General features: G+C 39.6%; 1 protein-coding gene and 1 pseudogene across 1 annotated transcript; one reads left to right on the top strand and one right to left on the bottom strand.

Moving 5' to 3' along the window:
- The first annotated feature begins 41,962 nt into the window (after positions 1-41,962).
- On the top strand, positions 41,963-44,965 carry HSPB3 (heat shock protein family B (small) member 3). Its single transcript, XM_043976486.1, has one exon. It carries the CDS (start codon positions 42,158-42,160, stop codon positions 42,602-42,604), a length of 447 nt encoding a protein of 148 aa, XP_043832421.1. The 5' UTR covers positions 41,963-42,157; the 3' UTR covers positions 42,605-44,965.
- A 22,133-nt stretch (positions 44,966-67,098) lies between these two features.
- LOC122749761 lies at positions 67,099-71,549 on the bottom strand (annotated as a pseudogene).
- Positions 71,550-72,089: the final 540 nt, after the last annotated feature.

The raw sequence follows: 72,089 nt of genomic DNA, 5'->3' as shown, positions 1-72,089 counted from the left end.
AAGAAAATTTGGAACTCAAATTTTAAAAACTTAATGTTAAAAATTATCTTTACATGCAGTGCCTACTTCTCAGGGTGGTTGCCAGGATCAAACGAGGTAATGTTTATAAAGTGCTTAGCATAATACCTGGCACATAGTAGGTTCTTGATAAATACTTGTTTTATTCCTTCCATAAGAAAGTGCTTCCGTGCAGCTAGGTGACACAGTGGATAGAGCACTGACCCTGGAGTCAGGAGGACCTGAGTTCAAATCCAGTCTCAGACACTTAACACTTACTAGCTGTATGACCCTAGGCAAGTCACTTAACCCCAGTTGCCTCACAAAAAAGAAAGAAAGTGCTTCCTCCTAAGAATTTCTGCTTCACCCTCCATGGGAAGAGCCTCAGACTTATTACTTAGTCTCAAATATTTAGTGGTCTTTCTTCTCTGTATTATATTTTTATGTTCTCCAACTTGTTGATATAAGTCATGAATCCTTGCTGGCTTATCAGATGGTTCATTTCCTCTTATGTATCACTCCTCTATTTGAGGTAGGTTGACAATAGGTTAGCCCTCTGATTTTTACATAGCCGAGATTCAATTCATGAACATAGTTAACTCAGACAAAGGGACTATAGCACACTTTTCAGTGTAATTATTCTTTTTATATGAAGATAGAAAAAACCATCTGATGCATAAATTTTGTCTTTAAAATTTGCATGTATATTTAAACATGTAGAAGTATTGCCAAGTTATATTTCAATTTGTATTTGGGATTCCATTCTATATTTCAAGCACAAATTTTCATCAACCAGTTGAAATATTAGGTAGGGTTTATCATTCAATAGAAGTTCCTTTGCTATGATATGCATATATGTATACATGAATATATGTATATATACATGTAGACATGGATATACATAGATATACATACATATATGTGTATATATATATGGAGAGAAAGAGAAAGAAGGAGGAAGGGAAAGAGGGAAGATGATGATGATGGTGGGTGTTGGTGGTATTGACAATGGTGATGATGACAATGATAATAATGATGATTCTGGCTTGTTTTTTTACAACAACAACAACAACAATTTTAACAGTTATTCAAATGAGTGTCCACTGTATTATAAACTGGGGATTCTTCTTATTGTTGTTACCTAGGCATGATCTGAGGTGAATAAAAACTCTAAAGCATTGTGCTATTAATAAAAAAAAATCAATTAATAGGCATTTGTTAAGCACCTACTATGTGCCCAAAAAGACAGTGCCTGGTGTTGGAAATACACACGCAGTGGATGAAATCATTCCTCCTCTATCACTGATATCACTTTGCCACAAGTAGAGTCTTGTCCTTAACTTATTGAACAATAGCAGATATTGAATGCTACTCTCATGCTTTCCTGAGCATACCTTGGTGTAGTAGAAAGAGCCCTGGATTGGAGGTGAGAGGGCCTGGGTTACATTCTTAATTCTTTAAATCTGATCTGGGACTTTGGGCTAATAAATTAGCTTTTCTTGGCTTTTGTTTCCTAAGATATAAAATAAAGGGGTTAGAAAAGACAATCTCGGGGCAGCTAGGTGGCGCAGTGGATAAAGCACCAGCTCTGGATTCAGGAGGACCTGAGTTCAAATCCAGCCTCAGACACTTGACACTTACTAGTTGTGTGACCCTGGGCAAGTCACTTAACTCCAATTGCCCCGCAAAGAAAAAAAAAAAGACAATCTCTCAAGTTCCTTTCACTTGGAAAATACGGTCCCTTGACTTTTTTCAGCTTTGGTACCTAAGTAGATATTTTAAGAGATGGACAATCTGATTAATGCAGGTATGCCTGCTATCAGTATAGATCCATCCATGTGTTCTCATCCCAGGTGATTCTTGTTCATGCCTCTCCATGTGTTAGAGCTTTTCTTCTTATATTTCATGGCTATGAATGCAGCTCTCAACTCATCCAACTCTATTTTTTATTGTTGCTCTGTGACCAGCTCATCTCTATTTCTAATCTTCATTGGATTTTTTCCCCCACTGATCAAAAGCAATTCTTCACTGGAAATACACTGCTACCTAATTAAAGCTGCTATGCATATTTTCATTGTCCTTTGAGTAATCTTTAATTCTGATTCTTATAAAATAATGAGTCAGGGGCAGCTAGGTGGCACAGTGGATAAAGCACCAGCCCTGGATTCAGGAGGACCTGAGTCCAAATCTGGCCTAAGACACTTGACACTTACTAGCTGTGTGATCCTGGGCAAGTCACTTAACCCTCATTGCCCCTCAAAAAAATGAGTCACATGATTCAAAGCCATATAACATCACAAGGAGTATATAGGGGTATTTAAAAAGATGTTCTTGATCCTTTGACCTCTCCAAGGAAGCAGAGTCAAAGATGGTAGAGGACCTGTAGCAACCCAGCTGAAGTCTCCCCACATTCTCCTCCAAACAACTTTAAAATAATGCTTCAAATAAAATTTTGGAGTGGCAGAGCCAACAAAATGTCAGACTGAAACAGTTTTCCAACTTGAGATAATTTAGGAGGTCAGCAGGAATGTTCTGTGACACAGTGGTGGGAGCTGGCCCAGAGCACAAGTAGCAGCAGCAGTGGCAGCTCTTGGAGGAGGATGAAACAGTGGAAGCAACAGCTCTGGGAGCTCTCAGCCCAGAGATAGCAAAGGGGTCAGAAAGAGATTGCAGGGAGCCCTTTGCTAGCACTGGCCATAGGACCCAGCATTGTTTGGCAATTCTATTGCCAATAAACAGTTCTTGGGATGCAGTTCCAGGGTAAAGAGGAGTGTTTGTAGCCTCATTTCTCAAATATAAAGAGAACTGTTTCAAATTTATAAAAACAAGAACCATTCCCCAGTTGATAAATGGTCAAAGAATATAAACAGGCATTTTTTCAGAAGAAATAAAAGCTAGCTATAGTCATATGAAAAATGTTTTAAATCACTATTGATTAGAGAAATGCAAATTAAAACAATTCTGAGGCAATACTTCACACCAATTAGAAATGACAAATGTTGGATGAGATGAGGGGAAATAGGTACACTAATAAACTGTTGGTGGAATTGTGAACTGGTCCAACCATTCTAGAAAACAATTCAGAACTATGTTCAAAGGGCTATAAAACAGTGTATACTCTGACCCAGCAATACCACTACTAGGTCTGTACTCCAAAGAGATAAAAGGAAAAGGAAAAGGACGTATTTGTATAAAAATATCTATAACAGCTCTTTTTGTGATGGCTAATTGGAAATTGAAGGGTAGTCCATCAATTGGGGAATGGATGAACAAGTTGTGGCATATGATTTTGGTGATTTCTTATAGCATTGTGCTATAAGAAATGATGAGAGAGATGGTTTCTGAAAAACATGGCAAGACCTATATGAACTGATACAAAGTGAAGTGAAAATTGGGAGATCATTGTGCACAGTAAGAGCAATGTTATAAGGATCCGAAAGACTTGGCCACTCTGACCAATACACTGATACAAGACAATTCCAAAGGATTCATGATGAAAAAATGCTATCCATCTCCAGAAAGAGAACCAATGAATTCTCTTCTTCTTCTTCTTCTTTTGCAGGGCAATGGAGGTTAAGTGACTTGCTCAGGGTCACACAACTAATAAGTGTCAAGTGTCTGAAGCCGGATTTGAACTCAGGTACTCCTGAATCCAGGGCCAGTACTTTATCCACTGTGCCACCTAGCTGCCCTGAACCAATGAATTCTGAATGCAAATCAAAGTATAATTTTCTTTTTTTCTTTCTTTTTGTGCGATATGGATAACATGGAAATATGTTTGCATGATTTCACATGTATAATTGATATCATATTGTTTACCTTCTCAGCAGGTGGGGGGAGTTTGAGGAAGGACAGAATTTGGAGCTAAAAAATTAAAAAGAAAAGAATGGTAAAAAAATAAATGTTTAATAGATGGTCTTTTGTGGCAATAATTAGCTTAGGATGATTGCAATTACTTTGTACTTTCCCAAATTTAATACAACAGGAGCTCTTCTTCCTTTTCAATTCTGTGCTCATCTCATAGTTTTTCTGTAGCACGGTATGTAGATATAGCTATAGATAGACTAAGCAGTGGACTTCCTGTCCTACCACATGTCATGGTCTGTCTAATAGGCATTTTTTCATGCACTTTGTTTTTGCATCGTGAATGGCTAAGTCAATTTCTTTTTCATGAAGGTGTAAAACAGAAGTCTAAAATCTCTAACCCCTTCATTTCAAAACCATAGAGCTAATATTTAGGAAGATCCAATTCTTGTGAAAGAAATTTCAGAAATAAATTTTAGACTTTAAAATTAATACATTGTATTATTAGGATTGACAAGATTGGTTGTGCAAGTTTCTTTCCCATAGTCTTCTGTGGTATGGGGCAGCAGGGAAGGGAGTCTTATTAAGACACATGTGAGTTGAGCCAGTACACATTTGTTGAGACAACATGGTGTACTAGATGAGTGCTAGACTTGGAAAAAGGAAGACTTGAATTTGAATTCTACCATACATACTTACTATGGCCATAGAAAAGTCAAACTCTCTGATCATCATTTTCCTCATCTCTCAATGAGGATAAAAATAGCATCTAACTCATAAGATTATTGTAAGGATTAAATGAGATAACATATGTAAAGCCATTTATATATGTTACCTCTTATTTTAATCCAACAAGCATTTATTATATGTCTAATGCACTTATTCTGCTAGGTGCTGGGGATACAAGTTCTAAAACAAAACAGTCTCTGCCTTCAAGGAGCTTACACTCAGACCTTCAACCTCAATATCCAAATATTTTAAAATAAAATAATCACTGAGTCAACAAGAAAGGCCTGTTGCTTCCACTAAAGGTAATTAAAAGGAGATTCTAGACAAAATTTATAAGATCACTCCCTAAAATAGGAACCATTCCAATCCTGTGGCAGAGAATCATCTTAGAAGCATACATACGACCTTGTTAGAATCAGAAAACCATAAGCTGGGAAACTACTATGGAGGTCACCCTCTCACTCACTGTAGGAATACCTTCTCCAAAGTACAAAACACTAAGATGATCATCAACAGAGTCATTCTTATTACTGATGTAGCATAAAAATTACATTTTCCTCTTCAATTTCTTTCTGTACCATCTGTGCTATGATATCTCTATGTCAGGCAGGAATCCTTAATTTGAGAATTCCATGATCAAGCTAAAAATTGTGAAAAATAATTTTTACCCAGAAATATATATACATATGTGTTCACACACACTTTTATACCCATACATATACACACAATGCATGCATGTATGTATATATGTGTACCTATATGTAGTGTGAGATTTAAAATTGGATATTAGATCATAAATCTCCCCTCTTTAACCTTTCCCTTAATTTATCTCCCAGACTAGTAAATGGAAGAAGCTTCTGGTTTTCTAGTTAGAGTTTTTATTGTATGATAGTTACCAGGTGATATTGATTAGAGGGATAGGAAAGTAGAAATACAATACAAATCGTCTTAAGTCTAAGCTTAGTCTATATTCCGTATAAAGCTCACCAAAAGCCCAAGGCCACCTTTGGGGAGAGAGAGAGACCGAGTCAAGCGCGTGCTGCTGCTAACCGCGAGCCGGGCCGAGTCGAACTCCCGTCAGCATCTGTCTGTGCAGCCCAGTCAGGAGACCAGCAGAGCAGGAAAAAGCCCCCACTTTCGTTCTCTCCTTGCCTTTTAAGCTCGCACCCCGGAAGTGGAGTGCTAGCAGGCTGACTGGCGTGCGTAGCTCATGCCATGGTCTCCTCCCCGAAAGGGTGGTCCTTAAAGAAAAACTGGCGTCTCTCCATTATCGCTAACCGACTGTTAAAATTTTTTACCACAGTAGCATTGTGAGATTTAAAATTGGATATACGAGCATTAAACTCCCCCTTTAACTTTTCCCTTATATATCTCCCAGACCACTAAGAAAAAGAAACCTCTGAGGTTTAATCAGTGAGGGATTAGTTTTTATTGCTTGGTAATTAATTAGACAACAAAAGGTGATACCAATTAGGGAAATAGGAAAGTAGAAATACAAATGAATAATCTTAGATCTAAGCTTAGTCTATATTCCTTTATAAAACTCACTGAATCCCAAACTGCCCACTAGGCCAAGAACCAGAGCCGAACACCAAACGCGTGCTCCGCCACAGCTAAGCTGAAAAGCCAGAGAGAGAGAGTGAACTTCCGTTCCTCCCTCGGTTTTAAGCTGGTGTGTGGGAAGTTCGTCGAAGATTCCACCCCAAAAGGGAGGTCCTTCAAAAGCCGCTTCAGTAGCATGCGCTCAACTCTCGAATGATTCAGCTAAAACTTCCGTTTTTTTACCACAGCATACATTTATGTATGTTGCTGGGTCTGTGATTTCATCTGTATAAAGAGCTCCCAGCGAGAAACTTCTACTAATGCTAGTGGGCAAGCTGAGGCACTGAGCCATTATGTACTCAGAGTAGGGTGAGGGGAGGGATTTGAAACCAGGTCTTCTTGACCTCAAAGACCTCTATCCACTCTGCCACAATGCTGTTAGAACTTTTTCTTCATGTTGAGGATGTGGACTGCCAGACTTCTTTCCTTTCAATTCCTTTCGTTTGATTTCCATCCCCAGTCACCATCCTGCACTAGACTGCCCGGAATCTATAAGAATATAACCTAGCATGTTGTGGTTAAGAATGGTGCAGATCGGGGCAGCTAGGTGGCGCAGTGGATAAAGCACTGGCCCTGGATTCAGGAGTTCTTGAGTTCAAATCCAGCCTCAGACACTTGACACTTACTAGCTGTGTGACCCTGGGCAAGTCACTTAACCCCCATTGCCCCGAAAAAGCAAAAAAAACCCAAAAACAAGAATGGTGCAGATCCTCTTCTCTTCAGCTCCAAGTGCTTTTGTCCAAGGCTTTCCTTCTGCTAGCCATAGGAAGTCAGTGTGCTACACCAAGTAATAATAACCATATCTGATCTTTAAATGGTACATTCATGTTTATAAAGCACTACACATTTATTATCTCCATGGGCCCTTACAAAAACCCTGGGCTAGGTAGAATAAGTATCACTATCTCCATTTTACAGATTAGGGATATTAAAAGACTTCCAGAGGTCACACAACCAGTAAGAGCCAGACTCCATTTCCACCCTGATTTCCTCTTTCCTTTGAGTTCCTCCCTGGGTAAAGGGGAGGATTCCCAAATAAGTTCCTCCTCCTTTCTTTCCCTCCCTCAAGGCCAGACTTCTCAGTGAATAAGAAAATAAAGCTGATTATCTTTTTACTTCTATACTGGAGTTGGCTTCCAAGTGACAAATCTAGTCAGTCAGCCGTCTAACAAAATACAGTGCTGCCAGGAATGGCACCCCCCCCCCCAGGATTGCTCTGACTGTCCTGAACAAGAGCAGAATGAATCCAATGCATCCATCCCCTGGGGCGCTGCAAATAGTCAGAGCTCCCCTCCAATGCCCTTGGGACAAAGCCATTCACTGACATGTCAGTGGGAACAATACGCTCCTTCTCTCACTTGTACACTGGTCATCTAATTAGCAGACCCTACCAGCTTGGCCTGAAAAAAAAAATTTCTCCAATTACTTGAATAATATGAAATGACCTTGACAAATTAGGATGGCTAGGGTGAGGTTAGACATGGGAAAGATCACTTAAGGAAAAAAAAACAACAGTGCTCAAACATTGGTGTGATTGGGATATTTCTGGTTCATTCAGCTTGCGGTTGAACATGATGATGAGATCCTTTCTGGTTGTTCTTATATATAGGCCCTCATTTGGCTCTCTGGCTACAGCCTGTGGTCCAGCAGTTAGGTTTCTCAAAGATGCTTTGTGTTCAGGATTCTGGGCCACCCCGAAAACATGAGAGCTACCAAGAAGTGTGGAGAAACTGCCTTTGAGTCTGGGCTTCAGTGATGGCTTTACGGGTGTGCATTTGGAAATGCTAGTTATTTTTCTGTATAGGCATGAAGCATGAAAGGAACGCTAGCTTCAAACTGCTTTCTGACCTCATTATATGTGTGTTTTCGAAAAGAAAAAGTTTTACTGACTTTAAAAAAAGTTTTAAACAATAACTTTTCCTTCTCCCCTCACAAAGGAATCCTCTTTTTTTTTCATAGAGAAGATAACCACAACAAATAGTCATGCTAATTTATGCAACATTTGGCACCTGCATCTTCCAAGAGCAAAGATGCATATACCTCACCAGTTCTCTGGAATCAAGGTTAGTCATTGCAATTAACCTGTTTGAACTTTTTGTTTTTGTTTTGTTTTGTTTTGGTTTGGTTTTTTTTTTGTTGGGTTTTTTTTTTTTGCGGGGCAATGGGGGTTAAGTGACTTGCCCAGGGTCACACAGCTAGTAAGTGTCAAGTGTCTGAGGCCGGATTTGAACTCAGGTACTCCTGAATCCAGGGCCAGTGCTTTATCCACTGCGCCACCTAGCCGCCCCCCTGTTAGAACTTTTAATGTTTTCATTTGCATTATTAGAGTCATTATATATACTGTTCTCTTGGTTCTGCTTTCTTCTATCTGTATCAGTTCATACAAATTTCCCTGTTTCTGAATTCCTCTGAATTATTTATACAAATTATTTATTTCATTAAAATAATATACTACAACTTGTTCAGCCATTCTTACAATGCCTGGCACATAACAGGAACTGAATAAATGTTGGGTATTCAATTAACTGGAGAGAGGTAAATGTCTTGATTTTCAAAAAAGGAAGGAAAACAATCTGCACACTACAAGCCAGTGAGCTTGACTTTGATTCCTGAGAAAATTCTAGAACAAATCATTAAATACAACAACTAGAAAAAGATGCAGTAATTATTATTATTTTTTTTTTGGTGGGGCAATGAGGGTTAAGTGACTTGTCCAGGGTCACACAGCTAGTAAGTGTCAAGTGTCTGAGGCCAGATTTGAATTCAGGTCCTCCTGAATCCAGGGCAGGTGCTTTATCCATTGTGCCACCTAGCTGCCCCCAAAGATTCAGTAATTATAAAGAGGGAATATGATTTTTTCTGTAATGATCATGCCAGACTAACAAGATTGTCCTGCACAGAGAAGATCTTTTTTGATAAGATTATTAAATTGGTAGGTCAGTGGAATTCTATAGACAGAATTTACCTAGATTTTAGCAGCGCAATTGATAAAATGCTGTGCTTGAAGTGAAGATGGACAGATGTGAACTAAATGATAATAGAATTAGATTTGGAACTGTTTGAATGGCAAAACTCAAAGAGTAGTCATTAATGGTTCAATGTCATCTTCACAAAAAATCTCCAGGGGCAGCTAGGTGGCACAGTGGATAAAGCACCAGCCCTGCATTCAGGAAGACTTGAGTTCAAATCCGGCCTCAGACACTTGACACTTAGTAGTTGTGTGACCCTGGGCAAGTCACTTAACCCTCATTGCCCTGAAAAAAAAAGGAAAAAAGAAAAGAAAAGAAAAAAATCCACAAGAAATCTCCAGTGATGTGCCCCCCAGAGATCTGTACTTGGTCCTATGCTGTTTGATTTTTTTTAATCAATTACTTGTGTAATGATTGGAATGATGCCACCTACTGGAGACTTGCTGTGGGAAAGCTCCACCATGAGGAAAATGCCTCAGAGGCATTGTGGCTTTTCCTTGGCGTCAGGAAATGACGTTTACTCATGGGTGCTGTCTATCAAGGCTACCAGCCAATCAACTTGAGGAGCCTCCTATGGTCTGGGAGGAGACAGGAAGGAGGAAAGGGAGCCTGCGCGGAGAGCTCTGGGGCTTTTTGGGTTCCTGACTTGATGGTGGTGGCGGCAGAGGACTTCACAGGAAATTTGAGGAAAGATAGGAATGCCAGGCTGTTGGAATTCTGTTCTCAATCTTTTTCTTTCTATTTTCCAATAAACCCTTTAAAACCTAAACTCATTTTATCAGTGATTTTAGTCAGTTTCCCCCAAAACTGGGGGAACAGATTAGAATCCACATTTAGAATCTTAAATTACACACTTGCATAATGGCCTAGATGATATGCTCATCAAATTTGCAGATGACATAAAGTTGGGATGGATAGCAAGCACAATGAACGACAGATAGTCAGACTAGAGCACTGAGTGGACTCTAATTAGATGAATGATTTCTTTCTCTCTGGCTCTGTGTCTCTCTGTGTCTGTCTCTGTCTTTTCATCCCACCTCTGTTTCTGTCCCTTTCTCTTGGTCTCACAGAATTCCTAGTTTCCTTAAAAGATGAACCACTTTCTATATTAGACTTTTCCTAATTTCTTCCCATCCCCAGCTCCTAGTGCCTCCCCAACAAATTACCCTGCATTCATTGTGTATGTACTTATATGTGTACCTTTTGCCTCTGTCTGGAGAACATAAGCTTCTTGAAGTCAGAAGCTGTTTGTGTCTGTTTATACTCGCACCCCATACATCGAGTGGTGGCATGGCATAATGGATGGGACTCTGAACCTCTGGTAAGGAAGACCTTGGTCCAGTTCTCTCCTTGGGCATCTCTTTGTACCTGTAAAACATGGAGAGATTGGACTGGAAGAGAATTGAAGGTTTCTTCCAGCCATATGACCTACTAAGTGCTTATTAAATGTTTGTTGATTGACTATTAGATGATTGAAAAATTTTAGCTGGGTCTCCCACTATCCAATATCTTTTGGGGGGGGCGGGGATCTACATCTCCCTATCTTTCCCAAGCTGGAAGTGCAGTGGGCACTCACAGTCCTGATCCTCTGATCAGCCTTTGACTTGCTCTATTTCCAGGTCTGACCTGGAGTGACACCGCCTCTTTAGGTAACCTGGTGGTCCCCTGCTTCCAGGGGCTCACCATATTGGCTCCAGACTTAGCTTGGACAATCTATCAGCTTTAATTTTATAGCAGCTCAGAACTCCTGAGCTCAAATGACCTACCAGCCCTATCTACAGCTAGTAGCAAGGGTTATAGGAATATAGCAAAAATTATGGTGGTACCCAGTCTCACTATCAATCTTATGATTGATAAGATAGGAAGGAAAAATGAATGATCCTACAATCTTTGCTACAACAATTCCTCAAAATCCCATGAAGCCTTCTCTCTATAGTAAGTAGATTGGCCATAGAGTCCAATGCCCCTCCAAGTTTACATCTGTCTTGTGATGATTGAAGTTAGGGTAAACTGAGGTACAAAATTCCAAGTATATTCAATTTATTGGTGAGGCTAGCAATTACCAATAAAATGGTTCTCTTGGCTCTTCAGCCAGCCAAGAGACCATGATGTAAAACTTACTAGCTTTTATATAGTTTTGAAAAGTACAAAAGAACGGAGAACAAGAAACATAAAACAATATGGTTACTCAGTCTGAAGTATCATAGATGACAGAAAACAAGATGATTGCATGGAACTCTGGAATGCAAGGCTAGCAGCAAAACCACCTTCCATCTTGTTGTTATGAAAAGCTCATTGGTGGTATCTACCTGCATGGCTAGTTAGTATCACTACAATAACAGACCAGACTTTCTTGAAGGACAGCCAGTGTTATCCATGGGTATCCAAGGCAGAAGGAAGGAAGGAAGAAGGAAGGAAGGAAAGAAGGAAGGAAAGAAGGAAGGAAGGAAGGAAGGAAGGAAGGAAGGAAGGAAGGAAGGAAGGAAGGAAGGAAGGAAGGAAGGAAGGAAGGAAGGAAGGAAGGAAGGAAGGAAGGAAGGAAGGAAGGAAGGAAGGAAAGAAAGATTTCATGTCTATCCTCTGAAGTACAGCATTATTCAGAGCACAGAATGCTGAACTCCAAAGGATTGGCTTCCCAGTTTGTGTGATAGAGGTTGGGTTATAGCAACACATAAACAAAGGAAAGAAGTAGATTTATATGTTCCACAGCAGGCCTACTCTTATAATTTATTAAAACAAAATCAACAATTTAATTTTGTCTTGATAATTTTTATTAATAATAAAATATATCTATATAGTTATTTTGGAAATTTTGGAGAACATTTTATGCACATAATTTCACAAAATTCACAATTTTAGATTTTGGAGGAACCTCCAAGACCACCTAGTTCAACCCATAGTTGAACAGCAATCTCCCTATACAAAATATCCAAGAAGAAACCTCTGCTCTTGGCAGAAATCACTGCCTCCCAAATAAAACCTCTCTACCCTGTTACAACTCCAATTTTTAGTAAGTTTTTCTTTACATTGCAACATATTTCTAATGTAACAAGAAACAGAGGAAGGTAACAAGTTTTTGTACAAATTAAAACCAGCGTACCCAAGATTAGAAGGAAAGCGGAAAATTGTGTGTGTGTGTGTGGGGGGGTAATCTTATAGTTTCATATTTCAAATATATGGAGAGAACTTTGTCAAATTTATAAAAACACGAGTCATTCTCCAATTGAAAAATGGTCAAAGGATATGAACAGTCAATTTTTAGATGAAGAAATCAAAACTATATATAGTCATATGGAAAAATGTTCTAAGTCACTATTGATTAGAGAAATGCAAATTAAAACAACTTTGAAATATCTTCTCACACCCATGAAATGTTGGAGGAACTATGGAAAAATTGAGACATTAAAACACCGTAGAACAACTCTGAACTGATGGACCCATTTTCGAGAGCAATCTGGAATCGTGTCCAAAGAGTTATAAAACTATGAATACCCTTTGATCCAACAATACCATTATTAGGACTGTTTCCCAAAGTAATAATGAAAAAAGGAAGAGAACCTCTATGTGATAATATTTATAGCAACTTTCCTTGTGATGACAAAGAACTGGAAATGGAGGGAATGCCTATCACCTGGGGAATGGCTAAACAAATTGTGGCATATGATTGTGATGGAATGCTGTGCTGTAAGAAATTATGAGCTGGTTGATTTTTAGAAAAACATGGAAAGATTTGCATGAAATAATGAAAAGTGAAGTGAGCAGAACCAAGAGAATGTTGTATACAGTAATAGCAATATTGTTCAAAGAATAATTGTGAACAGCCAAGATATTCTGAGTACTATAAATACCCAAATCAACTTTAAGGGGCCAAGGAAGAAAGTTGCTATCCACCTCCTGAGAAAGAACTGTGTATTTTTTGGTGTGTATTTTTATAAATCTGTGTCAAATGGTGGCCTTTTCTAGTGAGGGATGAGGAGAGAGGGAGGAGACAGTTTGAAACTTAAAATGTAACCAACCCAAATAAATTTAATTTGGTTTAATTAAAAAAAGAGTAAGGGACACTTAGGAAATGGATGACTGGCTGAGGGAAAACCAATGGAGAGTCAAAGTGTTGCACAGACTCACAAAAATATAAAGACCTAGGAAAAGACCTCTCCCAAAAGTATTGTTTGTCACCAAGCACACTATTTTGTCTGCTTGCTTACTTTTTTTTTTTAATCCAGGAGACATTGGCTAGAAAATGTATATGCTATGCTATCAAGAATGGAAGAAGCGGGGGCAGCTAGGTGGTACAGTGGATAAAGCACAGGCCCTGGATTCAGGAGTACCTGAGTTCAAATCTGGCCTCAGACACTTGACATTTAATTAGCTGTGTGACCCTGGGCAAGTCACTTAACCTTCATTTCCCTGCAAAAAAAAAGAATGGAAGAAGCAAGCCTTCCAGTTTTGTTTCCCATATTTATCTTTAATTGCTACTAGCACAATTAGCCAATGTTATCCCTTTGGGGTTTTTAAAAATTCATTTTCCTTTCCTTAGCACCATTAGCAGGAAATACTCTTTCTTCCATAAGTCTAAGAGGATTATCTCAGACAGTATATTATTTTACCTAGAAAATTTATAGGGGAATTTTCCATGGCTTCTCTTCCCTCTCCAGTTCGGATTCTGACTGGGCTGTCTCCTATACTCACTGTTAGAACCAGAAGGGACCTTAGATGGCATCTAGGTCAACATTCTCATTTGACAGATGAGAAAACTGAGTCTCAGAGAAGTTAAATGTCTTGCCCAGTATCACTTAGCTAATAAGGTTCTGGAGTGAGGTTTGATCCCACTTATTCCCAACATTATGACTGCTATTCTAGTCATTATACCAACTTAGTACTTGTATGACTAGTATCAACTCTTTATTTTATAGATGAGGAAATGGAGGCTTACAGAAATTGTTACTTGACTAAGGCCGAGGAGCTAGTTAGAGGCAGAACCAAGGCTAGGACTTGGATCTCCTGACTTCCAATCCATTGTACTCTAACACCACCCTGCTTCCTGAGCATGGCCTTACTATATAAAAGGATTCCTGTAGATTTGGAAGTTTCTCAGGATAATTATTTTTCTTTTTTTCCCCTTTATTATGACTAGGTAGCCAGGAGGGTGGAACAAAGTGTGAGACGGAATTTACCCAAGAAATAGGGAAAAGAGCCCAGAATTATTTTTTTTTCCTTTGGTATGATAGGAATCAAGGTAAAATAAGGAAGTTGCAGCAGAGAGTTACAAAGTTTTACACTTTAATTTTTGGGTGGGCTTGTGGGGAAGGATAATTCTAGAAGATAAAGGGTCTTGCAAGACTCTGACATGTAGCACCAGTTAGTAAGTTGTAATGAGACTGAAAAGGAACTAGAAAAGACCAGGTATCTGAAAGTGGTTGGATCATCAGAATCAGACCCTTTGGCATTTTAGCCCCCCTCACCTACATGAATTCTCCACCTGAGAAAGGAGAGCAAATGGTGAGGGGTGTAGAGGGTTGAGGTTGTGAAGAAGTTGGAGCAGAAACAGGTACCAGAATCAGGGTGTGCACCTGCTCTACTTTGTGTTTGTCAGCAGAGGCTCTATCCTTTAGGAAAATTCACAGGCGGTTGATCAAATACATTCCCCAAATCCGAAAAGTAGCTTTCCATGAAAAATTTTTAAATCCCAATCTTGAGTTATTTTGAAGCAAAGAGAGGTTGAGAATTTCCAATGAGTGGAACAACAGGATGGGGTAATGGAAAGATCATAGGACCGGAGCATCCAGTTCCAATTCTGACACTAACTACCTGTGGGATGTTAGCAAAGTCTTACTCTTCTTGCTTTGTCTTTTGCAAACAGCCTTTCTGTTCCCTGCCCCAATTCTCTCCTTTCATGGATCCATGTTGCACATAGCTGCCAAAGTGATATTCCTAAAGCACAGGTCCAACCATGTCACTCTCCTGATCAACTAACTCCAGTGGCTCCCTATTACCCCAGAATCAAATTTGAAAGCTTCCATTTGGCATTTAAAGCACTAGGCTTCCTCTCCAGCCTTATTTGACAGTATTCCCCTTCACACACTATATGGTCTAACAATGCTGACCTTGCTGTTTTTCACACGTGAAGCTCTATCTCTCACCTCTGTGCCTTTGCATTAGTTGTCCACCATAACTGGAACACAATCCTTATTTACTTCAGCCTCAAATAATCCCTAATTGCCTTCAAAGCTTAGCTCAGGCTGACCTAACTTCTGACCATTTACCACCTTCTTGACTCCCCTGGATACTAGGTTCCCCATCACCTCCCAAATAACTCATCCTATATTTACTTTATACACATTGCACATTTACTTATATGTAAATTTGTATTTACTTATATGTTCACTTTTATTATTGTTCCCTTCTCCTCACTAGAATGTAAGCTCCTTCAGGGCAGGAACAGTTTCATTTTTATCTTTTGTATCCTTTGACTAGAACAGTACCTAGTATATAGTGTTCATCTTTTTTTTTTTTTGGTGGGGCAATAGGGGTTAAGTGACTTGCCCAGGGTCACACAGCTAGTAAGTGTCAAGTGTCTGAGGCCGGATTTGAACTCAGGTACTCCTGAATCCAGGGCCAGTGCTTTATCCACTGCGCCACCTAGCTGCCCCGCATACAGTATTTAATAAATGCTTATGAACTGAATGACTGAAAATTTCATCGGCTATAAATTAAGGATGTTGGATAAGATGAACATGAATTAACACATGGTTCTTACATTTTTTGTGCATAAGAAACATTTTGGGAGGCAGTTTATTTTTATCACCTTACAGAAGGATTTTCCTAAAAAAAACCAAAAAACAAGAGAATAACTTGTTAGGTGTGGAAGAACTGAGAATAAGGTGCTCCTGAGCTAGAAGAATGGAGTCAGAGAAACAGTCTAAGGCAGCAAGGCTAAGGATGTGGAATCAGAAAGACAAGGTCCTTCTCTGGAATGAAGTGAAGGAAAGAAGGCCGAAGCCAGAGCTTCTGCGGCATCATCAGAGCCCGCAGTCAGGAAACTGTCACAAGGTTGGGCAACAGGAAAATTCTCTGGAAGCATCAGGCTCCTTGTGGGTAATTACAGAGGTTTTGCTTATTTACTTCACCCTGACTTCCCAATTTCTTTAAGCAGCATTTTATCACATCTGGTATGAATTTTAAACTGTGAATTTCAGGGACTAGTTTCTAGAAATGAGAAATGTCACCAGAGAAATCGTGAAGCCTCCCTGGAGTCCAGTTTGAACAATCCTTTTAGGAATTAGAGCATGGTAGAGATCTCAAATGGCAGGAGAATGCTGTCTTCCCAAAGCCACCTCTTGTATCTCACCTTCCCACCTGTTTATATCACTCTAAAAAGACAAATAAGCAGAGAATTAGAGCTATACGCCAGAAAGATGTCAGTGGAGGGAGTGAGAATGATTCTATTCCAGAAGGTGCTGAAATGGTATCTCCTAGGGGACAGAACCAATATTATTCTCTGGTGCCTTGCAAATTGTGTAAGAGCTTCTTAATGGGCTTTTTATCTGAATTATTTGTCCATTAGGGAAAAGAAGAAAACCAACATGTTAAAAAAATACCACTAAAAGCACTTTTCCTTTAAAAAAATAATTTTAAGAATGTGCTTTATATTAGGGGAAATTGGATGAAGGTAACAGAAACTGATACTTTGATACCACTGTTTAGGTACTTGCTTTCCCTGCATTGTGGTGCAAATCCTCAGGAAACGACTTCTTCACATGGAAGAGGAGAAATACTTTTTTGATCGTTTGATTGCTTTGTTGAAGTCTTTCCTCTCAATAACCATGCCACTTTGACCCTTGTCCTCATTCCATCTCTTCTAGAAAGTGATGGTGAGGGCATTTTCACAGAAGCCATTCAGGCTGAGAACAATGGAGGGCAGAGAATGTTGCCAGAGCAGAATGGCCACATGCACTGTCCAATTGGCTTGCCTATACTTGCTTTCCTGGGCACCTTTTGTTGCTTTGGCCAATGAAAGTGTCCTCATCGTGAGGTCAGAGAAGAGCTTTAGAAAGGAAAAGAAAGGAGCAGCTCCACCTGCCTGCTGCCCAACGGAAGCAGGTTTCTCCATAAGAAATTACTCAGTCTGTGAATAGGTCATTCTCCTGAAAAGACATCTACCTCTATGAGTGGCCAAGAGGGCATGAGACAGTTTGCAGGAGATGTCTTGTAGCCTGGGAATTACATGGGGGTGGGAAGGATAGAAGAAGGGAAGTCTAGGGTTATAGAAGTTAAAGATTCATGGCAAAAAATAAAATAAAATGGAGTGACTTGTCTGGTGTGTCACAACCCCCACACCCACACACCCACACTCCCCAGCCATTCAACCATACAATGTTATTGCTCTTAGATATAACTGCCATCAAATCCTAGTTATTTTCCACTACTCATTCTATATCCTATACCTTAAAAAGTCTCATGATTTTTCAGGATAGTCTTGATTTAAAATATCATGCTCCTCTGTCTCCATGACCTACCAATGTCCTAGAAATGCCAATGTTTTGACAACAGTGAGTCCTAATCAGTTTGTTTTACAGTAAAATATAAATCTCCAAAGATAAAGCACCATAGGAGATGGAGAATCACAGACTGAGAAAATAACAGGATTACTCTGGAAAACTATGTATCTGCATTATATATGCCTGCAGTACTACCCCGCAAAAGCACTATGTTATAGTGGTTTGGGAACTGACCTTGGAGCCTGGGTGGTGTGGGTTCTGATAGTCAACAAGTGAGTGTTTACTAAGTGGCAGGCACTGTGCTAAGCTGGGGGGGAACAAAGAAAGGAGAAAACAGATTCCAGCCTTGTAGGAGTTTGGATTCTAATGAGCAAGACAACATGTAAATAACTATACACATACAAAATATAAGTAGGTAGACGAAAATCTACAAGGGGAAGGAGCTGATAGCCGTTGGGACTGGAAAGACCTATTATAGAAGTGGGATTCGAGATGAGTCTTGAAGGAAGCTGGAGAAGCTTCAGAGCTGGAGTAAAGTGGTCTGGGGGATAGCCAGAACACGGGGACAGAGGCAGGTTCAAATCCTGCCTTGGAAAGGGCCAATCACTGAACTTCTTAGGCAGCTCTCTCAAGGGAGCAGAGGAGCTGTTATTCTGCATGTTTGAGCCTTTCCTTGTATCCCTAATGTTTCGCCCAGGGTCTGGAACAGGGTAAGTTTTTAAATGTGTGTTGATGGATTGATTGGTGGGAATTTCCAAACTAGAAGACTTGCTAAAGGCCAATCACGAGCCCACTCTGCCTTGCAAAACATAACAGTATATTTATTTTTAGTATATGTGAGGTTTCTAGCAGTAAAGCCCAGGAAGGATGACCACACTAATAGAAAATTCCATGAGGGGGCAACTAGATGGCGCAGTGGATAGAGCACCGGCTCTGGAGTCAGAAGTACCTGAGTTCAAATCCAGCCTCAGACACTTAACACTTACTAGCTGTGTGACCCTGGGCAAGTCACTTAACCCCAATTGCCTCACTAAAAAACAAAACAAAACAAAAACTCCATGAAATTGACTTGATTTAGGTGACAAAAATGGGGGGGGGGGGGAGAGGGCTTCTGCAAGCCTGTGTGTTGGATTTTTGGTTTAAAAATGTGCTCCTTCATGATGAAACATACTATTTGCCTCCAGAGAAAGAACTGATATTGTGTGAATGCAGAATGAAGCATACTATTTCCCCCTGCTTTCTTTCTTTGCTTTCCTTGTTTCTTTTCTCTTTCTGTCTTTTTTTTGGTCTTCTTGTACAAAATGCCTAACATCAAAATGTTTTAAATGAATGCACATGTATAACCTATATTGGATTTCTTGCTGTCTCAGGGAGGGAAGAGTGTAGAGAGGAATAGAATTTGAAAATCAAAACTTTTTTTTAATGTAAAAAACTATGTAAAACGGGGGCAGCTAGGTGGCGTAGTGGCTAAAGCACTGGCCCTGGATTCAGGAGGATCTGAGTTCAAATCTAGCCTCAGACACTTGACACTAGCTAGCTGTGTGACCCTGGGCAAGTCACTTAACCCTCATTGCCCCCCCCAAAAAAAAACCCCTATGTAAAACATTACCATATTAGTCATTTTGTATATGAAAACTTGAATAAAAGAAAAAATAAATAAAAGAGTGAAAAATAGTGTGCTTCAGTCTGTGTTCCACCAATATCAGTTCTTTCTTTGGAGGTGGATAGTATGTTTCATTGATAGTACTTTGTGATTGTCTTGGATCATTGTATTGTTGAGAATAGTTAAGTCTTGGGGGCAGCTAGGTGGCACAGTGGATAAAGCACAGGCCCTGGATTCAGGAGGACCTGAGTTCAAATCCGGCCTCAGACACTTGACGCTTACTAGCTGTGTGACCCTGGACAAGTCACTTAACCCTCATTACCCTGTAAAAAAAAAAAAGAAAAAGAAAAAAAAAAGAGAATAGTTAAGTCTTTCACAGTTTTTCATCATAATCGTATATGTATAACCTATATCTTATTGCTTACTGCCTCAGGGAGGAGGGAGGGAAGGGTGGGAAGGAGGGATAAAAATTAGAACCCAAAACTATAAATAAAAATGTTTATTACTTTTAAAAATGTAAAAAAAATGATTTAACATGTAATTGGGAATAAAATAAAATATTATTTAAAAATAAAAATATGATCCCTAGATGCATATACTTTGTCATTTTTTTTTTTTGGTGAGGCAATTGGGGTTAAGTGACTTGACCAGGGTCACACAGCTATTAAGTGTCAAATGTTTGAGGCTGGATTTGAACTCAGGTCCTCCTGACTCCAGGGCTGGTGCTCTATCCACTGCGCCATCTAGCTGCCCCTATTTTGTCATTTTCAGAAGAAGAAATAGAACTATATGATGAATTTATCCAAGGCTACCAAGTGAAGTCAGCGGCAGAACTGAGGATCTGGGCTTCAAGTGCTCTTCTTTTTAATCCTGGCCCATAATGATAGGCATGTGAACCAACCAGGCAACAGCCTTTGGGGTCTGTAACATAAACTGATAGCCCACTATATTGGTGGATACTGTATTGAGTACTACAAAGAAATACCACAAAGGAACAAAAGGCTCTTGTCTAGCCCATCAGGCATCCTATGATCTATTAGAGGCCTGGGAAAGCAAAACAACCATGGAGATTCATATAAAAACTAAGGGGATTCTTTTAAAAGTTGAAGTGACTACAGTCAAATGGAATTGGTCTAGAAAGTCTTAGAGGGGAAAGATGAAGCTTCTTTACTATTATGGGCATGATAGTGCACGCTGGTAATCTCTGCTACTCGAGAGCTGACATAAGACTAAAATCCAACTGGGGATCCATACTGTCTGGCAACAATATGGTAAAATCCCAAGAAGTTGGGGGCCACTGAGCTGCTCAAAGACAAGCAAACAAGTCAAGGTTGGAAATGGAGCATGTTAAAGGGCCATCAGGTCAGTGAATTGCTTGTTGCTCTTCCAGTTTCTGTGAGATACAGAGATTTGGTCTCAAAAATAAATAAGCTGGGGGCAGCTAGGTGGCACAGTGGATAAAGTACTGGCCCTGGATTCAGGAGGACCTGAGTTAAAATCCAGCCTTAGACACTTGTCACATACTAGCTATGTGACCCTGGGCAAGTCATTTAACCCTCATTGCCTCAAAAAAAAAAAAAAGCCAGCAGGCAAGTGAACAAACAAATATAAATGAATGAATAGATAGAGTAAATGTGTAGTACTTTTTAAAAAAATGTGTAATACTTTAAAAGAGTGCTCTTTGGTTGGAGGACAGGATAGTCTTTTTTTTTTTTTTGCAGGGCAATGGGGCTTAAGTGACTTGCTCAAGGTCACACAGCTAGTAAGTGTCAAGTGTCTGAGGCCGGATTTGAACTCAGGAACTCCTGAATCCAGGACCAGTGCTTTATCCACTGCGCCACCTAGCCGCCCCCAGGATAGTCTTCCAAGCTTGACCAGTGACCTTTGACCCATAGGATAATTTGAAGGCAAAAGCAAGGGGAAAAAAGCAGCAAGCAGGAGTGTTACTAGAGAGGAGGCCAAGAAAGTGAGTTGGGAGCCAGAGAAAGATTAGATAACTGCTAGGTGTCTTTCCAGACCATAATCAGGACTGGGATTTCCCAATTCATCTGGAGCCAATTCTAAGAAGGGTTCCCACTGCTGCCACAATTGAGACTGGAGATTCTCAAGAGCTGAGAGTTGGCTAAGTATAGTATTCTATTGGTAGTTAGAAGAGAAATAATTTTTCACTCTTGACTTTATTGGAGTATTATGCTGGGATCTTTTTTAACACTTTCCTGTTTCTAGGTATGACTTATTTAACATTTATTAAGCATCTATAATTTTCCAGGAACAATGAAAATAGATTATTGAAAAATATTATGAAAACTCTGAATACTTGTACACATATTGTGACTGCCAAGCAGGGGCATCAAACTTTATAGATCTCTAGATAGATAATCAGAAAATGTCAATGACAGTATGGAACATAATTGGATTATCTTTTGGAGTTCAGGGTGAGCATCATTATTGGCCCAAGTTTCGTCCTGCAACCCACTTGAGCTATGGCTATGAACTGTGGATCCAACACCAGACATAAAAGGTGATTTAGTATCAGAAATGGAAAGAAGAATTCAAGAAATGCCTGTTGACTCTAAGTCTATAATCTGATTCGGTTCAACAGACATTGAAGCATGCTACCTACATCTATTGAGAGCTGTGATAGACTCAAGATGCAGGATAATATATATAAATTTTTTTTTCAGACAAGGCCAATATAGGAATTTGTTTTGTTTGACCATGGATATTTGTTACATGGGCTTTTTCTTTTCCTTTCCAGCAGGGGGTGAGGGTAGATGGAAGGGAGAGAAAAGATAGGGATAGTGTACCAAAAAAAGACAAGAGAGTAAAAGAAACACCTTTTCGGAAAAGAAAATGCACAAAAGAGAACAGAAGGAAGACCAGAATCACATACCAGTTGGACACCTTTGAGAGTTACATGTATGATTCATTATATGTTGAAAAGAAAAGCAAGCCTTGGTTTCATGTATAGTACTTTTCTTCTGTTATACTATGTATTTGGAAGTATCAATTTTATTTTGTCTTTGTTAAGTTCAGAATTAGGAAGGAAGGAAGAAAAAACAATTAAACACTTTTATTAAGTACCTACTAGGAGCCTGGACAGGTAGGTGGCACAGTGGATAGAGTGTCAGGCCTGGAGTCAGGAATACTCATCTTCATGAGTTCAAATCTAGCCTCAGGGGGCAGCTAGGTGGCGAAGTAGATAGAGCACCGGCCCTGGAGCCAGGAGGACCTGAGTTCAAATCTGGCCTCAGACACTTAACACTTACTAGCTGTTCGTCCCTGGGCAAGTCACTTAACCCCAATTGCCTCACAAAAAAAAAAAAAAACCCAAAAAACAAATCTAGCCTCAGACACTTATTAGCTGTGTGACCCTGGGCAAATCACTTAACCCTGTTTGCCCATTTCCTCATCTATAAAATGAGGTGAAGAAGGAAATGGCAAACCACTCTAGTATCTCTGCCAAGAAAACCCCAAATAGTATATATCCCTGGTATATTCTTTGGACTTAGATTTAGGTAGAATTAGAGATATGCATGCAAGTCCATGATAAGCAACTCTCTTAGTGATACTGTGACATCAGATGCAGTCATCTATCTACCACTAGTAGTCAAAAAGAGAAAAAAGAATCTTTCAAAGAGTTCATAGATCATAAGATCTAAATAGAACTAGAAGGGACCATAGAGGTCACTTAGTCCAGTCCCTCATGGTCCAACTCTCTCATTTTACAGATGATGAAACTGAGTTTCAGTGAGGTTAATTACATTAAGTGACTTGTCCTATGTCACAAAGCCAGGAATTCAATCTAGGTCCTCTGGCCCTAAATACAGTACTCAATCTACTCTGCCAAGATACCTCCGTTATGGTTTTCCCAGATAGGTGAATGGATCATCACGTTTAGGACTATAAACTAAGCTATATACACATACACATACACATATGTATACCTATATATGCATCTTTGTGAATAGATGTGCGGATATATCTACATATATGTTTATATAGTATTGTTAAAAAATTATTATGAACTATAATCTAGTCTGAAAAAATTATATAACTGGACTTGTATGAAAAATTATAATTATATGAAAAATTGTAACTTTAGAAAAATTATAATTGGGCCATAAATCCTGCTGTGGTTGCCATTCAATTGTAAGAATATTTTAACTAGCTTAATTTGGGGGGACTAATCTTACTGCAGGGCCTAATCTAACTGGAGGACTAATCTGGGGACTTTTTGACTGGCTGGCTATCTGACTGCTATTAATTTCCAAAGCCAATCTGTTAAAGCCTTTTAAAAATTTCTCCACACTGCTCCACTCCCAAAATTGATAAGCAAACAATTAAGAAGCCTCTTAATTAAATAATCAAAGAAGAATTTATTTATAAAAATCAATGTAAGAGATAAGGGTTAAGAAATGCAAATTGTATAACCTGTCTGCTTTTAACACAATAAGGGCCTGCTGCCTCTTGCCTTAAGGTATGCTCCAGCTTTCTCCAACTTTCACTCTTTTTCTCCTTCACTCCAGCTTTCGCTTTATGGACCCCCCTGAAAGGCCCTTTAGCATCCTCACCTCTGTTGCCAACCCCCTGGCATCTCTAGTGCACTTTCTCCAACCACCGTACTGTCTCCTTTTAATCTTCTGGCCTCCTTGTGTCCTCCTAGTCCTCCAGCACCTCCCTTCACTGTCTCACTAGCTCCCCTGTATATATGTTCCTTCTCTCCCCTCAAACCTCAGGCTCTCTGCGCCCCTGCACATGCCAAGCTAATCCGCTGGCCGCACTAGGGCTGTGCCCAGTGGGGCTCGAGGGGCCCGTGCCCGCTGCTGCGTGCCTGGGACCTCTGCACGGGCTATGCTAAGGCCTGCCAGGCAAGCCTGGGATCTCCGGGGCAGCTCCCCTCAGGGCATAGGGAGCTGAGGGCTTCTTTTTTTTTTTTTCCCCCAGTCTTCTGACCTGGCATCCTGAAAAGCCTACAGGGCTTTTTTGGCTCAGCTGAAGTGGAGGGGGAGCCCCTCACACAGAAAAAACTCGAGGGCCTAAGGCTTTTTTAATCTCAGTCCAAAGGCAGGGTCCCCAAATCAAAATAAATTTCCACAGTATATATGTGTATGTACACACACACACACACACACACACACACACACAGAGGAATAGTCCATCACTGCACAGTAGATTGAGAGCTGGCCTCAGTAAGGAAGGGCTGGGTTCAAGTCCTAGTTCTGACACATATTGGCTGGCTCACCCTGAGTGAAACGTGTAATTTCTTAGTGCACACAGGCTATTCTCTAAGACTGTAAGTAACTGTGTAGGTATGTACCTTCATTGTAGGGGGAGTTTCCTCCCTAGCAGTTAACTATGCCAATGAAATCATAAATCTGCTTAAAAAATATAAAACATATGTGTGTAGCTTGTATATATACATATATGTGTTCATATGTATATGTAGCCCAGGAAAAGCAGATATTTTCAATTCCCAGTCCTTAGCTTGATCATTTTCATTTTGAAGATAAATATTGAAGCAAAAGCCTTTTCTTACATCTCTTGCCAAAGTCAAGGTGCACCAGAAAGGCCTCCCCCTCTTCTAACACACACACACACACACACACACACACACACACACACACACACGAATCAGAGCCTGAAATTTCCCTTCCTGGAGATGCATTTCTTAAAATTTCAAGTTCCTTAGAGACCTTTTCAATCTTCTATAACAACCTATCAAAATGCAAATAGCTCTTGGCAGGTTAAAGTCTTAAATCTTATCAACTAGTCCCCTCTAAGGGGATTAGTTTATCTCCACTGTTCCAAGTCTCCTGACTCTTGCTCCAGTGCACCCAACAAGATCTCCAAATTCACCTTTTCACCACCTCATTTCCTTATTTCCTTATCTGACTATACTCAGTTAAAATGCCTTGATATGGAACAAAGCACATGCAACCCCCCCCCCCACCAGTACTGGTAGTGGGTCAGTAAAATGATAACAGGCAAGAAAGAGCTCATTGAGCTGATAGGGACCTCAGAAACCATCCAGTCCAACCCCCTGAATTTACAGATGGGGAAAATGGGCCTCAGTGAAAGAAGGCTACATTTAGTTGGTTGGGAACCAGCCTCTTCCCAGCCTCTCAACACCCCACACCTCCCCCCAAGCATCTTGGGTAAGAAAGAAAAGTAGATTTCTTCTCAGGCTCAATAACTGAGCAAAGGAAAGCAAATGCTAATTCCACCAAAGGACTTCAAAACACAGTAATGGAAAAAGAAAATTTTGATTATAGCTGATAAAGACCAATCCCTCAGTGGGTAGAAATTTAGTACATTCCTTCCCCTAGAACTGCTTGGCCTAAAACTTATCTGCCTTGAGTTATAGGATGTTACTGGATAACCATAACCTCCACTGTTTGCTCAGCCCTTGATTAATGTTTAAGAAAATGTGGTTAATGCCACAGGTTCTTTCTTTTCTTTTCTCTCTCTCTCTCTCTCTCTCTCTCTCTCTTTCTTTCTTTCTTTCTTTCTTCCTTTCCCTCCCTCTACCTCCCCCACCCCTTTCTTTCTTTCCCTATCATTGAGCTGAAGTCAAAGTCAGCTCTTTGTCCAAAGACCTTTCATGCACAGAACTCTGGATTTGGAGTTAAGAAAACTTGAGTTCAAATCATGCCTCAGACACTTACTAGGCAAGCTACTGAACCTCTCTCAACCTCAAATTTCTCATCTGCAAAATGAAAGGGTTGGATGTGATTGTTATGGGTGAAATGGGGTACAGGGTTTGGGTTAGTGGTTGGGGTTCTTAGGAATTCCTCTTTAAAGAATTACACCCTCTTTCACACAAAAGCAGTTAAAATAAGATGGTAGTTTATTTAGGGGCAAGGGAAGGGAAGGGGGGGAAGGGAAACCATGAAAGAAATCCTTGGACTTCTCATGGGGAGATAGGCACAAAGCACATGGCTCTGAGGTACCAATCTCCTCGAGCAGGAGACTTGCAGGTACTTTTATAGAGGACTGATGTGGGGAGGGGTGGCCTTTTGACGGTGGAAAGTTCCTTTAGTGAGGGAGGACCATCCCCCACTGGTGGTGACTAAAGGAATTAGGTGAGGGGTGGCTACAGATCTCTCTTCAAGACACAAAGGCCGCAGCCACACCCAAATTTATTTCCCCAGGGGTAAGGGAAATCAGAATGAAGGGTGGAGATTCCAAAGCTAGCTCAGTCCGATTTGGTTCCACTTATCTCTCTAGACATATCTGTTCTCTGGCTTAGTTTCTCAAGAAGATTCCTTGATGGGCCCCAGAGAACTTCTGGGGTGCTCTGCACCCCATGACACGATGGACACTAAAGTCCTTTCCAGCTCTAAATCTATGATCCTGTGATCACTGTTTCTGCTCTATCAAGCTCTGTCATTTAGTTACCTTGGAACTTGCACTCAACATTAATAATAAAATGTGGGCATAGGCTCAGAAAGAATCGTTATTAATCAGAAAGGCAACTGGTCTCCAGGCCAAAGACCACTGACATTTGTATTTCAAAATTAAACATTCAGTAAAGTTTATTTTCTCCTTATAGTTAGTCAACAAATATCTATTAAACACCTACTATGTGCCAGACACAGTGCTAAATGCTTGACATACAAAGAAAGACAAAATCCAGTCCCTGATCTCAAGGAGTTCATAATGTAATGGGGGAAACAACATGAAACAATTATGTTCAAATAAGCTATATGTAGAACAAAATAGAAATAATCAACATAGGGAACACACTAGAATAAGGTCCATCTCTTATACAAAACAGAAATGATGGCAAAACATTAACATGTAAAATAAAACAGTGAACTAGACATGGCCTTCACCTACAGACAAGAGAATAATAAAAAGGCCTCCTTAAAAAAACAAAAACATAAAAACATCACAGAATCACAGGCCTTCTAGCAAGATCCCACTTTTGTCCACTAGAGGGCAGTTGTGTCCTAACATGATTCTTATGTTAAAGGGGTTACCTTTTGTCAGGACCAAAGAGTCAATCTGGGTTTTTTCAATGTGTCCCCCGCCCCCCCCTCCACCATCCACAAGGAGAAAGGATGGAGAAGGGGATTAAAGGGCAACATGAAAGGCTAAAATGAATATTTTCATTCTATAGGCCTTAAAACATTTTACAAACATGACCTTCATATTTTACCTTCCCTATTTGATGAGGAAGAAGCAGCTTGGCTTAGCATAGTAGATAGATGGTCAGCCTTTTCCTCAGAAAGACTGGAGTTCAGCTCCTGCCCTGGACATACAGTGGCTGTGTGTGACCCTGGGAAAGTTGTGGGGCCTCCTCACATTCCAGGAAACTAGTTAAGACTATAAGTCACAGAAGAGTGTGGGTGGCTCCCTTCCCCTTGCTTATTCCTCATTTCAAAGTGAGAAAATAAATGAAGGCACCAAATGACTTTCTTAAGGTCACACTATGTCAGAACCAATAGAACATTTCTTCTATCTGTTATGGCCTGGGTACCTCATTTGAATGTCCCTGGGTACCCCATTTACTGGGGTACATCAAAGAACTTTTCCTTGAGAAACTAAACCAAAGGACAAACACACCTAAAGAGATTAGTGGCACTGAATCAGGACTGAGTTAGCTCCAGGACCACCACCCTTCATTCCAGTCTCCCCCACCCCTGGGGAGATAAGATTAGGTGTGGCTGCTGCCTTCGTGGCCTGAGGGGGAGAGAGATGGCTTGAGAGATCCAGAGCTGCCCCTCACCCAACTTCTCCCAGCCACCACCAGTGGGGGATGGTCTCCCCCAATGAGGAAACTTTGCACAGTCAGATGATCACCCCAGTGGACCACCACCATCTGTCTTCTATAAAAGTATCTGCCTGTCTCCTGCTCAGGGAGATAGGTATCTCAGAGCCATACCTCTGTGCCATGCCTTCTCCCCATGAGAACTCCAAGGATTACTCTCTTGGTTTCCTTTCCCTAGCACCTAAATAAACTATTATTTTATTCTAATTGGATTTGTGTGCAAGAGGGTATAATTCTTTAAAGAGGAATTCCTAAGGACCCTTATCCCCAACCCCCCCCCCCCACCTATTTCCCCATAACATATCCATGTGCTTGTTTCTGTTTCTTTGCCTTCAGTATGACACACATTACTCCCTTCACATAAACATACATACCACTTAGTTATGGTCAGTGATATGGATGTGTATGGATTTGGATTCAAGGAACAGTGTCTTCCCAGAAAATTAGTTCAGTACAGAACCAGGAGAACATTGTATGCAATAACAGCAATATTGTAAGCATGGTCATGGTGAAAGACTTAGCAACTCTAATTAAGACAATGATCCAAGATACTTCCAAAGCACTTATGATGAAAAATGCTCTTCCAAAGAGAAATCTGATGAACTCTGAGGGCAGATGGAAGAATGCTTTTTAAACATTCTTTATTTTTCTTGTGTGTGTGTGTGTGTGTGTGTTTTCTTTTGCAATATGGCTAATATGGAAACATGCTTTACATGACTTCACATGTTTAATTGATATCAAGTTGCTTGCCTTCTTAAGGAAGGGAGAAGGATGGGAGGGAGGGAGAATTTGAAACTCAAAAGGTTTTTAAATGAAAAAAAGTTTACGTAATTGAGAAATATTTAATAAAACAAAAAAAATTAAAAAAAAAAAAGGAAATTAGCTCGGTATTCTAAAGAAGCAGCAGAACTACCATCTGGGGAAAAAAAAGAATTGAAGTGGCAATTTGTTACCTGTGTTTGAGTAAAAAAAGAGAAAAATGTCTGAATAACTTGTGTCTCTTGTGTCTATCCTCTTCTCTCTACTCACATGGTCACCAGCGTTGTTCAGGTCCTCCTTATGGAAATGAGAGGCAAGGGAGAGTGAAGTGAGAGGGATTTTCATATCGCAAAACTGAAAGGTTGGGGATGTTCTTAACCAACATAGGAAAGTGAAAAGGAGGAGTGGGTTGGGTGGGGGGGGGGATAACAGATGGATGTTGGAGTTGGAGGAGGAATAAAAAAATGACTGAGGATTCAATCAGGGATACTAGGAGGATGTTGACACCATTAAGAGAAATAGGAGAAGGGGGCAGCTAGGTGGCACAGTGGATAAAGCACCAGCCCTGGATTCAGGAGTACCTGAGTTCAAATCTGGCCTCAGACACTTGACACTTACTAGCTGTGTGACCCTGGGCAAGTCACTTAACCCTCATTGCCCTGCAAAATAATAATGATAATAATAATAATAAATAGCACTTATATTAAAAAAAGATAAATAGGAGGAAAAATAGGTCATTCAAAAGGTGATAAGATGGAGTCCATCTCACATGTTGCATTGTTCTTATCTGCAATCACAAATGACAAAACTCTCCCTTACCATACCTACCTTCTGTCCTCTAAGAACTGCCTTTAGAACCTGAAGGTCCTGATTCTGCTCCAAGAACTTTACATCTTATGCACAGAGAATACCCATTAACATTCCTGTTATCAAGAGCACACTTGCCATCACCAAAAGTCTTGACTTTTGTCATGCCAATGGATATTGATGACTCCGGAGAATTGAGTGAGGCTGATGATTTTGCTGAGCTTTGACTCATTTAAATCCAATTTATGCAAGTCAAGATATCACCCTCATGACATTATTGCTTCTCTTCCAAGGAAAAATGAATAACAACAATGAAATGATATTTGTAAAGCATTTAGCACAGTGGCTGGCACATACTAGGTGCTTTAAAAATGTTTATTCCCTTCCCTACTTCCTCTTCCCTAGGAGGGAAGGGAGTCATATCACTGGGAATTTAACATGTAGATTTGAAGGTGACAGGAAGACATCAGGGTGGAAATGGCTGGCAGGAATTTTTAAAATATGAAAATCTGGCCGATGAGAGAAGTCAGGGCTTTGAAATAAAATATGGAATTTAGGAGCTACTGATATGTAGCATTGATGCCTAGGAGTGGATTGAACATCACAGAACATTAGAAATGTAGGAGAGGGCAGCTAGGTGGCACAGTGGATAGAGCACTGGCCCTGGATTCAGGAGGACATGAGTTCAAATCTGGCCTCAGACACTTGACACTAACTAGCTGTGTGACCCTGGGCAAGTCACTTAACCCCAGTTGCCTCACCAAAAAACAAAACAAAACAAAACAAACAAAAAAAGAAATGTAGGAGAACTGAGGGGCCATTTATCTACACTAACCCCTGCCTGACTAAGAATCTCTTCCATAACATGGCCTATGACTTCCTCTAGCTCTTGCTCAGGTCCCTAGTAAAGGGAAACCCAATTAGCATTCAGATGTACCAATCCCACTTTTAGATAACCTTAGTTATTATTAGTAACTTTTCCTCATATAGATCCTAAGTTTGCCTTTTTTGCACCCATTCATCCTAGTTTTACCTTCTTATCCCTTCTACATCACAGTTTCAATATATTGAGGGTCAACATGAGAAATTAAATGGGGATTTTGGGGAAGTTTTGTGGAAGGAGCGGACATGAGAAGGCTAGCAGATGACACAGAGCCTACGACCAAATTTTAAAATAAGGTACTGTAAATACCTCATAAAAGAAAAAGGAAAAAAAATCAGACTTATTCTCAGGTATGAAAGGAGGGCCAAAAAAATTTACACGGATTTTCCAGACAGGCAGGGTGCCATTCCCAATTAGCTCAAAGCAAGGGAATTTACTGAGATGGAATCATCAGGACAGTAGCTATAAAACATTCCCCCCAAACCTGGGGTGCATTCTCCCACAAATATGCATGGCATCGATAGGAAGAGTGGGCACACACATAGAACACTTGAAAAGAGAGGCAACACGTGGCCCAGGTGCCTCGCAGGCTGCAGGGCCCTGATAGTCTTTCCTTACACTGCTCTCCCTGAACACACCATGCTCCCTGGTGTGGTAAAGATTAATATTCCCATTTTTAGCTAACTCATTTGGGAGGGGCCACACCTGGCCCACCCCGAGGTTACATATGCTACTGAGCTCAGAAAGGCAGCTTTTGAAGGACCCCCCCTTTTGGGGGAGGAGAGATTTAGCGCTGGCTAAAGGGAGGCAGGCTGCTTCTGAAAGGCTAGGTGTCTTCTGGAACTCGGTCTTTTTCCTTCTGGGCCCTTGTGCTGGTGGTGCGTGTTCGTGCTCTCTGTGTGGTGACTGTGGTATGGGTGGCATGCAAGCAACCTTAGACTGGTGGGCTGTTCAGGTGTTTGGTGAGTTTAATTACGGAAAACCCTAATAGGCTAAGTTTAGAGTTAAGAGCATTTCTCTGTATTTCTAGTTTTCCATTTCCTTATCTTTGATTTTTATTAGTTTCACCTTTGTTGTTTAATTAATTCCCAAGTAATAAAATCTGATCCTTTCGTGAACTAAAGCTTAGAGGCTCCTTTCTTTCTTTCTTTCTTTTTTTTTTTTTGTGAGGCAATTGAGGTTAAGTGACTTGCCCAGGGTCACACAGCTAGTAAGTGTTAAGTGTCTGTGGCCGGCCAGATTTGAACTCAGGTCCTCCTGAATCCAGGACTGGTGCTCTATTCCCTGTGCCACCTAGTTGCCCCTAGAGGCTCCTTTCTTATTGGCCTGAGAGAAATATCTAAAAAGGGCAATTCAGAAGGGAGGGTTAAACCTCAAAGGTCCCTCATATTTCTGGGACCCCAATATTAAGGCGAGTTGCCCAAATAATGCTCCATATATCCAATTTTGGACCTCACACTGGACATGTTATTCCACTGATTCCCTGCCCCCTCCTCTGTCTCTCCTACTGGATGAACATCTCCTTTGCAAGATGCTAAAATCAATGGTGAGGGGGAGGAAATGGAGAAAAATCACCCTACCCTCTTCCACTCCCCACAAAGAGGCAAGGTGCTTTTTTATTTTAGCATTGACCACTCTACTACTCAGATTCCTCAGAGCTGCTCCTACCTTGGCTGACTTCCTAGAAAGTATTTCTTGTTTCTGAACTGTGTGTGTGTGGGGGGGGGGCAGGGGGTGGATGGGGAGGTTTTGAATGACAAATAGAGAACTTTATACTGAATCATGGAGGTAATAGGAAACCACTGAAATTAATTGAGTAGTGGGATAACATAGTCAGACCTGTGCTTTAAGAAGCTCCCTTTGACATCTGAGTGGAGGATATATTGCAGTAGGGAGAGATTTGCCGACTAATAAACAGGCTATTACAATAGTCCAGGTAGGAGGTGATGAGGACCTGAACCAGCAACCCAGAGCAGAGGGCACTGTAGAGAAGAGAGCTTAGATCCCTAGGGTATATAATGGATATAATGGAGATATATGTGGATGTGTATACACACATGTATATGTGTATGTATATTGGATGTGTATGTGTGTACATGTACATAGATGTGTATACCCACATGTGTATATGTGGGTATGTGTATGTATGCATACCCACAAAAAGGGGTAATAGCAGTATCAGAACAGAGAAGACATGTGGAAGAGACGTTAAGATTGGACTGGATATGAGAAGTGAGAGTGAATCTGGGTGACTGGGAGGATGGTGGTGCCCTTGACAGAAATATAGAAATTAGGAAGAGGGGAGGGTCCAGGTAAAAGACTCAGTTTTAGACACTCCTCAGGCCCCATGACTAGTCCTTCTTAGGTTTCTTTCTTTTTTTTTTGGTGGGGCAATAAGGGTTAAGTGACTTGCCCAGGGTCACACAGCTAGTAAGTGTCAAGTGTCTGAGATCAGATTTGAACTCAGGTCCTCCTGAATACAAGGCCAGTGCTTTATCCACTATGCCACCTAGCTGCCCACAGGTGTATTTCTTATGTGGCCATGAGCCTACCATCTCTGTATTTTAAACTGCGATCCAGAAATTCAAAGCCCATCCTCAGGTACCATGTTCTTAGCCACCTATCCATTTCCTAAATCTGCTTTTCTCTTCAGAGTCCCTTGCCTTTGGTGGACAGCAGTGATATAAATATCACTCTGCCCCCTGTGTCTTTCAGTTTCTTGCCCAAGACTTCATCATACCTAGCACTGTTTCCTAGATTCTTAATGGAAGTATGATTTGAAAATCAACATGTGGGGGCAGCTAGGTGGCGCAGTGGATAGAGCACCAGCCCTGGAGTCAAGAGGACCTGAGTTCAAATCTGACCTCAAACACTTGACACTTACTAGCTGTGTGATCCTGGGCAAGTCAATTAACTCCCATTGCCGCACCAAAAAATAAATTAATTAATTAATTTTAAAAAAAGAAAGTCAACATGTGAATCAAAAGAAGTGGATTTTATCATGATTAGATCTCAGAAGGCAGAATAGAGAAGAGAAAAACAAGGCTAAGGGTACCTAATCATTAGGTAGGACACATATTTTATATGGGGTTCACTGTGATTGCTTCTCTGATTCTATTATTCTGGGCAGCCTTGGCTTGAAGTCTTACTAGATTTAGCACCTTGTTTTTCTTCAGTAACATTGAAGTTTGTTGTATTATCTTTGTCTACTCTAAGGACAATCAATAGGGCAAAGAGGAAGTTCAGGATCATTTTGACAAGTTTTCTAATTAAGTTGATGAGATTGCAGGGCCTTGACCTTTGGAGGCATCTGGAGGGAACTTCCCATGTGTACTGACACCTGTTGAGAGCAGAGAGGTCACTCCTAAGATTGCTTCTCAGTTACTGGGGTAGTCTTCAAGATGACTGACAATTGAAAATGGTGGGGGGATTGTACTCTAAGACCCATCAAATTGAATCAGTCATGATTTTTTCTCTCACTTTTTCATTTGGACTTCCAGACTTGAGTTCAGCAAAACAGACCTTCTTTCAGGGAAGTACTCAGGGACATCGGACAGGGAAAGAATTTTCACCACTCCCAAACCTTTCCAGTATAGCAAAAATATAAATTTGGCAGAGGAAAACCTATGCTCACTTGGTCTGAGAGGATAGTCCATGGACAATATTCACTAACTCTAAACTTCTCCTGAGAAAGGGAGATTTTTAATTCCTTAGGCAATGTGATCCTAAAATCTAGCATTCTAGTAGCACCACATCTCAAACTATACTACCAAGCAGTAATTTTCTTCTTTCTTTCTTTCTTTCTTTCTTTCTTTCTTTCTTTCTTTCTTTCTTTCTTTCTTTCTTTCTTTCTTTCTTTCTTTCTTTCTTCCTTCCTTCCTTCCTTCCTTCCTTCCTTCCTTCCTTCCTTCCTTCCTTCCTTCCTTCCTTCCTTCCTTCCTTTCTTTCTTTCTTTCTTTCTTTCTTTCTTTCTTTCTTTCTTTCTTTCTTTCTTTCTTTCTTTCTTTCTTTCTTTCTTTCTTTCTTTCTTTCTTTCTTTTTGTGGGGCACTGAGGGTTAAGTGATTTGCCCAGGGTCACACAGTTAGTAAATGTCAAGTGTCTGAGGCTGGATATAAGGAACTGAGTCACTGATAAATGGTCAAAGGATAGGAACAGGCAGTTTTCAGAAAAAGAAATAAAATTTAACAATAGTTACATAAAAAAGATGCTTTATATCACCAATAATTAGAAAAAATGCCAATTAAAACAACTCTGAGATACTACCTTACTCCTATAAGACTGGCTAACATGACAGAAAAGGAAAATGACAAATTTTAGAGGGGACTAGGAAAAATAGATAGACTAATTGCACTGTTGGTGGAACTGTGAACTGGTTCACCAATTCGGAACTATGCTCAAAGAGCTATAAAACTGTGCATACTCTTTGACCCAGCCATACCTCTGCTGGTCTGTAATTCAAAGAGATCAAAGAAAAGGAAAAGAATCCACATGTACAAAAATGTTTATAGAAGCTTTTTTTTTTTTTTTTTGTGGTGGCAAAGAATTGGAAACTTGAGGAGATGCTCACCAATTAGGGAATGTTTGAGTAAGTTGTGGCATATGAATGTAATGAAATGCTATTGTGCTGTAAGAAATGATGAAAGGGATGGTTTCAGAAAAACTGGAAAGATTTATGTGAGCTGACACAAAATGAAGTGAGCAGAACCAGGAGTACACAGTACACAGTAATAACAATAGTGTAACAACAGTCAACTATTAAAGACTTAGCTACTCTGATCAATACAATAATCCATGACAATGCCAAAGGACTCATGATGAAAAATGCTCTCCACCTCCAGAGAGAGAATGGATAAACTCTGAGTACAAAATGTAGCATATTTTTTTAACTTTATTTTTCTTTCTCTTTTTCTACAATATGGCTACTATGGAAATATTTTACATGACTTTATATGTATAGTGGATATCATATTTCCTGCTTTCTCAATGGGGGGAATGGAAGGGAGGAGTTAGAGCGAAAATTCAGAACTAAAAATATTTTAATTAAATGGCTTTTTGTTTGTTTTGTTTTTGTTTTGAGGGGCAATGAGGGTTAAGTGACTTGCCCAGGGTCACACAGCTAGTCAGTGTCAAGTGTCTGAAGCCGGATTTTAACTCAGGTCCTCCTGAATTCAGGGCCAGTGCTTTATCCACTGTACCACCTAGCTGCCCCCCTTAATTAAATGACTTTTTAAAAATAAGAATGTAGCCTTATTGCTAGAGAAGAGAAATTTCCTGGGCAGCACTGGCTTTAGAAGTTACCTTGTAGATAAGCCTAAGCTCATTTTTTTCTGAGTTTAAGAGCCAAATAGTTCTAGAGAAAGCTTTTCCTCAACAAAATACTTCTTGAAAGAGGAAGAAAATTACCAATCAAGCATTACCTTGTACCCAACGGACTAAAGCCATGCCCACCAGAAGACAGGAGGGTAAAAATTTTGAACCCTGCCACTCCCTCCGTTATTGTGAGTTACACAGATAATGCAGGTTCATGGCAAACAAAATACTTGTCCAGAAATCCAAGTAAGTGTGTTTATCTTTTGGGGTATCTGTCCATGAGTTCCCCAAAGTCCTTCACATCATATGCATTTTCTGTGGTGATTAAATCAAAGCTGATTTGACCTTAAGTATATAGAGTGCCTATGGGAAGTAGAAATCCTGTCACTCATATTTGGAGAACCTTAAACATGAGCTTTACAGATGTTTTAACTTGGACGTTACACTGGAGACAAACTCTGGAGTACAGCAATAAGCCCGTGAGAAAAAATGACCCTCTCTGTGTTAGACGCTTAAGATCAGGCCTGGACTCTGGATCATGGGCTATTCTACCATAGACAGCATATATCTCCCTTGGTCTATTGACCAAGGTCAGATCTTTATCTAATACAATACCCCAGGAATTTATGTTCAGAGAATTCTCATTCCCATTCTTTATATCAGGGGTTTACCTGATGAGGAGAGGAGAGTGGTAGAATTCCTAGGTAACCCTGCAGCTGAAGTAGGCAAAAAGTAAGACAGAACCCTTCCTATCCTGAGCCTCCCAGATGGCCCTTCTTGAAGAACTAGGGAAAGTCTCAGGGCAAACGTTATGATGTCAAGGTCCCAGGATCAGAATTGTGATGTTCACCATTTCAGGAAGTCTACTATCACCACTTCCCCTGCCCTTGCTTCTCACACTCAAACTAAATCAACTCTTTGTCCTCTTCCCCAGCTGTAAGTGCTAAGATCACAGCTGTTATCACTTACTGTACTAATGCCAGGGTAAGCCTCAAAGCAACAATAGGTAAAAGTGAAGGCCCAATTCATCATCCTTATAACAAGAGGAAGGAAACATGGTCTTTATAACTGGTAGACCAATGTTAAAGGAATTAATATGTGATAGGTAATTTGAAAAAGAAATTCAAGGTGTTTGGTCTATGATATTGAAGTGATAGGGGCGGGGCAGCTAGGTGGCACAGTGGATAGAGCACCGCCCTGGAGTCAGGAGCACCTGAGTTCAAATCTGGCCTCATACACTTGACACTTACTAGCTGTGTGACCCTGGGCAAGTCACTTAACCCCAATTGCCTCACAAAAAGAAAAAAAAAAAAGAAGTGATGGGGCAACTTGGGAGGATCCTTGTAGAAATAATTGGGGAAATAACAGAAACAACAAAGCTTCCTGTTAGAGCTCAGCAGTTACTCTAATTCAGGAGGAAAAGGCAGAACCCCTGGAATTGAAGTCAGTGTCATTGGAATGTGTACATGATTAATTTAACCCATTCTTTGTACAGTTGAAAAAGCGACATCCTTAATGCATAGAGTTCTGACCAGATGACAGCTAAGGGTATACCAGCCTAGAGGTCTGGGTTCAAATTCAGCCTCAGATACTTGCTAGCTTCATGATCCTGGTCAAGTCATTTAACCCCTATCTCAGTTGACTCATCTGTAAAATGAGAATAATAACAGCACCTACCTCCCATGGTTGTGAGGATCCAACGAGATAATAACTATAAAGCACTTAGCACAGTGACTGGCATGTAGTAAGAGCTATATAAATGTTAGCTGTCGTCATCATCATCATCATGAGATGATATTTGTAAAGTTCTTAGCACAGCACCTGGCACATATTGCTGTTCAATCGTTCCATCATATCTGACCCTTTGTGACCCTGTATGGGGTTTCCTTGGCAAAGGTGCCAGAGTGATTTGTCATTTCTTTCTCCAGTGGACTAAGGCAAATAGAGGTTAAGTAACTTGCCAAGGGCCACACGGCTAATGAGTGTAAGAAGTCAGAATTGGACTCTGATCTTCTTGACTTCAGGTCCAGCACTCTATCCACTGAGCCACCTAGCTACTTCCACCTGGCACTATAGCACCTTGTGTTATACAACCGTTCCTCCCTCCCTCCCTTCCTTCCTCCCTCCCTCCCTTCCTCCCTTCCTTCCTTCCTTCCTTCCTTCCTTCCTTCCTTCCTTCCTTCCTTCCTTCCTTCCTTCCTTCCTTCCTTCCTTCCTTCCTTCCTTCCTTCCTTCTTTCCTTCTTTCCTTCTTTCCTACCTTCTTTCCTAAGGTAGGGATTATAACAGCACCTACTTTCCATGGTTGTTTTGATAATCAAATGAGAATAATTGAAAAGCTCTTATCACAGTGTGTGGCACATAGTGTCATAGAAATGTTAGCTATCATCATTATTATCATTATATGAGATCATTGTGGAAGCACTGAGCACAGTGCCTGACACATGGTAAGCACTGTATAGCTATTATAATTATTATGTGACCTCCTTACTCAATACGTTCCAATGGGTCTCTAGTACCTCTAGGATCAAACATAAACTCCTCTGTTTGGCATTTAAAACTCTTTGAGACCTGGTCCCTTCCAACCTTTCCAATCTCCTTAAATATAACTCCGCTCCTCACAGTCTACAAGCCAACCATTCTTACTTTCTTGCTACTTCACATATCACGCTCCACTTTCCTTCTCTATGCATTATACCAGATGTCCCCCTGCCTAAAATGCTTTCCTTTTTCACCTTTGCCTCAGAGTCCATGACTTCCTTTAAACACCACCTAATACAGGAGGCCTCTCATGGTCCTCCCCCTGCCCCCCCCCTCCCCACCCCGCAGTGGCTATTACCTTCTTCTCTAAAGTTACAGTGTGTAGTGAGTGCTCTCCCCCCACATGTGGCATGAGGATATCACTGTGTGGTTCAAAGAGAGACAGAATAGACATCTCTAGGCTCTTTTCACCCCATCCTCATCAAACGTAGACTTTGTTTCCTGCTAGGAGGGAAAACAGAGGGTTGGGGATGGAGTCTTGACCACTTTGCTCTCCTAAGAGTATGTGTTGAGGTGGTAGTGGGCTAGAATTATATCTATCTGCCCCCTTAAATATTACCAGTCTAGGAGTTGTGATTTTCAGGTTCAATCTAACTTCTGATTGCTGATGCTGTTTCATTAATTGGAGGGAGCAAGATCCCAAGCTTTATATTCAAGGTTTGACTCCTTGCCAAAGAGAAGTTCTTTTTTTTTTTTTGGTGAGGCAATTGGGGTTAAGTGACTTGCCCAGGGTCACACAGCTAGTAAGTGTCAAGTGTATGAGGCCAGATTTGAACCCAGGTCCTCCTGACTCCAGGGCCAGTGCTCTATCCACTGAATCACCTAGCTGCCCCGTAGCATATATGAGGCACTTCCTCTTTTTTTTTCAGGGTAATGAGAGCTAAGTGACTTGCCCAGGGTCACACAGCTAGTGAGTGTCAAGTGTCTTCAACTGGTGCTTTATCCACTGTGCCACCTAGCTGCCCTCTCAAAGAGCAGTTCTACAATGAACATACATTGTAAGTAACAAAGAAACTTATTTGTCCAAATCAATAGCAAAACAGAAACCAGAGAAAGTAAACATAGGAGAATGTGTACCAGATGATGCAGAGCAAAGGAGCTCTCCCACTGGGACTGAGATAACTCAGCGAGAGAGAGAGAGAGAGAGAGAGAGAGAGAGAGAGAGAGAGAGAGAGAGAGAGAGAGAGAGAGAGAGAGAGAGAGAGAGAGAGAGAGAGAGAGAGAGAGAGAGAGAGAGAGAGAGAGAGAGAACAAGCAGGCTTAAAGAGATAGGCGGTCTTCTCTCTTGTTGACATTTCCTCACTGCTTCTCATATAGGCACAGGACATTCATGTCCACAGTGGAGGAGAACGTCCCATACCAGTGGGCTCTGGGACCCAGGTTATGCTTGTATTTTGTATTTATATGCTATCTTCTCCATTGGAATGTAAGCTCCTGGGAGCAGGCCCTTTTCCCATTTTGTCTTTGTATCTACAGCCAGGCACAATAACTGGCATCAGGTAAGTGCTTAATAAATGCTTATTGATCATTGAAGGAACAGCAGCCAATTTGATTCTGTGAAAGCAGGCCAGATCTATTTTACATCTTTATTAATGAACAGGAAGAAAGCAGTAAGGATCGTGTCAAAGTCAAAGACTTGGATTTAACATATTTCAGCATGATGAGCCAGGAGGAGAGAGCAAATGACACAAATGGATTTCAAGAGGTTAGAAATCTTCCCAAGAAAGAATATAATGTGATTTAAATAGGAAAGATGCCAGGTTATGCAGCTTACATTACAAGATAATCAAAATCAAATTATTTATTACTGTCATTGCATCTAATTTGAAATATAAGATGTATTTTGATTGATAAATTTTGTTTAGACAAATCACACACACCCCAACAGATTCCCAGTTCAGTCCTTGAAAACAGTCAATTAAAATGGTATAAAAATAGTGATTGTAACTGACAGAACTTGAAAGCTTATGCTCTTTTTATCTTTGAAAGAAAAGCACTAGATGTATTACATTTGAAGTTTTTTAAGTTTTCTTTTTAAGGTTGTTATATAATTGTAGTGATTGTGTATATTGTTCTTTTAATTGTGCTTTCTTCATCATATCATTTCATACCAATCTCCCAATGTGGTTTTTTTGTTTTTACTTCTTCACATTCATTATTTATTATGGCAAAATAATATTACAAGATATTTAGATACCACAATTTGTTCAATTATTTCCCAGCATTTGGATACACTATTTGTTTCCAACTTATATTTTACCACAGACTGCATTTATAACCAAGGCAGGTAGGTGGCTCAGCAGATAAGACTGCTGGGCCTGGAGTTCAAATAGGGGCTCAGAATCTTACTAAGCTATATGACCCTGGACAAATCACTTACTCTGTTTGTCTTAATCCACTGGAGAAGGAAATGACAAACTACTCCAGTATTGTTGCCCCATGAACAGCATGGCTCATGGGGTCACAAAGAGTTGGATACAACTGAATGATTGAACAACAACAAGGAATTATAATAGGTAGAAATGAGGATGGAGTACAATTCAGGCATGATGGATATGTGTAAAACTCATTCACTAGGGGGCAGCTAGGTGGTGCAGTGGATATAGCACAGGCCCTGGATTCAGGAGGACCTGAGTTCAAATCCGGTCTCAGACACTTGACACTTGCTAGCTATGTGACCCTGGGCAACTCACTTGACCCTCATTACCTCACAAAAACAAAAAACACAAAAAAACCCAAACCAAACCAAAACAAAACTCATGCACTTTTGAGATTTACAAAGCACTTTCCTCCAAATTATTCTTTCCCTATAAACATACCCATATATGCATGAGTGCATGTCTATATAAGGTATATGTATATATATGTGGCTATATGTGTGCATGCAGGTACATATGCATGTATACAGGGTGTCCCAAAAGGTCTTGGTGCAGTTTTAAGCTATAATAGCTTAAAGCCTTGAATAGCTTAAAACTATAGTAAGACTTTTGGGATACCCTGTATATATAGCTGTAGGTTGTGCAGGTATTATTATTCCCATTTTACTGATGAAGAAGTAGAGGTTTTAAGACATTAAGCATCCGAGGTGAGATTCAAACCCAGGACTCCAAGTTCAGCATTATATACCTATAGTCTCCCCAAATAGAATGGAAAGTCCCTGAAGGCAGGGATTTTTCCTTTGTTGCCTTTGCATCACCAGTGTCAAGTGCAGTTGCTATTACAGTAGAGGGGCCTGGTAAATGTCTGTAGATTGATCTACTGTTGACCTCATTCCTAACTTTGCACTGGAGTTTTGGGATAAACCCTGCTCATAAGAGGGGACACTAACTTCCATTTGTAAGGGATGTACCTTTTTTTTTCAGGAAAATCATATGCCTTTTGAATTTCCCCAAACATCTCCAAGCGGCACATAGTTCTATCAGGACAGTGAGCCAGAAGCACAGTATTTGACAGTACCCAATTACAGAACACCCACAACCTCCTGTCTCTTTAGCTAAAGACTTTTTATACACATTCAAAGTCAAACACAAACACTTTTGGGGGAACTGATTTTCCTTTATAATAAAGAGAAAACTTTGCCAAAAATAACTGAGCATGTAACGATTGCAGTTATTTTTACCGTGGTAGCAGATGCTGGGAGTCTACTAAGGCAACTCCGAAACACGCTCTATAAATAGCAGCTTATTGTCAGTGTTTGTGAAAAGATGAAGAGTGTTTTGCTGTGTGATTCAGACTCAATTGAGTGGTGAAGTTCTGTCAGGGCTATAAACGAAAGGCAACTTCAACTGGAAAACCAGTGTGCAGAGGGCCGGCCAGGACCAGGTCACTACTGGACCCTGCTCTGAGACAGGCCGTTGAGAGCTCTTTCTGTGTCCATCATGGAAAGAATCATCATAAGGCATCCGATAGAAACTCCAGTACGCTACCAGGAGGAATTTGAAGCCCGAGGCCTTGAAGACTGCAGGCTGGATCACAGTTTGTATGCTCTGCCAGGGCCAACCACTGTGGACCTGGGGAAGGCCAGGTCAGCCCAGAATCCCGCAGAAGCTGAGAAGCAGCCAGCGGGGGACAGCAAACCTCGTTTTCAGATCCTGCTGGATGTGGTGCAGTTCCTCCCTGAAGATGTCATCATCCAGACTTTTGAAGGCTGGCTCCTGATCAAAGCTCAACACGGCACCAGAATGGATGAGCACGGGTTTGTCTCAAGAAGCTTCACCCGGCAATATAAGCTACCAGATGGCGTTGAAACCAAAGACATATCGGCTCTCTTCTGCCACGATGGCATTTTGGTGGTGGAAGTAAAAGACCATGGAAGGGTTAACTGAATTACTGCCACTTACTGCTAATAAGATAGTAGTGTGTGCCTTAGTGCAGGTCTGACTGACAGCGCTGTGTGATGAGAGCTTGCATGATTGTGGCCTCCTTGGCTGCATTTACAGTGGGGATTAAAAAAATATTTGAATATATTCCTTGGTACCTTGAGTTTGATTGTTCATTTTCTCTTAGTGGAAAATGGTTAGCAATTTTCCTACAGTACAGAGCTATGCTGCTTATGCAGCTGAAAACTTATGACAATTTGAGATAAGTATTTCTGATACCGTTGTAATGCAAAACAGGTGTGCTAACTGCAGTGCTAAGGCATGCAGGACTGAAATGGTAATAACCAGCTACGATAATTATACTAAGGAAAGGAATTAACATGACAATTTTGAAAAAAGAGTTGGAACCTCTGCAAAATATAGTGCTTCTGCTAACTTTGATTTTTTTTCACTTCAATGTATTTTTATCAAAATTGAGTCTGGTAGGGTGGCAAAAATGGAAAAAGCACTGGACCTGGAGTCAGGAGGCTTGATTTCAAATCCTTATTTTGCTATATACTTACTGTGTGACCTTGGGCAAGTAAGGTAATTTCATTTCTCGGGACCTTGATTTTCTCACCTGCAAAATGAAGAGATTGGATTAGAGGACCCCTTCTCACTCCAAATCTATGATTCTAGATAAACCTTTTTGTTTCTCCAATAGAAAGACAGTGCACATTTGTGGAATGTTTTTGCATCTGTAGGTTTGTTGTAAACAAAACCATATACCAGCTAAACTCTGATTGTAATGCCATCTGTGGACTTATAAGACTACACATTTGCTAAGGTTCTCATGATTGTTTTACAACTCAAAATACAGCTAGGAAACCATTTTTTAAAAACCTACTTATCCTTTTGAAAGCTTTGGTTAAAAAGACAATTATGAGACTTGGAAAAATTGACAATATCCAGAAAATGGCAAATGCTTATTCATTGTCTCCAGATAATCCTTCTATCTTTAAATATTCTAACAGACAGCCAGGAATTTAAAAAAGAAAAGAAAAAGATTTGTCACATAGTCATAAATACCACTGTGCTTACACAGCATGCCTCGTAGCGATCATATTACAGCTTGCCCTCTCTTAACCAGTTAGCTTATTCAAAAGAACAAAAATTAAGACTTTAGTAAAAGTATATGCTTATTGTTTTATGAAGGTCGATTCCAATAGCTGGTCTGTTGCATTGCACAAATTTACTATATCCTTGCTGTAAACGCTAAACATTTCTTGGGGGGTGGGGGGGTGGCCGTGTAGGAAGGGACTTGGCTACCTCCTTTCATATGTACTTACAAGAAGCATGACTGCAGTTCTATGAATAGAAGAGGAATGCCTAATGGCCAGAGCCAAGCTAAATAGAGACTTTCCTGCTATCAGAACACTGTGTGATCAAATTCAATCAATTTTTGATTAAATTAATTAACAATACAAAAGGAAAGGACATAAGGAAAAGGGAAAAGACAATATAATGAAAAACAACATTCTAACTCAAAACAAAGATTTCCTCCAGGATTAAAGCAGTAGAGATGATATGTGCTTCTGTATTCTGTGGATGTGTGCTTATATTATAAAGTTTTGCAATCAACTGTCCCAAAATGAATATCAGTGATTTTCTCTGTAGTTACCTTAGGGGATTGCTCTCATATTCCATTAATTGAAGCATTCATGCTAAAAAATCCAGCTGATTGCTATGGGAGTTATTATTTATATAACCAATATTACTCCTTACAGTGGTTCCCCTCCTTTTTCAAAGCACTGGGGTTACATAAAACCTTTAATCATTAGTAAGTGAGCCAGGTGGTGGCAAGAGCATTGAATTTGGAGAAGGAAATTCTGGGTTCAAATCTTGACTCTTCTACTAAGTACCTGTGTGAATTTAGGTAAGATAATTTATCTCTGTAGGTTTCAATGTTCTCATCTACAAAATTAGGAGATTGTATCAAATCATCTCTAAGGTGATGTGGCTCTAAAGCCCATGGAACATAATATTCAGTAAAATTTGAAAGCTAAGTAAAAATTATTTCTGTATGTCAGTAAACGTTTCAAAACCTGTTGAATGATGAAAACTCTGATGATGGTGATGCTTCAAGAACTAAATGTGGATATGCAACAAGAAATGGTCCCTAGTGAAGTGACTTGAACTGGTCACAAATAACTGCAGCCTGTGTTCCTGAGTAGATATATCCCTTTAAAGTATCCCTTCTCTAGAAACAAAATGACTTGTGTATTTTCATTTTTTGTTCCTTTTCTCAAGAAGATGAAGTAGATGTTTTGTTTTGATGGTCTGAGATGATCTGTTATCTGTGAAGCTTAAAATAAAACACGGCTAGGGGCAGCTAGGTGGCGCAGTGGATAGAGCACTGGCCCTGGAATCAGGAGTACCTGAGTTCAAATCTGATCTCAGACACTTAACACTTACTAGCTGTGTGACCCTGGGCAAGTCACTTAACCCCAATTGCCTCACTAAAAACAAACAAAATAAAACATGGCCATGCTCATAACCATAAATAGGAATTCTTGTACCTCAGCTAAATTCAGTTAGAGTGAGGAATGTATGTGGTGGTGGCACAGAGAACAGTAGAATTGTAGGTGCAGTTGTGCTAGAAGGGGAGGACAACTCATCCCTTAGAGAGTCTAGCCTATACTAGGGGGATTGGGAGGAAGCCAAACCCAAAGGGAGGCCTGTCTTGGTGACAAACCATTGGGGATGAACCCAGAGATTGTGACACCACACAGATACCCAACTGGTGGAGGACTACACGCAGTGTGGGGATGGTGATCTCCAAAGGAAGAAAGCACACCCACAATCCTCCCCACTGGGGAGGAAGCATGCCGTCCTTCCATTTCAGTACCCTGTAGCAAAATCTCAGTTACCCTGTGCTAGTTATAACATTGAGTAGGTTATGCTGCATTTTTAATCTTTTTTTTTTAAGTGAGGCAATTGGGGTTAAGTGACTTGCCCAGGGTCACACAGCTAGTAAGTGTGTAAAGTGTCTGAGGCCGGATTTGAACTCAGGTACTCCCGACTCCAGGGCCGGTGCTCTATCCACTGAGCCACCTAGCTGCCCTGGTTATGCTGCATTTTTAGAATTGAGAATTGCCTTCACTTATTCTGATGTTTCATCATGGCACGTGGGCTTCAGAGCACAAGCTTTGACAGGTCCTATCAAGCCGAAAAGGTTTGTGATGTCCAGTGATAGGCAGTTGGGATAAATTTAAGTTTGGAGAAGTTCATCTCTAGGAAATCTGGTTACCACAGGATAGATTTTGACAAAGCAACTCAAAAAACCTTGCCTAAGGCATTAAGTGGTTGCAATGTGCATCAATGGAGGGAGTGTCCACACTATGGACTTGAGCCTTGAAATTCTGAGAACTGAATTTATGGACACTATAGATTGATTGCTGCTAATCCTTTTGAGATGTAACGATTGGAATGACGCCACCTGCTGGAGACTTACTGTAGAAGAGTTCCACCCATGAAGCGAAGGTCTTTGAGGGCAAGACCAGGAGTCTTTTCTTTGGCGTCAGGAAGTGAGGTTGGCTAGTGGGAGGAAGAAGGAAGAGACTAGCGCTCTGTCTGGGTTTTTTTCCTTTGGACTCTGGTGGAGAGTGGAGCTAGAAATGTGCTCTTCCTTTAATAGATAGATGAATGTAGGCCTTTCTCTCTCTTTACCAAATTCTTATCCTCCTTAATAAATGCTTAAAAGTCTAACTCTTGCTAAAGCTTATAATTTATTGGCGACCACTCATTAGATATTTTAGATAGTTTAGCTAGAATTTTAGCCCTTAACAGAGATATTCACTTACTTTTCTTTTTTTATAACAGTTTTCTTTTTATATCATTAAACATTTCCCAATTACACATACAAAAATTTTAATATTAATTTTTAAAAATTTTGAGTTCCAAATTCTCTTCCTTCCCCCCTTGAGAAGGCAAGCAATTTTATATTGATTATAATGCACGAAGTCATGCAAAACATACTTCTATGCCAGCCATGTTATAAAAAAAAACACAGACCAAAAAAATGAAAAATAAAGAAATATTTTTAAAGTATGCTTCAATCTGGATTCAAAGTTCATTGTCTCTCTGGTGGCAGATCACATTTTTCATCACAGGTTTTTTGGAATTGTCTTGGATTACTGTTTTGATCAGAGTAGCTAGTAGTGGATCATCCTTATAATACTGCTATTACTGTGTACAGTGTTTTCCTGGTTCTGCTCACTTAACTCTGCATCAGTTCATACATCTTCCCAGGTTTTTCTGAGAGCATACTGCTCATCCTTTCTTGTAGCACAATAATATCCCATCACAATCATATACCACAACTTGTTAGCCATTCTCCAATTGATGGGCATCCCCTCAATTTCCAATTCTTAGCTGCCACAAAAAGAGCTAACTGCTATAAATATTTTTGTATATATAGGTCCTTTCCCGTTTTCTTTGATCTCTTGGGAGAGAGATATAGTAGTGGTATTGCCTGGTCAAAGGGTATGCACAATTTTAGAGCTCTTTGGTCATAGTTCTAAATGGTTCAGAATGTTCTTCAGAATGGTTGGATTCATTCACAACAGTGCATTAGTGTCTTTTCCACATCCCCTCCAGCATTTGCCATTCTCTTTTTCTGTCATATTAACCAATTTGATAGGTGTGAGGTGAATAGTTCAGAGTCGTTTTAATGTGCATCTCTCTAATCAGTAGTAATTTAAAGCATTGTTATGTGGCTATTTGTAACTTTGATTTCTTCATCTGAAAACTGCCTTTTCATATCCTTTGACCATTTATAAATTGGGGAACGATCTTATTTTTTATAAATTTGGCTCAAATCCCTATATTTGAGAAATGAAGTCTTTATCAGAGAAACTTGCTGTTAAATTTCCCCCCTTGTTTCTTATTTTTCCTTCTAATTTTGACTGTATGAATTTTGTTTGTGGGCTTCACTTTAAAAAGAAAATAGGAATCCTAAACTTGAACAAAGGTACTATTGCTATCAAGTTAATTGCCCCCTCCTTCCCTTTTCTCATCTTCTGCCTCTTTCCCAATATATACCAACATAGCTTCTTACAAACATTTTTTTTAGAATTCTGGTAGGCTTCTCTTACTTCTTCAGAAGTTGTTTCAAATTTTTACTCAATGTTGGGACCAAATCCTCTTGACACAAATGATACTTTTATGAATAGTTTTTCTTTTTGCCATTACACTTTGTAATCTATATGTTCACCCATTTCAGAAGCAAAAAACCCCAAATATTATGAAAAAGGAGGTTAATCTAAGGCATTCCCCAAGATTGGGGGTGGAGGGAAGGAGGATGAAATGCTTTGCTTTTGAAGTATACTTTCATGTCACTGAGGATCATTTTATGTTGCTCCTTAAAATGTCTCTTGAATATTTTATTTTATTTTGAGGGTTAAGTGACTTGCCCAAGGTCACACAGCTAGTAAGTGTCAAGTGTCTGAGGCCAAATTTGAACTCAGGTACTCCTGAATCCAGGGTCGATGCTTTATCCACTGCGCCATCTAGCTGCCCTCTTGAATAGTTTTATTGAAATAGTTTTTTAAAAAACCAAAACACTTAGAAACAGCGATTAAGCTCTAGGAGAATATGGTACACACACATGCATAAACACATAAATGCATATACATATATGTATACTTATTGAATTGGATTACCAGGCATTTTCAAAGTTTTGGAGGGTTTTTGTTTGTTTTGCACAATTCAACTTTAGAAATAGATTATATTTCAATGTATAATGATGAAAAGTAAACTAACATGCACCTCATTGAGTGCACAAGCTTGGGCAGATTTTCCATTCTGGGGCTTCTCTAGGTCTTTGGTATCTATTGATCTCTCTCTTTTAGACTCAGCTTAACTTCAGCTGAGAATTCGTTTGTGGCAAGTATTGGCTCTGCAGCATTGGCTGAATTCCAATCTGGGAAGTCATAGCCTCTCCCCAACCCTTCATACACCCCACCCCCATCACTACTTATCCAGAAATACCATACCAGTGTTCTTTGCTGAAGAAGCAGCTGCCAGGCAAATACCATACCATCAAAAGCTCTGCTCTTCAAAAGGATGGGGCTCCCTAAGGTCCTTTATCTTTCCAAGCCCAAGTCATATTATCTTCTAGATTCCCCCAAACAACATTCAGATCCTTTGAAATTTAAATATTGGTTTAATTCTTCTTTGTTGTTGTTTTTTTTTAATGAGATGAGAAAAAAAGTATGACACAACCCCCAATCCACTTTGGTCTTTCAATCTGACAATAATTTCTAAATAGCTATGCTATTCTCATTTTCCTTGTCTGGAAAATAGGAAGTAAACTTTGTTTCTGATCTTACTCCCTAGCACCAAAATGACTTGGTTCTTTCAACTTTCAGAGACTGTAACCCCATTCATTAAACTATAAAATAGTTTGAAAAGGTAATCAATTTCAAAAGACTCAAGAACTCTGATCAACACACTCACCAATCACAATTCCTGCTGACTGAGGAGGAAACACAGTACACACCTAGAGATGATGAATTCAGAGCACAGATTGATATATAATTTCTTTTTTAGCTTAGCCATTGAAAGAATTTGTTTGGCTTAACTATATAGGTTTTTAACAGGTTTTGTTTTCCTTGTTTTCTCAACAGGAAGGGAGTGGTTAGGAGAGAAAGAAGGGTCTTCATTTGAAAAAAAAATTTTTTTAATGATTTTGGAATAAATATCTACAGTTATCTTTTCTACATAGTTTAGTACCTAGGTGGCAAAGGTGTATTTCAGGTTAAAATATAGAGATTATTTACTTTTAGCCTGTAGGGGGAGAAGGTGGTCCGTGAAGTCATTGATTAATTTGATAAATTCTCCAATCAGGGAGGTGAAAAACCCTTTGTTGGGAGGCATCCAAGGAAATGTGAGCATATCCAGTCGTGCTTTCCTGATAAGGGATGGGGAATCTAAAATGATTGGCTGACAGACTGAGGGGAATCCAGTTTCATCACAGGAGCTGCCAGTTCCTATGATATATAAATGTGTCACATACATGTGTTTTAACACAGATGAGGAAGTTTAGGGAGGTAGCTTCCCGTGTGTAATAAAGATATTCTCCCCACTTGTGATACAGATGAACCATGTGTGGGGATTCTGTAGTTGGGTAAGCACACATAAAGCAATTATATAACATAGAAAGTGAGCTCCATTGGTGGGTGAAATCTGGAGCTCCAATATAATAAACACACAAATGTAGAAATAAATTGGAAGGAGATGATGGAACCTAGGAGATGCTAAGAAGTGAGTCCCTCTCTTCTTCCAGGCTTTTGACAATTAGCAACAATCATCTAGGGAAAATTTATGCTAAGCGAGGAACCCAGGAGTGTACTGCCAAGGTATTCCAAAAGAACACTCTTATCCCTCTCAAATAACTCACTACTTGTCTAGGTAGAAAGTCTATGATTTTCATTGGGTTCCTATTCTCTCCTTAATTCTCACCTTGGATTAACTAATGGATTTTAGACCAGAGAGACACCGGGTTAGTAACTTTCTGAGGAAGAAATCATTTCTCAGTTGCTTCCATGACTAATGACTGCCTCTGAAACAGGAGGGAATTGGGTGAGTCTGTCACATTAGCCAGACCAAATTCTGTTGCCAACCTCTTTTACTCAAGTAACAACACACACAAAGGTTAGTAAGATAATTTTTTTTTAATCTAGTCATTGGAATACAAAATAGCTTGAAGTGACAGAAAGAAAGTACAGAGGGAGGGGAGGTAAGAAAGGCTGGCCAGTACAGTTGAATAACAAGCTAACAGTCAGTGCTAAGCACTTCTGATGCAAAGGCAAGAAATAGCTTTTTCTTTTGGCAGGGCAATCAGGGTTAAGTGACTTGCCCAGGGTCACACAGCTAGTAAGTGTCAAGTGTCTGAGGCCAGATTTGAACTCGGGTCCTTCTGAATCCAGGGCCAGTGCTTTATCCACTGCCACCTAGCTGCCCCCAAAAAAGCTATTTCTTAAACAAACAAACAAACAAACAAACAAACAAACTCGGGGGCAGCTAGGTGGCGCAGTGGATAAAGCACTGGCCCTGGATTCAAGAGGACCCGAGTTCAAATCTGGCCTCAGACACTTGACACTTACTAGCTGTGTGACCCTGGGCAAGTCACTTAACCCCCCATTACCCTGCAAAAAAAAGAAAAGAAAAAGAAATAGCTTTTTTTTTTCTTCCTAATTTAACACCAGAGTACTTCCTTCATGACTCTGGGTAGTCAGGGAGGGAGACAATCTTTTAGTGAACTGGTTCTGTTCAGCACCATAGCCCCTCATGGTCATGGACCAACACATCAGCCACACTGACCTTGGCAGTGACCAGCATCATAGTCTCTCTGAATAAAAGAATAGGGACAAATCTGGGCACCAGTGTCTTCCTATATGTGACCAATATGGTGGATACATATGTACGTATTGAACACATCTCCTCCTCCTCCTTGCATTTTTTTTCACAGAATTCTCTGAATGAAATCTCAGTCACATTTGCATTAGCCCTCCCAGGAATCCCTGTTACAAAGCATTTACAGTTATCCCTTCCACACTGCAACTTTCCCCATTGTGGTTTCAATATATTGGGGGTAGACATAGAAATTAAATGGGAATTTGTCAGGGTGGAGGCGGAGTTTTGTGGAAGCTTCAGACAACACACGAAGTCCAGTAGATGACACAGAAAAGGTTTAGAAACTCAGAAATGAATAAAATACATGTATAGAATTATATAATATCAACATATTTTATCTTTTAATACCATAATCAGACTTCTTTCTAGTAGGAAGAGCTAGCCCAAATATTTTACATGCATTTTCTAGATCATTGGAGCACCACATCCCCTAACCCCTTGTATGTGATTAACATACAAGTAAGGGATACAGTACAATACAGTACAAGTAAGGGATAACTGTATTGCTAGTGGATTCTGGAATGGTTGTGTATTACAGAAGTGAGCTCTTAAGACCAGTTCAGTCCTTTTTCACTTTGTCTCTGTTTGTCTCTACCTCTGTCTCTATCTCTTTGTCTATGTTTCTTCGTTACTGTCCATCTCTCTCAGTCTCCCTGTCTCTCTATTTCTGTTTTGTCTCTGTCTCTGTCTCTGTCTGTAACTCTCTCTTTCTCTCTCTCTGTCAGGCTTTGAGAACATGGACCAGAGATAGCAGAGTAGAGATGCATTCTGGGTGAGGGGTAAGGGGGCAAGGGAAACCTGTCCTCATCTGCTATTTTCTAACCATTAGAAGTTGATGGTAATTTGTGGCAGAAGCTCATGATAGAAATAAGTTGTCATATGCAAATACATGACATGTGTTTGTTCTGAAGGGACCCTATATGCATGAATAGTTTCTTCCTCCTAGGAACACACTTCATGTGTCTTCCCAGGTGTCTAGAGAGGGAATTATAGAACCTCAAGTTCCTGACTACCTTTTATTTTTTGGGTTCCCTTTCTGAACACTGGAGACCTAAGAGTGGACTTTCCCACCTCAAGAGCTGATAGCAACTGGGACACGGAGGAGATATTCCCTTCAAAAGAACATGGCACAGTGGATAAAGCACTGGCCCTGGATTCAGGAGGACCTGAGTTCAGATCCAGTCTCAGACACTTGACACTTAGTCACTGTGAGAAAGAAGGAAGGAGGAGGAGGAGGAGGAGATGGGGATGATGGAGGAAACAGAGGAGATGGAGATGATGGAGATGATGGAAATGATGAAGATGAGGATGAAAATGAAGAAGATGAAGATGAAGATGATGGCAGAAGCAGATATCTTCATGCCTGCTCAAGAGAGTTGAGGCTTACCTACGAGCAACTCCAGTTTTGAGAGTTTAGTATGAGAATTTAGGCAACAATAGGTGAGGGCAGAAGACTAGACAGAGAGCTTTTAAAAACTTGGTCTCAGAAAAGGAGTTACCAAGGGGGACGGCACAATAAAAACAAAAAACCTCCTGGAACTGATGGATTCCCAGAAGAAGAATTCTACCAAACTTTTAGTATATATACTTCACAAGTTATACTCAAGAATTAAGAAAGAACCCTCCCTAAATCCTTTTATGAGACAAACATAGTCCTAATACCTAAACCAGGGAAAGATAAACATGGAAAGAAAATGAACAATGTTCATTAACGAACAATGACTCAAAAATTTTAAACAAAATTCTATCAAATAGGTTATAGTGATTTATCCAATAAATCATTCATTATGATAAAGTGGGATTTATATCAGAAATGTGAGGATAGTTCAACATTAGGGAAACAATATAATTAATCAAATTAAAAACCAAAACATACCAAATCATATTGTCATTTCAATAGATGCAGAAAAAGCCTTTGACAAAGCACAATACTCTTTTATGCTAAAAAACAAAACAAAACAAAAAACCTGCAAAATATTGGTTCCAATGAGAAGGGCATTGCTTGTTTCAGGCCCTAGAGTATGTGTTGGGGTTAAATCAGAAATAGTACTTGGAGCTGTAGAGAAACAGATATACTGTTTCACAGTTGGTGGAGCTGTGAATTGAATTCAGTCATTCTGGTAAACAAGTTGAAATTTTATGAGAAATTTGACTAAACAGAGGATCTCACTACCTTGGGAACATACCCCGAAGAAGAAGTCAAGAGAAAAAAAATTCTCAAATATATTTATATAATAATATATTTGAAATTTTATATACATGTATATATATGTGTGTGTGTGTGTCTTTGTGTATGTGTTAACATACCTCATGAATATGAAGTAGAAGTGATAAATAGATTTAAGGGATTAGATTTGTTAAGAGTGCCCAAAGAACTATGGACAGAGGTTCTCCACATTGTTTAGGAGGAAGCAACAAAAACATCCCAAAGAAAAAAAAGAGCAAGAATGGAAAATGGCTGTCTGATGAGGCTTTACAAATATCTGAGGAAAGAAGGAAAGTGAAAGTGAAAGGAGAAAGGGAAATATCTACTCAATTGAATGCAGAATTCTGGAGAATAGCAAGGAGAGATAAGAAGGTTTTCTTAAATGAATAATGTAAAGAAATAACAATAGAATCGGAAAGACAAGAGATCTCTTTAAGAAAATTAAAATTATCATGAGAATGTTTCATGCAAAAATGGTCACAATAAAAGACAAAAATGGTAGGTACTTAACAAGCAGAAAGAATATAGAAAACAGGGGCAGCTAGGTGGTGCAGTGGATAAAGCACCAGCCCTGGATTCAGGAGGACCTGAGTTCAAATCCAGCCTCAGACACTTGACACTTACTAGCTGTGTGACCCTAGGCAAGTCACTTAACCTTCATTGACCCACAACACAAACAAACAAAAAGAATATACAAAATAACAGAAGAAAGAATACACAAAATAACAGAAAAAAAAGAATATACAAAAGGACTATACAAGAAAGATCTTAACATCACTGATAACTAAGATGGTGTGGTTACTGATCTAGAGCCAGACATCCTGGAGAATAAAGTCAAGTGGACCTTAGGAAGCATGCTAACAATAAGACTAGTGAAAGCAATGGAATTCCAGCTGAGTTATTTAAAATCCTAAAAGAGGATGCTATTAAAGTGCTGCACTCAATACGCCAGCAAATATGGAAAACTCAACAGTGACCACTGGACTGGGGAAAGATCAGTTCATGTCCCAATCCTAAAGAAGGGCAATGCCAAGGATTGTTCAAATAACCAAAGAATTGCACTCACTTCACATGCCAGCAAGGTTATGCTTAAGATTCTGCAAGCTAGGTTTCAGCAATAAGTGAAATGAGAATGACCAGAAGAGCAGACTGGTTTTCAAAGATGCAGAGGAACTAGAAACCAAATTGCAAACATTTGCTGGATTTTGGGGAAAGCAGAAAAAGATCTACTTCTGCTTCATTGACCATTGTGGATCACAATAAAATGTAGCAAATTCTCAAAGAGATGGAAGTGTCAGATCATCTTGCTTGTCTCCTGAGGAACCTCTACAAAGGTAAAAAAACAAAAAACAAAAAAACAGTTAGGGGCCAGCTAGGTGGTACAGTGGATAAAGCACTGACCCTGGATTCAGGAGGACCTGAGTTCAAATCACACACATGACACTTGCTAGCTGTGTGACCCTGGGCAAGTCATTTAACCTTCATTGCTCCGTGCAAAAAAAAAAAAATTAAAAAGCAACAATTAGAACTGAACATGGAACAACTGATTGGTCTAAGATGTGAAAAAGAGGATTAACTTATATGCAAAGTACATCATGGGAAATGCCAGACTGGATGAATCAAAAGCCAGAATTAAGGTTGCTGGCAGAAAGATAAACAATCTCAGTTATGTACCCAATATCACTTGGATGGCAGAAAATGAAGAAGAATTAAGAAGCCTCTTGATGAGGGTGAAAGAGGAGAGTATAAAGTTGGCTTGAAGCTTAACATTAAAACAAAACAACAACAAACCCCTAAGATCATGGCAACTAGTCTCATCACTTCCTGGCAAATAGTGGGAAAAGAAATGGAAGCAGTGCCATATTTTACATTCTTGGGCTCAAAGATCACTGCAGATGGTGACTGAAGTCATAAAATTAGACTGTTTGCTCCCAGGAAGGAAAGCCATGGCAAATCTGGACAACATACTAAAAAGTAGAGACATCACCTTGACAACAAAGGTCCATACAGTCAAAGCTATGGCTGTTAGAGTTGAACTATAAGGAAAACTAAGTGCCACAGAATTGATGATTTCAAATTGTGGTGCTGGAGAAGACTTTTTTTTTTTTTGGGTGAGGCAATTGGGGTTAAGTGACTTGCTCAGGGTCACACAGCTAGTGTTAAGTGTCTGATGCCGGATTTGAACTCAGGTCCTTCTGAATCTAGGGCTGGTACTCTATACACTGCGCCACCTAGCTGCCCTGTGGAGAAGACTTTTAGAATCCCTTGGATGAGAAGATCAAATCAGTCAATACTTAAAGAAATGAATTCAAACTACTCACTAGAAGGTCAAATACTAAAGCTGCAATTAAATAATTTGGCCACATAATGAGATGACAGGACTCATTGGAAAAGACCCTTATATTGGGAAAGATTGAAAGCAAAAGGAAAAGGGGATGGCAGAGGATGAAATGGTTTGATAGTGTCATGAAAACAATGAACATGAACTTGGACAGATTTAGAAAGATAGTGGAGAATACAAGGTAATGGTGTGCTATGGTCCAAGCGTTCATGTAGAATCGGGCAAGGCTGAATGACTGAACAAAAAGATGATAGATGATAGAGAGCTAGAGAGAGAGAAAGTATATTTACATATATATGCATACATACATACACACAATTAATAGTGGGAAAGGGAATAAGTATTTATTACTTATTTATGTGCCAGGCATTATGCTGAATGCTTTTCAAAATTATCTCATTTTGATCTTATTAATTAATAGCAGTACTTTTTGTGGTGGCAAAGAACTAGAAACAAATTGGGTACCCATTAATAAAGGAATAGCTGAACAAACTGCTAGTTAGTCACCAAGGATTTATTAAACACTTACTATGTGCAGGTGCTGTGCTAAACACAGCACAAAAATAAAAATAGTCCCTGCTCTCATTCTAATGAGAGAAGATAACATGAAAAGAGATCTTAAATTCAGGAGTGGGGAGGAAGAGATAAATTGGAGGGGTGGGAAAAGGTCTTGATAATAAAGGATGGCTGGTCTGGGGCTTTTTCCCAGATGGTGGTATATTAGTGTAATTAATTACCATATAGTAAGAAATGACAAATATAAGGATTTCAGATAACTATGGGAAGATTTATATGAACTAGTATTGATGGTTGCAGAGTGATATAAGTAGAACCAGGAAAACAACACACTTGATGACTATGATAATGTAAATGAAAAGAACAATAAAAGGAAAACAAATTTTTAATAATTGTAGTGACTTAAATTTTAATTTTGGCGTAGTCTGCCATCTTGAAATAAAATAACTGATACTTTTAAGTAAAAAGGGGGGGGGGCAGCTAGGTGGTGCAGTGGATAAAGCACTGGCCCTGGATTCAGGAGTACCTGAGTTCAAATCCAGCCTCAGACACTTGACACTTACTAGCTATGTGACCCTGGGCAAGTCACTTAACCCCCATTGCCCCGCCAAAATAATAATAATAATAATAATTATTATTATTATTATAGTGACGAATCTTGAGTACAGACTAGATAATGAAACATATTTTCCTTTTCTTGACAGAAAGGTAGGGTACTACAGGGACAAGGTAGACAATAACTGTCACATGCAGTCACTTCACTGGTTGTTTCTGCTCCACTATTTTTGTTGTTGTTATAAGGGAGGATTCAGTGCTGGTGGGTTTGGGGGATATATCTAGAAAACAATCACTTAATCAATAAGATATAAAAATAAAAGACACCAATAATTATGTGAGATTTTTCCTTTTATTCTTTCACACTTGGATGCTGTGTTAGGCATTTGCTCCCAAACATAGGAATTGAAATGAATAGGAGAAAATGAACTCAAATATCCTCATTTAAAAATTCCTTGTGTTCACAAAGGTGGCTATCATTCTGACTGATGCAGTTAAGTGGCCCTAATTTACACATTGCCTAATAATATCCACCATGCAGCTTTCTCCACCATCCCTTGTGGAATTTGTAATTCTGACTCCTTAGAGATTGTAATATTCAAGATTTATAGTCATATAGTATCATTAGGACAGCTGGTGGCACAGTGGATAGAGAGCTAGGCCTGGAGCATGGAAGACTTAATCTTCCTGAGTTCAAATCTGGCCTCAGGCACTTACTAGCTGTGTGACCCTATCTACCTCAGTTTCCTCATCTGTAAAATGAGCTGGAGAAGGAAATGGCAAACCGCTCCAGTATCTTTGACAAGAAAATTCCAAATGGGGTCACAAAGAGTTGGACATGACCTAACAACAAAAATTATTATGCATTGTTTGCTGATTCTGGACTTTCATAAGACTTTGTTTCTAATTCCCCTAAGTACTTTGCCTTCATGTTTTATTGCCCCTATTCTTCTATCTCTCTCAGTGCCTAGCAGAAAGCTGGTGCTCAATAACAGTTTATAGAATTGAATTATTCATATTTCCTCAATTGATCCCACTAATTGATGGCCTAGAAAAATAGCAACAAGATCTCATTGAATATGGAGCTTCAGCCATAACCAACTAGGGTAACCATTTGATTCCTGAACTAATCAAAACCATATATGAAGCTCTCCCTGATCCTGCTATTACTTGGGCTCCAGCTCCTACCAAATAAAATTGTCCTTATAATGTTTTTTATTTTTTATTTATTTTTATTTATTTATCCGTTTGTTTGTTTGTTGGTGAGGCAATTGGGGTTAAGTGACTTGCCCAGGGTCACACAGCTAGTAATTGTTAAGTGTCTGAGGTTGGATTTGAACTCAGGTCCTCCTGAATATAGGGCTGGTTCTCTATCCAAAATTGTCCTTATGATGGGGAAGTGGATAAAAGACAGAGAGAGAAACAGAAAGAGAGACAGAGAGAGACAAAGACAGAAGCAGACAGAAAGGCCTAATATCGTGCAAAAAAAAAAAAGCCAGGTAACAAAATAAATCCTCATATTATCTAAGCTATGTTATCACTCAAAAAATATCTTTTGTGGAACATATAATATAACTTTTCTCTCTGAGAGATTGTTTTGTTTTTAAAGAGGACAAAATGTTAAAATGTTATTCATGGTAATTATTGGTTCTGAGCTGGAGGCTTTTTAGCTAATGAAATTAACCAGCTGATTTATTCTTGGACTGCAGTACTAATGAAAAAAAAGAAATGTGTCTTAACAGCAGGCTCAACTGGGGAACAACAGCTGCTCCAGGCTCCCAAGAGCAAGAGAAGCAATTCAAAACCTTATTCCTGCCAAGAGACTTTTATCACTTAATGGGGCCTGGTCTCTGACTCAGTAGAAATGAGAGATGAGAAAAAACATGGAATAATAGGAAGGGTTGGTAATATCTATTTGGGTTTGGGCCCTTTTTAGCTGGAATGATTTTACATTTTGTAGACTTAAGAAGCTAATTAGTAGATACTGTTGCAGGATAGAGATGATTTTTTCCTTCAAAATTGTATAGAAATCTGCCTTCATTAAAATATGATGATGGGGGCAGCTAGGTGGCCCAGTAAATAAAGCACCAGCCCTGGATTCAGGAGGACCTGAGTTCAAATCCAATCTCAGACACTTGACACTTACTAGCTGTGTGACCCTGGGCAAGTCACTTAACCCTCATTGTCCCAGCTCCCCCCCCAAATATGATGTATACTCCTCTTCACCCCTCCACCCTGCCCCCAATTTGAAGGTTAGGAACTGGTTTGCTTTGTTTTAGGAGTAGGAAAGCTGAGTTCTGCAAGTATCTAGTAGTGTTTTCTGTGCCAATTTGACATAAAATCAGTGTTATAATGCTCATTTCAGTAGAAACAATTCTGGTGCTTCTTCATGCACTTTGTATATGCAGAATGCAAGGAGACAGTGTGACACCTTAGGTCCTTATCATTTCTTATCTGGATTATCACTAGGATTAACCTGCTAATCACTTGTCCCTTCTTCAAATCCCTCTTCTCCAAACCATGCCCACAAAGCTGCCAAATTTATATTTCTAAAACAAATTTCAGGCCATATCATCTCCCATACCCCTCAGAAATCTTCTCTGGCTCGCTGGTGTCTCTAGGGTAAAATACAAAATCCAAGGCCTGGTATTTGAAGTCTTCTATGAATAATGCCCTCACCTTTCTAGTCTTATCTCCCATTATTCCTTCTCACACACTTTTTGTTCCAGTTAAAGTATGCGAACTGATGTATGGGGATAATTTCATCTCTTCCTTCCTAGTCTTTGTGGAATTAATCCCCCAAGTAGGGAATATACTCTTTACCTACTTTGACCTTACAGAATTCATAACTTCCTTTGAAGCTCAGCATTGGAGCTACCTCTTGTCCCAGGCCTTTCCTCATTCTTCCCCCTGCTCCTCCCCCAACCCTCCACCTCTCCCCTCTCTGTTCCTCAGATAATTTTGTATTGCTAGGAATCACACTCACACACACGATATAACCTCTCCCCCTTTAAGCTCCACGAAGGCAGGAACTGTTTTATTTTTATCTTTGTAACCTTTAGCACCTAGCACAAAACCTTGGCTGTAGTAGATGCTTAACAAATACTTGTTGAATTAAATTGAACAAAAAAGAATTTAGATTGGATTATAATATCAGTGGGTGGCTTCAGGTCTTTAATACACACCACAACTACTGATACACATTAACCAAGATTTGACTAAACTAGCATGTCTCATGAGTTTCCAACTTTTTCTGACCAAATCCCAAAAGCCAGTGATCACCACTGCCAAAGGCATGTTGTAGAAAATCACACTGTAGTCCTATAGCACAAACCCCATCCCAAATACCTCAATGCCCAACAAATAAACATAACCCCTTTACCAGAAACCTGTCCTTCTGTCTTGTTCACCTAATTCAGAGTTGCTGAAGGCTTTGAGTCCTTACTTAAGGCCTTTAGCCCAGGATCTCTCAGCCTGATTGCTGGCAACTGCCAAGTCACCCAATGGTGCTCTTTGGCCAGATGAATAATTTGATTAACAAATTTTTGAGAAGATAACAAAGATTTGGACAAATAGATTAGTGAAACAAGCTCAAGATAATCACAGAATCTGAGTTTGAAAGAACTACTTAGTGCATCCCAGAGAGAAATGGGCATTTGGTTTTCTGGCAAATGATATCTGAATCTATAAGTTTTATGATCAGATATTGGCAAACCAAACCAACAAGCCCCCCAAACACAATTTAGACATGCTTAAATGTAGAGTATGGTATCATTAGAAGTCTGCCTCCATAGGGGGCAGCTAGGTGGCGCAGTGGATAAAGCACCAGCCCTGGATTCAGGAGTACATGAGTTCAAATCCGGCCTCAGACACTTGATACTTACTAGCTGTGTGACCCTGGGCAAGTCACTTAACCCCCCATTGCCCTACAAAAAAAAAGAAAAGAAAAGAAAAAGAAGGCTTAGTACTGACTAAAAATAAAATCAAATCTAGATTAAATAAACCAAAACATCCACCATGATAGATAAAGCTTTGTGTTCTAATATTATTTTGCTATATGAAATGATGAAGTGGATAGTTTCAGAAAAATCTGTGAAGACATATGAATTGATGCAAAGTGAAGTGAACAGAACTAGGAGAACATTGTACACAGTAACAGCAAGACAGTGATCCAAGATAATTCCAAAGGACCCATGATGAAAAATGCTATCTACCACCAGAATATATAGAGAAAGAATGCATTCTGAATGCAGATTGAAGCACACTTTTTAATTTTTTCTTAATTTTTCTTGTTTTTTGGTCTGTTTTCTTTTGCAACAAGGATAATATGAAAATGTTTTATGTGACTTCACATATATAATCAATATCATATTGCTTGCCTTCTTAAAAAGTAAGAGAGGAACAGGAGGGAGAGAGAGAATTTGGAACTCAAAATTTAAAAAAAATGAATGTTTAGGGGGCAGCTAGGTGGCGCAGTGGATAGAGCACCAGCCCTAGAGTCAGGAAGACCTGGGTTCAATCTGGCCTCAGACACTTAACACTTACAAGCTGTGTGACCCTGAGCAAATCACTTAACCCCAATTGCCTCACACACACAAAAAAAAAAGTTTAAAAAATTCTACATGCAGTTGGGAAATAATGAAACAAATAATATATAATTTTTAAAAGATTATGAGACTGGGGCAGCTAGGTGGCCTAGTGGATAGAGCACCGGCCCTGGAGTCAGGAGTACCTGAGTTCAAATTCGGCCTCAGACACTTAACACTTACTAGCTGTGTGACCCTGGGCAAGTCACTTAACCCCAATTGCCTCACTAAAAAAAAAAAAAAAGATTATGAGACTTACCTAAGAATTACACAATAAGTAATTGGCACGATCAGGACTGGAACTTGGAAATGGGAAAATGGGGAATTCCCTCTTACCTTTCCCACCACCGAAATGTTTCATTAGTACTTTCCTTCCAAAATAATTTTGTTATACTAAAAGGAAATAAATGCTTGATTAAATTTTTTTTTAATCACATAAACAACTGGAAAGGTTTTTTAGTCAGGGTTCTTTGGGGATGTGTAGAGTACTGGTCCTGGCAATTCTAGTATAGGACATCCCAGGACATCCTAGGTCCCTTTTCCCCTAGCCATTTTTCTTTGATTATTCCAGGTGATACTGATCTCTTCCTCCTCCAGATTTCCTTCACTTATTGGTCTTATTATCATAACCATACAGGACAGTACTTGGTTGATTTCTAAAGTCCCTTCTCGCTGTAACATTCCACTCCAGGGCTTAGCACAATGCCAGGCACATAGCAAGAGCTTAGTAAATATTTATTGACTAACATTTAACAACTCTAAGATGAAACCCAAGAATATATAGAGAAAAATTAAATCTATCTCTTTTCATGCCTATCCTCCATTTTGTAAATCAGGAAACTGAGGTCCAGAATGATTGATTTCCCCAAGGTCATACTCAATTGATATTAAAACTTACAGATGATTCCAATTGGCCCCAAATACTTCTGATTCCACTTATCAACTGCCATGTTAATAAGCAAAATGAATCAGGAAAAATGCTTTGTATGAAATAAAATAATCAAATTGAGGATACTTGACTCAAAGATATAGTCTTTGTCTGTCATTGCTATCAAATTGGCTCTTTCACTTGGGATTCATATACCAAAAATCTGTTGGTCCTGTTCATAATGTGTTTCAAAACACAACCACAGGAAAAATGTTCAGAGTTTCTAAAAATTAGAGAAATATAAATTAAAGGAACTCCGAGGTTCTAAATCATAACCAACATATTGGCAAATATAATAAAATCCAATGGTAGGAAAAGTATGACAAAAATAAACTCACTAATTATAATAAACTAGTGATAGAGTTAGGGATTGGTCTAAGTTTTTGGAAAGCAATATGCAATTATACAATGAGAATTACAAAAAATGTACCTACCCTTTGACCAAGTGGTCCACTCCTCATATTATACCCTGGAGAAATTATTGACAATGGGGCAAGAAAGACCTATTTGTATAAAAAATATTCCTAAGAAGACAACTACAAAATTTGAAGGAAAAAAAACACACGAAAAAACTACCTGTCCAGTGATTTCAAAATAGCATCCCTCCAAATTATAACATATAAATGTAATTCATTTCAGTCTACCATAGGAAACAAAGAATTCAAAGAAATGTGAAAGACATATGAAATAATGCAGAACAAAAAAAGCATCACTACTTGAACAAAACACCCTAATCACATCATAAATAACAGTAATAAGTTGACATTCCAAATGATTGTAAAAGGGTTCATAGAAGTAATCACAATGATTTGGTTACTTACTGTGACATTACAACCAATACTGATACTTTTTGTTTAGAGTTTAACAAACAGTAAATAATTGAAATTTGTGCAAATATATATAGAATCATTTATGATCTGTCTGCCATGTTTATTCCTTTGCTTTCCTCTTTTCTTATGTTCTTGCTTACATAGTGAATACATGTACTAATCAATAGAAGTTAAAATAAAATTTATATTAAAATAAATAATTAATGGGTTGTGGAAGCAACAACAACAAAGAAGCATATTATCTAGATTCTGACACATAGCTAGAAGTAGAGTCTATTGAATTAATTAGTCCATCTAGACATGCCTTGGACAGGAAGTACAGAGGCATAGCATTTGATAGGAAGAGGAGAGAAGGCAAGATTACATTTAGGAAATTGTTCGGGACTTTCCATAGTCCTCAAATGTCTGATGATGCAAGAGGCCATCTTTGTAGCTTCAATATTCTCTTGGGGATTCTCTATAGCTGTGAATCATGGAACACCATGTACAATATTTCTATATATGGTAAGATTGTGTTTGATTTGAAAATTATTACTACACCAAATGATTCCTGAAATAAACTTGACAAAATGTAATAATATTACTTAAAACCTCTCAAGTATTTCTGTATCAGATGACTAATTTTTATTTTTTACTTTTCTGAGGGTTATGCATTTATAAAACTATATCATGACCTCTAGTGGTAGATCACCTTAAGTACAATAGGAAATATTGACTGAGGGACTGAGCTGTGTGCAATATCCAATTCAGTATTTTCTGTTTATCTGAAAACAAATACTACAATGCATGTAAGGAATTTAAGCACTCCTCCCTAACCCCTAACATGTACATATCACATAGAAAGATCAAGAAGTCTCCCTTTTTACAGAACTATTAATCATGAGGACCTGAGTTCAAATTCTACATTTGATGCTTATTACCTGTATGACAAATCACTTAATCTCCTTAAGTCTAAATTTTCTCACCTGTAAAATAAGAAAAATGGACTTAATGGCCTCCAGGATCCCTTCCAGCTGGAGAGCTATAACCTCTATGATTAAATAAAACCCCAGCAAATTAACTGAACTAAGATTTATAAAAGTAAATATAAGAAAATTTTATTCATTTCTGTGCTCTTTTCTCTCAGTCTGTTTATTCATTTGCCTTCATTTGGATTGTTCTCCAATTAGTATGCTTGTTCAATTCCTATTTCATCCCTTAAGACCTAGTACAAGTGGCAGCTAGGTGGCTCAGTCAAGAGAGCACTAGCCTTGGAGTCAGGAGGACCTGAGTTCAAATTTGACATCAGATACTTACTAGCTATGTGACCCTGGGCAAGTCACTTAACCCTGATTATGTACCAAAAAAAAGACCCAATACAAATATCATCATAAAGCCTTCTTTGAGTCTTACTTCTTTATTCCCACAATTTTCTCTCTGGCTTTAAGTGATCTCTCCCTTTTTGAACTAATGTCACATTTTATATCTCGTTAGACTTTCATGAACTACCTTGTATTATATTCACTTTTCATGCTCACTTTATCTCTCTTCCTGGACCCCATACTCTAAAAGGGAAAGACTTTTGTTTCACCCATTTTTGTATGTCTCCCACAACCCCAGTGCCTCAAATATAGTAAGCATTCAATAAATCTTCATTGATTCCAATTGGCCCCAAGGCTGACCAGGTTAATTTTGTTTTTCAAATGTTTATTAGTTTTCAAAGCTAATGAAAAGGGCAGTATCATCTCCCTGCTCTGGGAGTTCCAGTGGCAGACCCAGTACCTCCAGGAATAAATCTAGTCTTCTGTTTCCTAACCTGCCCCCTTCCTACTGATGTAGGAGGTAACTAGGAAATATAGTTATGCATTTTAGGTTTTACCATAAATTTGCCCAGTCAGATCTCTGTTAAGTACTGCCAAGGGCACCAAGCTACCAACTCCATAGCTTAAGGGAGCCACAGGGCAGACCTTGCTGCTAGATTAGTTGCCAGGTCCACCTTAGCTCTGGTCCCCTTGCACCCTGAGGTTATCTCCCCTTCTTATAGCAGGGAGGAGATTATTATAAGTCTTTAGTGTTAACTACCAACTGCTTAAGCCCATATGTTACTTTGGGCCATTTGGATCGCAGAGTAAGAATGCTACTGCCTCTTCTTATACTAGAGTCAGAAGAGGAACCTGAGATAATTTTCTTTGGTGGGTCTGAAAAACTGCTGCCCTCACTATTCCTTTTGTGGGGTAACGAACATGAAGCTATGCTTACAAATTTAACTTTGGTAATAGAATAAGTTTCTAATTCTACTGCATTAGGGTTACAAGAATTGGAAGAGTGCTCAAACTCTCTGGCAGATGTAGTCCTGGACTGAGGCAGAGTCTATATGGCTCAGAACACCTCCTGAAGAAGGTTGAGCTGCTGTACAGAGATTACCTGGATGGCTGAAACTGTTCACAACTGCTTGCTTCGTCCAGTTTTTCATGGAACTCTAAGACTTATTCTGTATTAGGGTCCCTGTTGCCCCTTGGTATGTTTGTAAATCATTTGTGTTTTGTGTTGTGGTTCTTGCATTTGTAACTCGAGTTCCTACATCTTCCTCAATTCATAACCCTGCTGTGGGCCCCTACTTTGCCCACTCAGCAGGAAGTAGATATAGAAGAATTGATCTTCATCCTTTTTCCCAGGGCATATGAAAAGGGGGGGGAATGATGTAGGAGGCAAAAAGGGGTTAATAGAAAAACCTAAGATCCAAGCTCTAATTCAGATATTAGCTCCAAAAGGAAGTTAGACCCCAGTTAATGGATAACTTATGCTAGGCTATTGTACTCACAGTGATCAGTACCCATAACAAGACCATAATGGGTCAGGTCAAATAACAATAAAGGAAATGACAAGGGTATAGAAATTCTTCTTTTTTTTTAATTTAAATTTTTTTTTTTTTTTTAGTGAGGCACTTGGGGTTAAGTGATTTGCCCAGGGTCACACAGCTAGTAAGTGTTAAATGTCTGAGCCCGGATTTGAACTCAGGTACTACTGACTCCAGGGCCGGTGCTCTATCCACTGTGCCACCTAGCTGCCCCAAGGGTATAGAAATTCTAAAGAAAAATTATTATGTTTTAAAACTAGTCATGGGAACCAGAAAGAGACATGCACAGAAAAGGCCAAATTTGTCCCCAGATTCACCTTATGACGTGTAAACCCCCAAAACACACCTCCACTAAAAAAGGTACCCACCTCAGGGGTTGGCTTAAGACCCCAGGAACTCCAAATTAGGATAAGCCCTCCCCTGAAACACCCCAAGGTAGAGAATATTATAATGAGAAGGACAGGCCCTCTCCTGTACCTCCCCAAGGTGGCGATTATTATGAGACTGACAATCAATTTATCCATACTATAAATATAACTGTCTTTTCTTTCACTATTCGAGAGATACCTTTCCACTTTTCTGGTTCTCTCTTTGTGGTCACCCACAGTATTGCAATAAAATGGGAAACTGAATCACTGAGTCTTGTAATTCTTTTGGGACAACTCATGATCAATTCGAGCCCAAAATTCTGCCCATATCACTACCTTTCCATCTTTCTTACACCACACCCCCCTCTATACTTTCCACAGTACAATGACAGTGACTTATGTGAAGTTCCTCAAATCTCAACACCTGATGTCCTGTCTCTGCCTTTGTTTTTGTTTGGGGGGGGGGTTACAAAACTGAATTCTCTTTATTCTGCATATATTAACTTCATGATGTATCTGGTGGCTACTGTCCAGCTAGACACAATGCAACAGGACAAAGACATCTGCAGATTGGAGATTGTTACTTTTCTCCACTTCCTTATACAGAATTTCCTTCATTAGCTTGCACAAGTTCTCAAATTATGCCTTACTCTCCTCCATTTTTTTTTCTTATCTTCATCATCTTCTGGAAGTTCTAACCCTTTCTTGGTAACAGGGTCTTTGCATCAAATTCCTTTAGCTGGTGCACATCAATAGGCTTTGTCATGAATATTACTTCAAACCTATGTTTTCTGTATCCATTCCAAAAAGGCATTAGTTGGCCACTTATTCTTCATTTTTACCACTGATAGAACAGAATACTTCTGGATTTCCTTCATTATGATGTTAGCTATAGCAATAAGAGAAGAAAAAGAAATGAAAGGAATTAGATAATGAGGAAACAAAACTACCACTCTTTGCAGATAATACGATGTTATACTTAGAAAATCCTAGAGAATCAACCAAAAAGCTACTTGAAATTATTAACAATTTTAGCAAAGTTGCAGGATACAAAATAATAAATCATTAGCATTTCTATATATTACCAATAAAGTCAGCAACAACAGATAGAAAGAGAAATTCCATTTAAAATAACTGTGGCCAATATAAAATACTAGGGAGTCTACCTGCCAAGACAAACACAGCAACTATATGACCAGAACTACAAAACACTTTTCACGGAAATGAAGTCAGCTCTAAACAATTAGAAAAATATTCATTGCTTATGGGTAGGCAGAGCCAATATAATAAAAATGACAATCCAACTGTGGCAATTAAAATTATATGGGATTGTCCTATTATTGTCCCAAGTTTTAGGGAAACTTAGCTGGGGTTCTAATATATTGCTACTTAGAATTTAGAGGCTCCTGCACCACTTTGGGGGCATTAAGTATTTATTAAAGCATATTAAATATTAGTAAAGAGAGCACATGACTCAGAAAGTTAAGAAGGAAAGATAGTGGGCTGCATCTGTTCCCTCCAAGCTCCAGAGTGACTGTGTAAGCTTCCTGAGGGCTGGAGGAGAGCCTGTCCTTACACATTGCTCAAAGCTAATTGGCTAGCATCATTCAAATCTATTGGTTTACTAGATTTGAGGGTGTCTCAGAGCAGTGTGCGCTGATGTCAGAGTATGGAGCCCTCGTAGGCAAAAAGGCCTTCAGATAGGTGTGGTTTTAATCCCTATTCACAATCCAAGGTCCAACCACATTTCCTTTGAAATTCTCCTGACTCTGGGCTGGCCTTAAGAAAGGTCTGGCCAGGCTCTCTGGGTCTCATAGAAGCCCATTATTTTCTCACACAAGTGTGGTGTTTAAAATCTAAATGTGGGTCCTAACCTGCCCCCTCCCCCAGTTTTGGGGGGGAAGCTGGCTAAAATCTGATAAATTCAGTAAGAGTTTAGGCTTTTAAGGATTCATTAAAGTGGATTAGAAGTTAGTGAAGAGGGGCAGCTAGGTGGCGCAGTGGATAAAGCACCGACCCTGGATTCAGGAGTACCTGAGTTCAAATCTGGCCTCAGACACTTGATACTTAACTAGCTGTGTGACCCTGGGCAAGTCACTTAACCCCCATTGCCCCGCAAAAAAAAAAAAAAAAAGTTAGTGAAGAGAGAGTTGGTATAGCCAGAGAGAAACCCCTGCTTTTCCTAACAGTCCACGTGAAGTCCCTCACCACGCCAAAGTCCTGGACAGAAAGGGGCGGCTCTCCTGTTCTCCTGCCACCACCAAGCCAGTTCTGGATGAAAAGAGGCAAGCCAGCCTCACCTTCTTACTTCCTGTCTCCTTCCTTCAAGCTGATTGGTTGTGTGGAAATTTATTTTGATTTGGGGACCCTACCGGTAGGCTAAGATTAGAAAGCCTTAGGCCCTCAGGGTCTCTTCTGTGTGGGAGGTGCTGGTGCCCCTCCCCCTCGCTTCAACTGAGCCAGAAAGCCCCATGGGCTGTTCAAGATGCCAGGTCAGACAGTTGGGGGAAAAAAGCCCCCAGCTCCCTCCGACCTGAGTGGAGCAATCTGAAAGATCCCGGAGAGCCTGTGCTGAGGCATGTAAGGCTGAAGCACACTGTCCCCTCCAACCCCACCAGCCACAGCCCTGGCTGGCAGATTAGCTTGGTCTTTGGGGGCGCAAGAAGCCCTGAGATTTGAGTGGAGAGAAGAAAAGGTATATATAGACCTAGGGGTTAGACTCAGGAGGTTGGACAAGGAGAGACAAGAGAGGTTGAGAAGAGGTCAAGGGGATGAGACGGAACAGTAACGCAGGACTAGGAGCAAGGAGGAAAGGCCAACGGACAAGATAGAGAGACCAAAGGAGGGCAGATGAGACAGCAAAGGTTGGAGAAGACAGACAGGGGGCTACAAGGACGCAGGAGAAGACGGACTAGGAGCAGAGAAAAGAGAGGCCAAGGGGCAGACTGACGGAGCAGACAGACAGAAGGTCGGTGAGAGAGAAACACAGGGGTTCAGCAGTGGCAGTAAGGAGAGGAAAGTTAGAAGCAGGGGGATTTACAAAGTGAAAGGGGCTCTGAGTTAGAATAAAGTACCTGAATGCCCTAAGGCAAGCAGCAGCTAAGGCCCTTATTGTGTTCCAGAAGTTCCAAAGAGAAGCAGTGGAAAGAGAAGCCCTGCAGCACAGTCAGGTTGTACATTTTATTTCCCTGTATTCTTAATTTTAAATAGTATCTCATAAATAAACTCTGCTTTGGTTATTTAGTTAAGAGGCTTCTTAATATTTTGCTTATCTATTTGGGAGTGGAGCAGTGTGGTGGAACTTTATAAACAGCCCACATTAAATTAACAGCAGTCAGATAGCCAGCTAGTCAAAATTCCCCAGATTAGTCCTCCATAGATCAGTCCCCGCCAAATTTGGCTAGTCAGTTAATTTAAATATTCTTACATTTGAATGGCGACTGCAGCAGAATTTATGGCCCAGTTATAATTTCTCTAAACTTATCATTTTTCATATAATTATACTTTTTCATAAATCCAATTATATAATTTGTCCAGGTTAGATATACTTATTAATAATTAATTTTTTTACAGTTGAGAGTTGTCTCTTGCTGATGTCAGTAGTACACCACTTCTGAGAACAACACCCCACTCAGGGCCAGCCAGGTGTGGTCTTGATTTTGATGGTTTTCAGGTGGGGCCTGTGGGCATCTGCCAAATCCCATTATTTTATCACACTAAGTTAATTTATTTATTTAGTGCTATACCAATAAAACCATCAAAAATATTTTATAGAGCTAGAAAAAATAATAACAAAATTCATCTTGATTTCTTTTATTCTGGACATATATTTAGGCAAGGAACTTATTATATCTTTTGACTGAAATGTGTGACAATGTAATGCTCAGATAAATGGCTCCTCTTGGCTGAGTTTTTATGGATTCCAAGCTTGAGGTTTTTCAAAATGACCTCACAGAATTTTTTATAATTCTTTTTGTCTTTTGTCAGTTCTGAGAAGAGTGCTAGACACTTCTTAAAAACATTCTTATGAATGATCTTCAGTATCTTACTCTGCTGTAACATCTCACTTCAAGGATAGGTAGGTCTTTTGAATCTGCCTTGCCATGGATGAAGTTAAGATACTCAGAAAAAAAGCACATCACAAATGCCCATGATCAATCAATCAATCAATATTTATTAAATACCTACTATGTCAAGCACTGTGCTAAACACTGAGAATTACAAATAAAAGCAAAAGACAATCCCCACCCTCAAGGAATTTAAAATCTAATGAGGGAGATGATGAGTCCATGGGCCATAATACAATTTGATATTCTTTTTGTTTTCAAAGAGGTTAAAGGGAACCCAAAGGGGGATGAAGAAAGCAGAGCTCTGAAGTCCAGCTGATCCTCCACAGAGAAGTGCTTTACTGACAAATGATATTCCCAATCATTGGTAAAGCTTTTACAAAAGTCATCATACTCCTCTTGTCAGATTTTATCAAGGTTACATGTTTATATTGGTCTTATTCAGATCCATCTATTCCATATATTTTCCCTTGTTTTTCTACATGTTTTTTCTTCTTGTCCTTGCTTTTATCTTCCTCATCTGATCCTATAACTTCAATCTTGGGTTTCTCTCCATCTCTACCTGGCGTTTCCTTGTTCTCTTTGTCTTCCTCTTTCTCATCATAACCGATTTCTTTACTTCATTCTTTCTCCAAATAAAGTGTAAACAATGAACTTTGAATGCTTCTTTCCAATCTTCTTGACCCAACTCTCTTCTAGATACTTTATCTTATCTTCTTTTAGATGTAAGAACAGATTAGTGTCCCTGCCAATAGGTTCACCATAGTCAGCTCAGACTGTGAAGGAGCTACTAGCTAAAGATTTTCAGGCATACTGTTGATAATTATTATGCTTGGTAATGACAACTACCTTCTCTGCCACCAGTAAGTGAAGTAGAAACCCATACCAAACTGACCAAGCATCAAGTTGTCTGCTACATCTAAGAAAGTCTCTATAAAAAAGCCTTGGTACCAGATTTGCCAATGGTCTCCAAGATATTGATTAGGTCAATCTATGTCATGTTAATGCCAATGTCCACCAAAGTTTGGGTATGCTCCTAAGAGTTGGGGATGATGTCAATTTTCAGCTCCTTACTGCTGTCCAACTTGGAAGGCTCTATTAGATTCTTCTAAGGGATCTTGTCCAGAGTACCAGAGGCAATAGAAAATATTTCTGTATTGGAATAAGAGGTATTGGTTATCAAAGTCATAAGCTAGCCAATCTCTGCCTGGAAGGCAAAGGTCTCCACTTCCTCCTCTCCAGGCTGTACTTCTTCAGGCATCTCGAGTGGTTGCGGCTGATAAGGCCAGTACAGGGTACAAGTACTGAGTCCAAAAAGTGAGGACCATGAGGAGCTTGGCCCAAAAGAGGCTCCTGTCTCTACCTTGGCAAGATTTCTCCCATAATTGAAATTATCTGGGGGCAGCTAGGTGGCACATTCAGGAGGACCTGAGTTCAAATCTGGCCTCAGACACTTGACACTTACTAACTGGCTGACCCTGGGCAAGTCACTTAACCCTCATTGCCTTGAAAAAAAAATATTCTACCTCTTCAAATCTACTTATTTATTTTCTCTGGCTTCCTTCAAGATTCAGCTCAAAACCCACTTTCTTTTTAATTTAATTTAATTTTTTTGCGGGGCCTCTCCCCCAACTCCCCTGCCATGTGATATTTACACAAATCATTTTAATACAAAATAACACTTGATAAATCTGTTTAACTTTTCTGTCTAGGAAATCAAGAAAGACTTCAAGAAGGAGGTGACTTTTGAGTTGGACTTGAAAGATTTAGAAGGTATTTAACAGGCAGAGAGATGATTAGA

The sequence above is a fragment of the Dromiciops gliroides genome, chromosome 1 (genome assembly GCF_019393635.1).
Source record: "Dromiciops gliroides isolate mDroGli1 chromosome 1, mDroGli1.pri, whole genome shotgun sequence".
NCBI classification, from domain to species: domain Eukaryota; kingdom Metazoa; phylum Chordata; class Mammalia; order Microbiotheria; family Microbiotheriidae; genus Dromiciops; species Dromiciops gliroides.
This window is presented reverse-complemented; position numbering and strand designations above follow the sequence as displayed.

What these genes read in the sequence shown, in the direction of transcription:
- HSPB3 (XM_043976486.1), top strand. Translation starts at nt 42,158, where the DNA reads ATGGAAAGAATCATCATAAGGCATCCGATAGAAACTCCAGTACGCTAC.